Consider the following 62,500-nt stretch of genomic DNA (forward strand, 5'->3'; position numbering starts at 1 on the left):
GTTTTCTAAGTTGATACTGGCAGGACAGGATACTGGCAGGATTTGATACCTCTATGTCTGTACGCTACTTGGAACCTGAATTTCCCCCTGGGATAAATAAAGTTTCTATCTATCTATCTATCTATCTATCTATCTATCTATCTATCTATCATAACAGTTACAGTAGCAGCGCCCTCTCCAATAGGCTAGATTCCCAAGTAACATTAGCATCGTCTGAATTACATGCCACAATCTTGTCAGAGAAACTTCAAAGTTTAGTAGCAAGTTATGCTTGACGGGATTTATTGTCATGCATTTGCACATATAGTCTCTATAATCGATTTGCTCAGAACTGGAACTAATTTCCTCTTTATAAACTCACAACCAGGTAGCTTCACGCTTCGTTGTCGGCTGGGTTTTCAACAAAACAATATACAAACATTACAAAGAAGAAACAAAAAACCAAGCATGACAGCGGAGTGATTACTAACAATGCATTGTTCGGTATCATTGGATTCCAGTCTATTGGAGAGGGTGTCGCTAACTGTTAGTCTGTGCTAAAGGTAGCAAAGTAGAGAACAGAGAACTGGAGAAACTTTCACTACTGGTATATGAGGACAACTCAGGGTAAGATGGTATTTACCTAAACATGAAAATAGGCTGAACCATCCCTTAGTAGAACAATTACAACTTGTTGTTGTTGGTGGGTCAGCTGGCAGAGTGTGTGTAACTTGGGCAATATGTCACACACACACACACACACACACACACACACACACACACACACACACACACACACACACACACACAGCACGCTGACAATATGAAACACACCCGCAGCAGTCCGTCTAGAGCATCGTTGCATTTCACACAGGGTCATCTGTGAGACCACATGTAGGCTAATTATGAATAATGAAGGCCAGGGAAATGTCACACATGTGCATGTAAACAAATGATCTATATCCAGGGAACCCTGTGTTGAAACCTGCCTACTCAAAACAAGTACATTAGCCTGGTGATTTGTCATTAGTAATAAATGAGGATTTAACACATGGAAATGCCATGATAGCATGACATCCAATTTATGTTATGTAAAATCAATGTTATCAATCCATAGCCTATTTATATCACTACTTATTGAATGTGTTCAAATGCACTATTGCTGCTACATGAGTTATTATAATACTCTCTTGTTACTGAAGAGTATGAAATAAAACACTGAAGAATAGAGGACGGGTCAAAAATGAGATATACATTTATTCCCAATAATTACTTCTAACGGTTATGAACATGAATCAAACTCAACACAAGTGGTCACATGACCAACTAACACAAGTTAACATTACGTTACATCTGACTCCAAAAGATATCTCATGGTTAATAATGACTGACAATGATTTGCTTATCCCTGTGTGACAGACACTCGATCATATCGGATCCTAGATTCAACTGTGATAACCTGGTCATGATTATGTTGCGCTGTTTTAACAGAACCTTTATCTAGTGCACAACATCACATTAATGTACATAGGAAGAATGAGAATAGAGTATCAACAAAATAACCAATTTAACAGTTTCAAAGCAACATATGACTGTAAGTTTTAACCACATGTAGACGTGTGTCGAGGACAACATGGGAGACCGGTGGCCATTGGCCTAAGCCTAGTAGCTCAAAGAACATCTCGCTGTCCCTCTCCTTAAGTATCATTCCCAACAAAGGACAAGGTGTGAGACACATTACAATCACAAAGAATTGACAAATGGCGAGGGTGCGATTTCTTCAGGATGTCCGCCAGGCACGCTCATTCAACCGTAAATAGGTGCACACATTTAAATCAAGGCTGGCGCCACCAAAATCCGTCTACATTACCCTATCAAGCAATTCAATTGTATAACAGCAGTTACAACATGTCATGCTTGAGGCAGGATCATGACATGAGGGTTTCATATCACGCCACTTAAACATGATATGTAAAAGTAATATCAAAAAACTAGATTCAGCAAGATGTGTGCTCTGCATTAGAGTTTGATAACACAGCTTGTATACAGTATAGTGACACAGACCTCACAAATAGCATTGAGAGTGTCATCTGATGGCTTGGGTTGTTTGTGCTGATGTGAGCCTGTTTTCTACAGACAGGCAGTGACACACCATTAACTTTAGACCCTCAACATCGTGCTCTGCATTCAAATACAGCACTCCTTAGCTCAACAAAACCTCACTGTATCCAGACTTATATAGTATGGGCATACATAGAAAAAGGAAAGGGACGTGTGTTCACAGCTTAGAGATGATATTCACTGTTCTTAAAGACTCTAATGACAACAAAACCATACAAGATGGATTGATTCATCTCTACTTCAACCTAATAGTAATTGTTTGATTTCAAATCCAAACTTTTGGAGTGTAGAGCCGAAAGAAGAAAAAAATGCTTCACTGTCCCATTATTTACGCAGGACATAATGCATATGATATATTATTCCAAAAACGTCACAAATCTTGACTTAAAACAGTCTTTTTTTTACTCAGATCTATGTCTGCCAATTATAATATTAGTGCTATTTTCAAGGCCAGACTTTTTAGTGCACATCAATGCACTTGGCCTGCTTATAGTCATGAACACGCCTCTATTTACCACTACTCCACCCACGTGAGCGCAGATGAGACAGCTCAGTGGTATTTTTACTAGTTACCGTCGATACAACTTGCCAGTATGCCTGAGTTTGGACTTTTGAGCCTGATGAAAAGAGAGCCTTTAACTTTATAATTATATGGTCTAGTTGTGCCACTTTAAACAGAAATCAAATACTGTAGGCTTGAGAAGAGCCCTCTCACATGCTGTCGATGCTCCATAATAACTTTACAAAAGCAAAGCATCTTTGTGCAGTGCACAATTGCTTCTTGGAAGGCCTGTTCTCTTGTTCTCCTTTCTACTCTGTAGATGATGATGGCCGTGATTCCAACTCTCTGTCATCTTCTGTTATTTGGACATTATGGCTTGTGGCAAAAAACTGCACAGTGTTCGCCTGGGATAAAACAATGTGAAGTAAAAGTAATGCTTTTCAACGTTTCAACTTCTCATTGTGGAAACATTTACATGCATTTAGTACATTTAACCCAAACAGTGCTTATCACTACTCTGCTAGACTCTCACAAATGTCACAAAATGTTTCCCTGTTACAGAAAAGTTCCTGACTGATTGAGAAACAGCATAAGGAGGACTCCTTTTAATGCTTAACACAGATAACTCTCCACATGATTTTTTGTATTCATAGACAGCCTCTCTGTGTCACTTCACCCGCGCTGTACTCTACTGTAGCTTGTTGGGTTATGGAGACAATAAAACACCTGTAGTGGTGCTTGCCAACTCATTTTCCTCTCCAGCTGGGGAGTTTGCCAGTCCAATCTGTAATTCAACATTTGACTAGTTGTGACTCAACTCAGAGGAACCTTATCTAATGTTTGGATGGAGCAGAGGCCATTGCCTGCCCAGGTCTGAATAACGGTCCTTAGAGAGTTTTATTTTTCCATACACACAGTGTAAATCCCCCAAGATGCAAAGCGGCGAGACAGTGCTATAAACTTCTGGGGGCCAGTGAACGACATTTGGGGCTGTCTGTGAAATTTAGTTCTTGCCTGGCTAGACATTTTGGCACAGACTCCCAGGAGAGTAAACAATGCTTCTGGCCATATTAAGAGATGAAAAAGTGTTGGCAACAGCACATTTGACTCTTATTTTGCCTATAATTATCCGCCTTGCATTTCTCATTCTCTCAGAGTAAGAGGCTTGCTACCTGACTGATTTATTCTTCAGTGTGAAGATGCCCTTGGCTGTCAGGGGTCAAAAGTCAAGCCGATAAAATACATTGATGGATTTAACCTTTGAACTCAGTCCATAAAGAGTCGTACTGACTGCCAATAGGACTGGGGAGCATTGACGCAGAGGTAGAGTTGCACTGGTTTGTTTAGCATGAATTTAGTTTATCTCCTTAATTCCACCCTTGTGACAAGATGGCTGGGTAGGACACAGCAGCCTGTCTACGAAGGGAAGGTTTGTATTCTCTTTCTACCATCACTTTGTTGAATATTCGATTGTGATTGTCGAGATGGTGTTGATTAGTTTTCTAGAAATGCACAGGTAGTCCCAGTAATAGCGTCCTCATCATCGTTCCAAACTAATGCGCCCAATATTGAGGTGGGGCTCAGCTGAGTGTACTATATGTTATTCACATAACTGACAAAGTTACAGAGCCAACTCTGGCAACCACACAAACCTGAATTTAATACATTGTATTGTATACTTTAGTCCCAGACATTCTTTTATACAATAGCTCTGAAGCCTAAACTTACAGTAAAATGTCTGTATTATTGAAATGCGTATGTCATGTGTATATCAACTTTGCGGAGGTGAACGTCCCTCGGCTGCTCCTCGGGCCGTTCTACACCTCCACGCCACTGCTTATTTTCCTGCATCCGCACACCTTGTCATTGATTATCCCTTACTTTGCATACTGCTGACATCTTCCGTCCCCACTTTTTATTTCCTACAAGCCCAGAATCTCAATTCCGAGATTATTGTTGAGTGTACCATACATACAAATTGGAATAGAATTAAAAAAAATAATCAATGATGACGAGACACACATTTGACATTTACCTAGAGGAATTCCACGTCCAATTGAAATAAAGGTAAAACGAGTGCACAGCCAAATAATAACAAGCTAGTGATTAGCCAATTACTCATCAGACAATGTGAGCTGAATTGAAGCTTGAAGTCCTTTTAAGAGATAAGTGAACATATATTTGTAAGGCCTATGAAGTAAAGAGATAAATATACAAATGATTAAATAGTTGACGTATTGAAATGTGACTTATTGAACATTTAAAAGCAAGATTACGGGAGGCCCTAGTTTTGGTGTCAACACACAAATGGAGAGACATCCATTTACACCTGTCTGCGATCAGAACACCATGCCAGCCCGTCCATCCACCTCCGGAGGTGGTTAGTCAGATCTGATCACAATCTGACCACAGTAGATCCCATGCACGTTTACACCTTACATCAAAATGTGATCTCACTGGGATGTGGCCACAGGAAAAACAAGCAAAGTAAGTCCTTTAAGGCAAATCTCATAACTGTTTATGTTTTGATTGTAATTAGCGGTAATGACAACAATTACTCAATTTATTCACTTAGGAATAAAGACTGTCTGAAGGGAATTTGAATAACTTTGAAACAATTTACATATCATTCAAATATTATTGAAAAGTACCACCAGTTCTGCACCACAATTGTTTTGAATGTTTTTTCTCATGTTTTTGTTTTGTTTTTTTGTTTTCCCCTATTGCTTATAATTTTTGTATGTTGTTGCGGTTTTTGTATTCATCTATGTTGAAAATGCCAATAAAATATGAATCATAAAAAAAATATATTATTGATGAAAGGTAAAAGGCTTGTTGGTTCTGGGGGACTAATGAGAATCTTTGGAGAGAACTTTGGAGAGAACCAGTGTGTACCAGTCACCACGCTACTTCTTGCACAAACTAGGGAGGCTGGACACCAATCCATCAGTCCTGCAGGCCTTCTACCACTGATTCATGAGAGTTGAGTACACAATGACATTAGGCACAACATCCTGGTTTGGTTTTCTCACCATCCTGAACCAGAGCTGGCTGGAGGAAATAGTGGCAGTGAGTGGCAGGATAGTGGGCATTAAGCAGCACAGCTGTGTGCCGTTAAAGTGTTAATATTTTGTATATTCTCAACTTGTATTTTCATAAATGACGACAGCACTCTTCACTCTTCATGAAGTTGTCAAGTTAAAGGTCCAGTATGTAACATTCAAGCTTTCTAAAAACTACAACCTAATGGTTGTAATGACGATGTTTAATCAGTAGCAATCAGAAATGAGATCCATTCAAATAAACATTTCATGTACGAACGCTGTTTCGGTCCTGAAAAATTGCTTTATAAATTCTAAAATGAAGTGGACTCGGTTTGCATACAAACATGTTACCACCAGAGGTGTTCTAGGGAGGGGACTTTTCGCCCGTCCGTCTCTTGTGGCTGCCTCTTTGAATTGTGCATGCATGCAGAAACAACAGCTAATGTCAGACACTGCAAGTCCATTTCGGAGGTTTATATTATTATTAGGGGGGATGTTGTTGTTTGGAACTTCGAACTGAATTTCACCACGGTGGCCAGAGGTGGCAGATTTCCAAGAAACTTACGCCCTGCTCCTTGGAAAAGCTTGAAAAAACACTCAGACATTGCCTCCCTGACAAACTGCCACATTAGCCAGTTAATAAATGCTCGCCTTCCCTTTAGATTTCAAAGTAATAGTACCTGTGTAATTATAATAATTAGCTAATTATTCATTTTGGAGATTTTAATGGGTTCTTTGGTAATACATTTGTATTCCCTTCTAATGGCTAGAAGGCAAGGAGGAAGCAGCGTCGATTAATTCTGATGAGGGGGCCATTTTGAGAGTATGAAAATCGAAGGCGAAGATTGTGATCGAATGGCTTTTTCACCCTCTGGCCTTGTTTGCTCTGACAGGTTAGTGTGAGTGATTTTCTGCGGAGAGTTCAAAACTGCATTCATAAATGAATTCAATGAGCCACTGATCCATCTTAATGATGTCTTTAGGATAACATGGAACTAATTCCTCACTCATACTAGGATTTAGTTTATAATGCACTCTCAGTGAAACAGGGGCTGTGGTCTAAATAAACCTAGTCGATGCAACTGAATAGTATTACTGTTCATACTGATGAATATTGTGATGATAAAATGGTGTTTGGTGTTCGGTGTATGCTAATGTGTGTGAGTGACTTTGCAAACCCACCGACTAGTATGACATCATAAGCGAATATCCTTCCTTTCTTAAGATATTCATTTATGGCCCTTGCACTTCCCCTCAAACAATGGATGCAGTTATTCTGGCACTCTTTCTTAAAGGCAAACTCCAACAGTATTTTCAATTCCTCATTTGGCAAAAATGTGTTCCAGAACACAAAGTTGGGATTTGTTCTAGCCAGATAGACCTACGTCATTCTGCTCAGGCCACTAGTACAGGCAAGTCATCTTATTAATCAAACTGATGTCACGACTGAAGATTTTTGTTTTAGGAGACAGTTGAACCACAATTATACATATATGATTATTTTCAGACTAAAAAAATATAACACATTTGTTTTTCAGCTTTGATGGATTAGTGGATTATTTGAATCAGGTGTGATTTAGGGATGTCCACTCTGGGCTTTTTTGTCCTGGTATGCAACAAAAGCCAACACATCCTGTGGCACTACAGGATCAATGAGTGGCCACCCTGGGTCTTGTGTATGACCTGGAAAAGGAGAGGAGAGACCTGTTCTTCTTCTTAACAATTCCCCTGAAGCCTTTGTAGATACAGGATGGTCAGAATCCTTTTACCTATTCCTCCCAGGGGTCATTACATTGGATTGAGCTTGACAGTAAATAGATTGTAGTTTAATCAAGGTTTCACACACACACACACACACACACACACACACACACACACACACACACACACACACACACAAATAAGCACAGAAATAGGCCGGCCGTCTAAGATCTATATCTACATTTATTTATATATTTATGTATATATTTACAATGAGAAAACCTCATTCCAAAGACATCTGTGTTCTTTGAGCTTATCACTCCAGTGCAGGAGGTACCACTGCACCACACTGAGGAGCTCTGTGAAGAATGGCAGTTTACTTTTATTTCTTTTAAGATGAATGCACTTTCCATTTAAAGGTACAGTCCATAGTTACATTTCTGGTAAAAAGTGGAACAACAAAATTAAGGATTGCATTTTTAAGGTTGTGAATTAAGTAAATGTGTGTTACAAAGAAAGAAACCTTCTTGCTGATAAAGAAATCTCTTGCTGTTATTGTGTACTTAATACAATTATAATCATATACTTTCTACATGAACACACACCCTTATTTTAGTCATAACACTGTAATTATTTTAGCATTAAAATAAATGATAATTCAACAGCTCACTGAAACAGTTTCTTGCTAAGTGGGAAAAGTCAATGAAGCTAGGCAGAAATCATTTGATTCTCATTATAAGCTCTATGAGAAAACAAACATGATGGTCAAAAAAAGCAAGCATGATACAAAGACAGTACTTTATGAAGTTGTTTGCTCTGTTCTGTAGCCAGAGAGCTGAAAAACAGGATGACTTTGGTGCGAAAAGTATTATCATCTGTACATTAGTTTGGCTGTATATCTTTTTGCACACTATTTGTCATTAAATGCAATTTTCTGGTTGGAGAGTTCTCAAATGTATTTTGTGGAAGAAACACTTGAGTTCTCTTGTTGCTCCTTTCCCTCTCTCTCTAATTCTGATTTCCTTCAGGTACGGCACTTCTCTGGCTATTAAATCTTGCAATATTGTCATTCTGCTGCTCAAGATCCTATCACCAAATAAGCTTTTACATTTTCTAACAGACTGGCACTTACAAAAAAAAGTTCAAGCAAGCTTAGAAAATTAAATTACACTAGCTAATTGGTTTTCTTGCCATTCCTTCATCATGGAAAGATACTATACAGATTCTTGGAGTAGTGTGTGTTTTGTGTGTGGAACAGTGGAGCTGTCCATGGTGCTGAAGTGAGCCTTGCCACCCGTCTCCAAGTATCACTCACCGAAGCAGAGATCTCAGCTGTGTGTGTGTGTGTGTGTGTGTGTGTGTGTGTGTGTGCGTGCGCATGCGCGCATGTGTGCGTCTGTGATTGTGTCAGAGAGTGTATTTGAATGCTTGTCCCCAAATCCCTCTATCTGTCTCTCTCTACATCCTTTTATCTGTCTCTCTCTACATCCTTTTATCTGTCTCCTCTCTATCAGTTGCCATTGATGCTCTGGTCCACCTGGTGAGAGCGAGCGATGAGTGTGTGGAGGACCCGCTGCAGCATCTCAGCTCTCATCTTACTGACTTGTAGGACCTCCTCGTGGTTGACATTCTCCTCACGGCTGTAGTCCAAAGACACCTTTAGGATGATAATAACAATACATCTTATCATACACTCTTTGATCTAACAGTTACAGTGCTCTCCATAAGTCTTGGAAAGAGGAAGGATTTTGTCTTCTTTTAGCTCTATACTCGAATAGCTTGGATTTGAAATGAAAGAATTACTATGGGGTCAAAGTAGAGATTCTCAGCTTTAATTCATCGTTTTCTTTTTCAGATTGGGTTCACCATTTAGGAAGTACAAAATGTTTTAAACATACTCCCCCTATTTCAGGGCTCCAGAAGTATTGGAAAAAATCATATTATGTCCAAATAAAGTACTCATGTTTAGTATCTGGTTGACAATCCTTTGCACGCAAAAACAATTGCCTGAAGTCTGCGACCCATTAGCCCCACCAGCTGCTGGGTATATTCTCTGGTGATGCTCTGTCAGGCCTGTACTGTAGCCATCTTCATTTGTTGTTTGTTTTTAAGTCTCTTTGCCTTCAATCTTTTCATCAGGAAATGAAATACATGTTCAATTGGATTTAAATCTGAAGATTGACTTGGCCAGTCAAGAACTGGCATTATGGCATTATGTTTGGGGTCATTGTCTTACTGTATGATGAAGCACCATCCATTGAATTTGAAGGCATTGTTTGTACTCGAGCAGACAAGATGTTTCTATACACTTCAGAATACATTCTGCTGCTGCTCATCAAGTTATACATATGAACTGGCAGCTATACATGCCCCCCCCACCTTCTTTCTTTTTTAATGATGTTACAAACTGTTGATTTTAGCAAGAGTTTACAGTTTTGAGTATGTTTCTGATTGATATTTCAGCTTCATAATGGCTTCCTTGACTTTGATTTACATATTTTTGGTTACATATGTTGTATATGTTACATATGTTGACATACACCAATAGCAGACTCCAATGGCAAAAGCAAAGTGTAGAATCAATACTAGACATTGACAGCTCTCTTATGCCTGCACAAATGATGTGACGGAACACACCTAACTAACCAGAAACACCTGTCAAGCCAATACTTTTGGTGCCCTGAAATAGGGAGACTATGTATAAAAAGGATTGTAATTTCTAAATGGTGAAACCAATCTGAAAAAATAAAACACTGAATTAAAGCTGAGAATCTCTACTTTAACCTCATAGTAATTTGATTTGAAATCCAAACTGTTGGAGTATAGAGCTAAAAGAAGACAAAATGCTTCGTCTTTCCAATACTTATGGAGGTATGTGAAATTATTTGAAATAGCCTATACCTGCATGACATCAACAATGGAGTCAACACTGCTTTTTTTTTTTAATACAAGCCTGAAATGCGATACTGAACCATTCAACGTGTGAAGGGTAATTTTAGCAATTTTCCTTCTTAGTTTTAGGATGATTGAGATTATTTGAGAATTTATATTTGATATTATGTGCTTATTTCTCTGCATCTACGCCTCTGCAACGCTCTCTCTGCCGAGGAAAATGGACTCGAAACGTAAAAGTATGCTGCCTCAAGCGAGCCTCACTTGATGCTGCTTTTGCATGCTGTCTAGCATGTCTCCTAGAGCACCGTGAGTTGTTAAACGTGACGGCGTTGGTATAGTTTGGCCGTAAGGAACCTTAAATGGTTCTATTTTGTAGATTAATAATTTAATTATTATTTTATTGTTTATTTTATGCTATTTTAACGATATCTCAATGTTAAAAACGTCAAGAAACCTCATAAATGGCCTTGCTCAACAATTCAATATAAGAAGTGGAGGGCCGCACTGATAGACTTGCACACACTTCACACCAATGGGTGCCGGACCAACCAACCCAACAAAACACATACATGAACATGACCACAGATACACAATCACAGGTACATCGCTGAGAGCGACAACAAATGGAAATCCCAATTATCCACAATTCCCCTGTAACAGGAGGGAGCAATAGCAAGTTTGCTGAGGAATTGTGGGGAATTGTGAATTTTGGGTCATTATGTTGTAATATCTCACTTACCAATGTACCTGTGATGTTGGTTCTCGTTTGATTTCCCTGTGCTTATGTTCATGTGACATCCCAATTTCAAACAAGGTTCCAAATAGCACCTCTTAACAATGATTGAATTGTTATTGGATCATTCAAAACATGGCCAAACTGCACAGTTACAGTGTAGTTTCATATACATTTACTGTTACATGTACATTTACTATGTTGTTACATGCCATTATACACCAAGTAAGTACAACTCCCTGTGATAATTACATAACAGTGGTGCTAAGTTCTTTGTCTTTAAGGACTTTTGGAAGACTAGCCTGATTATAGGCTAAAGGAGATCCTAAAAAACAAACAAACAAGCAATGATATCTGGCAGTAGGAGAAGTAAACAAACCTTGTTGGTGATGAGAGACAGGCCGAAGACCCGCAGGCCACAGTGCTGAGCCACAGTCACCTCTGGAACCGTGCTCATACCTGGGGGTGGGGGAGGGGAGGGGGGGGGGGGCGGGGGGTGAGGCATAGAGAGCGTGTTGGATGGAAAGAGGGTTGGGGTCGAAAGTGGGTAGGAGATGGATGGACAGGGCAGAGGACAAGGGTGGAGTTGAGGGGTTGAGTGGAGCAGAGGATGGGGTGGGGGGAGGGATAAAGGAGAGGTAAGGGACAGTGGTGTTGGAGAGAAAGGGACGTCAGGAGAGGAGAGGGGAGGGGAGGGGAGGGGGAAGGTGTGGGAAGTTGGAGGGACGATATGAGAGGTATCGGGGAGAGGGGGTGCAGAGATGGGGGTAGGAGAAAGCATTGGTGGACAGAACAGGACAGGAATGGGTCGGAAGGGTTTGTGTGGATGGAGGGACAGAGGGGAGGGTGGGGGGGATGGGAGGAGAAGAGAGAGAGGATTAATTAAATGCCAATTGCCTTTGTGGTGAAAAACAACCAACAGGGGGGTTGGTTATGGGTGGCACTGGGTCGCGCGCGTGCGTGTGTGTGTGTGTGTGTGTGTGTGTGTGTGTGTGTAAGGGTGGTCATGCTATGGTGCATCATTAACAATCCCCTCAGTGTTTTGTCCCTGAGCCCTGAACCTTGGTCTCATCCTCACTGTTAATATTTAATGAGAAGACTCCCATAGGACGCAGGCCACATCTTACAGATCATTTGAGACACGCTCATCAGAGTCATGTTGAAATATAAAGGCTAAAGATACAGTCACATACGGATGCAACTATCTGAAATGGCCACTCACCTTGCTACGTCGCTATAACCGTTCAACGTAACATGCTAACACTTAAGTTGAAGCATTTTTGCAATTCCTTGTTTTGTTCTTAGGGGAGTTGGCACTGAAAGAGTATCTGACGCTGTACACACTAACAGGTATTTGCTTGTAGTGTAATTTGATCTTGGATCAGATCAACGGACCAATTAGCATCACAGCATGTAGCAGCCTATTGGTCTATTAGTTGACCTAATCGTAACGCCAATTAGCATGCATCGCCTCTGTTAGCAGAGCTAACGCATCATTTATTTAGAAGCTCACAGATTTTTTTTTACAAGGGAAGACCAATTAGAGCAATGCTAATGAACACAAAGGGGAATGGTAGGTAGAGTGAGCAAGACTTGTGTTTGTGTCATTTTAAAGCTGCGTTGCGGGCTGGTGACAAGGGATATTTGTCACTCGCTGACAAAACATCACCTTACTTTGAATTGAAGCATCTTGTCTGATGTCAAATGTCTATTGTCATGCAATGTCAATATTCCTGATATCAAAGCAGGATAACATCAAAACACATCAAAGCAGGAAGACATTTAAGAAACCTGGGATGAATCAATTCACTAGCATTTAAATTTCAGGGGGCACTCCTGGCAAAAAAATATCAGTGAAATGCTGAAATTAAACCAGATGCAAAAAGAAGACACTGCTAATCATTTGCGTTATAGCCTGGAAATTGGGTCTGTATAGCATCACCTACCCACAGAGTCACTCCCCAGAATCTGCAGCATGCGGGCCTCGGCGATGGTCTCAAAGTTGGGCCCGCTCACCATGCAGTAGACCCCCTCTCGCACAAAATTGGTATAACCCAGCTCAACGCTGATATCCAGGGCCAGCTTCCTCAGGTCCTTACTGTAGGCATCTGACATGCAGGGGAAACGGATCCCAAACCTGGTGGAGAGGCCACAGCTGGTCAATACAGGCTAATCCATGTCATACAATGTCTCCTTGTTCATGTTAAATGGATATCCAGGTGAGTAAAAGCGATATGGAATGGTGAACTACACTCATGTGATGAGTAACCTTGCCTGAGAACTGAAGACTTGCATTAACTCTCCAGGCTTTAGCTCAGCAGGCAAACACAGTCTGAACCCAAAAAGCTCAATTTCTATAGTTCAGGGGCTACAGTTGCTTCAGGTGTCAGCGGTGTCACTGCAGAAGGCTAAACTCGCTACAACCAACTAACTGTACCTCCAATACAACCAGTTCACTACCTCCACTACAACCAGTTAACTACCTCCACTACAACCAGTTAACTACCTCCACTACAACCAGCTAACTGTACCTCCACTACAACCAGTTAACTACCTCCACTACAACCAGCTAACTGTACCTCCACTACAACCAGTTAACTACCTCCACTACAACCAGTTAACTACCTCCACTACAACCAGCTAACTGTACCTCCACTACAACCAGTTAACTACCTCCACTACAACCAGCTAACTGTACCTCCACTACAACCAGCTAACTACCTCCACTACTTTTACATTGTATGGGGGTTGGTCATCACTGTCAATATGTCTTCACCAATAAGATTTGGGTCAGTTTAGTTCGGGAAGTGAATTGAAATTCATGTTATTTTCAATGTGGATTCGTGACAATGACAAATGACAACCATGTCCATTGATATTACAGTTTTGTGTAACCACCACTGTAACCACCACCACTTTCCCAACCAGCTTGTGCACTCTCCATCTGCATTGGTTTCTCTTTCTCTGGGAGTATTTCAGTTCTCTCCCAGCCCTTCTCTCTATCCCTCATCCCCCCCATTTCTTTCTTTCTCTCCATTAAATGACAAGACGACTTCATTTCAGGCTCTCCCTGACTCTCTTTCTCTCTCTCTCTCCACCGGCATGTCTCACCAACTCCATCCTCCTCCCTCTGTTCCCCACCTCTCTCTTTTCCTTCACCCTCTCTCACATCCCTCTCCTGTCTCCCACCTCTCCCTCTCTCTCCCTCCATCTCTCTCTGCCCTCACTGTTCATCATGAAGGCCCACCCAGAGAGTGCTGTCCTGCAAATCCTCCCTTTCACCCATCCATCTCTCTCTCCCCCCCCCCCCTTTTACTCTAACTCCCTCTCCCTTCATCTTTCTTTTATAATGTATATCATTAAGACCTCCCTTTACCCCACCCTTTTCTCATTCCACCCTTCCCTCCCAGACAGCAGGTTCAGTTCTCTACTCCCCATCTTTCTCCCATTTCCTCTCTCCCCTTCTCTTTCTCCTCCTCCTCTCTCCATCTCTTTCCCTCTCCCTACTCTCCCCCATATCTCTCATCCCCCCTTTCCCCTCTCTCCACCGCCTCCTCCCTTTTTCCATCTATCTCCTTTGCCTACTTCCTTCCAACCCCCCCCCCCCACCCCCACCCCAATCCATCTCTCTCTGTCTCTTTTTCGTGCCCCGTGCCGCACCGTTCATCGTTGGGTCCGCACAGCGGGTGCTGCCCGGCGAAGCCCGGTAGGTTAATGTGGTCCTTGATGATCATGATGTCACCCACTTTGAAGTCCTCGCACAGGCCGCCCGAGGCATTGGTCACCATGATGGTGTCCACGCCCATCAGCTTGAAGATACGCACCGGGAACGTGACCTGGGGAGGGGAAGGTGAAAGAGAGATATGTGGAGGGGTTGGAGGAGATGAGAGAAATATGAGGAGGGGAGGGAGACATGAAAAGAACGGCAGGGGGGGGCAGGGAGAGACAGAGAGAGAGAAATTGGTAGAGGGAGGACGATGGATGGTACAAGAGCGCGGTGGGGGAGAGAAGGGAGGGTAGTGGGAGAGAGAGGGAGTGAGAGAGAAACATAAAAAAGAGGGGAGGAGAGGAGGAGAAATATGGGTAGTGAGGAGAACAGTAACATTTTTATTGTGCCATTATGAAAGTGCAGACAAATGGAACATAATGGCAGTAGCTATATCTTTCTTGAACCACTCGTGGGAGTCGCCAGAACCTATAATCAGAATATACAGTACATCTCACGTGTATAAATTCTACTCCCTGTACCACACACCAGGGTGGGAATTTCACGACGGCCACGGCCGTCGTTGCCCCGCACTTTGGCCTTGATGCCCTGTGAAAAAATGTTCAATTTACGGCCAAGGTGGCCTTTGTGCCCCTGTCAAAGTTCCAGTGTAAACAACGCTAGTGACGCGTGATGGGCTTTTATGGAATTACAGCCATCCTAGTGCGCACAGTAGGCTAGTCCCGTGTCTGTGGATCAGAGCGATTGCTTTGCTGTGATTGTTCCAAAATAGAACTTGCGCAACTTCGCGAGCCGCTCAGGTGAAGTATCAACATCACATGCAAGAAGAACGTCAACAAAGCCTCCTCCTCAGCCTCTCAAAACGGGAGCAAGACAAGCACAGCCTATTTAAAGTCGACTCGTTAACGTTATTTTTTTTTGCGTCATGAAAACTAGCGATAGCTAGCTAGTTGGGATAGCGCTAACGTCTTCCCTTCCTCAGGGAAAAGGGGTCGACATCTAGTGTTGCTTCTACTAGCAGATAGCTGTCAGCTACGGTCAGCTTTGAATCTAGTATTTTTCTTGCTAAGCGGTTTTGATATAATACATGACTGACTTATGTGGTTTATGGCTGAACTTAACGTATACGTTTAAGAAACACTATTGCTATTCAGCCATTTGTAATCTTAAAACGACTGGTGTTGACGTTAGTGCTACACTTTTCTGTCATGTTGATTGACTAGCGATAGCTGGTGAGCTATCACTAGTTAGGATACGTCTCTCTTTGGAGGGAAAAAAAAAGGTCGGCATCTATAAGTTACTTGAACCTGTGAATTTAGCAATTTCTCGCCAGTCCAAATACCCACAGTTGACCAAATAAATTTAATTGTAGCTCACTATTGTCACTCCAATATCTGACACTCGCAAAATGCCAAGAGGGTTACCTAGGCTACTGCATCTGACAGCTGACTGACTCCTTCTGGAAAGTAAACAATAGTCGCGTTACCATCAAACATCTTAATGCACGCAGATGCGCATTTTCTGTAGCCGAATTTTCACGAATACAAGATAGAATATGTGAATGAGCTGGATGGAAACGCAACCAGTGTTGGGAAGTAACTGAATACATGTATTTGGGATTACGTATTCAGAATACAAAATTATGAGTAACTGTATTTTGTTACAGTTACATTTTCATTGAGTGGTATTTAGAATACAGTTACTTTGGTCAATTGTAGGGGTTACTTTTGGAATCCTTCTTATATGAATTTCTGGGCTTTTTGAACTCAAATTCTGACATTTCTTTTGTTTTTAAATGTTTTTAAATTAAAACAAATGTTTTAATACATAATTAATGTTTCTTGGTGAATGAGAATGTTAAGGTATTAATCTGAAAGGTAAAACCAGCGTAATTTAACCCAACGGCCTTTGTGCCCTGTCATGTGGCCTTTGTGCCCTTAAAAAAAAATGTGAACGGGAAGGCCAAATGGCCTTGCCCCTAAAATGACGAAATTCCATGCCTGCCACACACCACCACAAAAATCCAACTTAAAAAAGTCTGAGCAGCTTAAATATCCAAGTTGGCTGGACTTGACAATATGAGCTGACATGGAATAGTTCATTAACTCAACGCGCTTTGCTTTCTGTAGGCAGAATTTCTAGAGTTATGTCGGTTGCACTTGGATATTGATGCCTTTGCAACCCATATAGTTGAGTTGCTCAAACTATTTGAGACCCTCAATTTTAACGTTAAAATGTATATTAAAATATTGTGTTGGCAGGAGCACATAAACCCATTTCCCAGTGTCCTTTGTGTTTTTTTTTTTTTTTTTTTTTTTTTTTTTTTACATTTAATTGTCAGGGACCATGTACAGTTAAAATATAAGCTTCAGAGGCTCAAATCTTATACCTTGTATCAGATATAATTAAAAAGCAAGGTAATTTTTTTTCACCATTAATCAGATTGTTGCACCGGTTTATTTGATCTGTGGCAAATCATTGTACTTAATGGTAGCAGCTGTAGGAGACTCATAGATGTGAGTTCCCGTGTGCCAGACTCACCCATGCAGGGATATGACACACCCCACTGCCAATACTACAGTCATACACATATGGAATGTCTTTGTGTTTGTCCATATATGATTTTGTGTGATTTTGTGTGTGTATGTATGAGTGAGAGAGTGTGTATGTGTGTGTGTGTGTGTCTGTGTGTGTGAGGACAGTGACTCATGGAAATGCAAATTTTTGGCAGCTTGCATGCCAGGAGTGGCTGTCATCCTGCAGAGAGGTAATTGGTGAATATGTTTCAATGCCAGATCACCTTTCCAGCTGCTCTCCCTCCCTCCCTCCCTCCACCCCCTTTCTGTCAGTCCTTTTCCTTCCCTCTCTGTCGGTCTCCCCACACCCCTTCTCACCCTTTACATACCCTCTTCACTCTCACCTCCCACCCCCCCTGACTTTACAATGAAGTAACATGCCATATAATATGCTTATGTGTGGCCTATTATATGTGTTTTCTCATGTTCATGTGTTGTCTGTGTTCGAAAGTATGTTATATTCAAACATGCATGCCAATGGCACTCAACAGACTTCAATCCCAGCCAGTATCTAGATATTACAGGTCTAGCACTGGGGCTAACTCCTGCTGCATGTCATAAGTGGTAGCTGCACGCTATCGCTAGAAAAAATGGATGAAAGGTACCCCTCGCTAAGAGAGAGGGGGAGGTCAGAGAGGGCTAACGAAGCAAGCTCACTAATTAACCTCGCCATGCATCTCCCAGTGACACAGAGAGGGAGTGAGATAACAGCCCACAGACTGATAACAAATCAGAGGAGAAGAGAGTGTGTGTGTGTGTATGTGTGTGTGTGCGTGTGTGTGTGCGTGTGCGTGTGCGTGTGCGTGTGCGTGTGTGTGTGAGCAAGTGTCTTATTCCAGTTCCAGTCAAATTCAGGCATGCAAAGGCACAACCAGAGATTTTATAATACAGATATACCCAGAATATGCTTCTTTAATAGTAGTTAAATAGTCTCCATTACGCTTTTAAAACGTGACCATGGTTACAGTAGGACAGACCAACTTTTCAGCCTCAAACCAGTCATGACTATTCAACAAAACATCAAATCCAGAAATCATTTTCAAGTTCTTTCCAGCGAATTTCTTAGTTACACGATTGTATGACTAGCAAAGGACTTTGGAAGTTGAGGGTGCAGCATTTATTAAGTTTGGCAGTGAGGACGAAAACTAACATTCAGCTAGCCAGCTGGTTTAACCTACTGCGGATGTGTGGTGTGCACTTGAATATAAAGCAATTTTTTGACAAAGATAACAATTTGTCAGATCATCCATTACGTGGATGTATATTCCAGACAAGTTAGGCTACTTAAAATGGGCTCAAAACGTTGGTGACTAGGCAGTAGTCATTGTCCAATGTCAGGAATCATCATTATAGCGCAATGCTGCTTTGCTTGAACTACCTGTCTTATAAATCATGGAACAATTCTTGATTCCGCATCCGAAATATAGTGCCATCACACCAGATAATCAATCTGGTTGGTTTCAGTGGCATTACAACCTTACAAAGTATCAGAAGTCAGTTAAAACAGTTGGCTTTTATAGTAACTGGCTAGTAGAAGTACTGATATGTTTTGTATACACAAAAGTATGATAAGCATCTGTTTCATTTCATATTAAATGTGACTAGCTAAACCAGCTGGCTAGCTGACCAATCTTCTATGCTAGCTTTCCTCATTGACAAACTTAATCCATGCTGCACACTCAACTCCTTTGCTAGTCGATGAGTTACAATCATGTAACTAAGAAATTCTCTGGATAGAAACTTGAAAATCATGTATGAATTTCTTGTTTTGTTGAATAGTCATGACTGGTTTGAGGCTGAAAAGTTTGTCTGTCTCATTGTAACCATGGTAACTGTTTGACAGTGCATATTTTCGCTAGGCTACTTTTTATCCTTCCCAGAATTGATTGTGAGTTCTTACAGTGTGGACGGAGTCGCGTTATCTGTCGTAAGACAACGGCAGTTTCCCATGTTATCTCAATGAGGCAAAAATTGTATGTTTTGGTGGTTTCGTCGTGTTTCATGAAGACAGAGATAGCAGCTTTGGTATAAGAATGACAGAACCAACCATTTCCACATTGTCCTCTAGATAACCTTCCGATAATACCGATTGTTGCAACATGTTGTACTTGGTATATATTTACTGTCTTGTAAATAGTGTGATGTCGTGGTTGATTTGGTGTTGTTTGGGTGTGTGAGGTGTCACAGATGCAGTGAATCATGGAACTGTCCCTGGTTTGATGGAGTGTATCGGCACCTTTATGTCACACATGTGCAAACACAAATGCACACACACACACACACACACACACACACACACACACACACACACACAAACACTATACTGAGAGGAGGAGAAGGAGAAGAATGGAGAGGTCTCTGGGAATGAGAGCAAAAAGAGAATGAGAGAATAGTGTTTGTGGGTGAGTGAGTGAGTGAGTGAGTGAGTGTGTGTGTGTGTGTGTGTGTGTGTGTGTGTGTGTGTGTGCGCGTGTGTGTGCGCGTGTGTGTAAAAAAATACAGAAAAAGAGTGATTGATTGTGTGTACTGTAAGTATGTAGGTAAGAAGAAGTATGTAGGTAAGAAGGGAGAAATATGTTAGAAAAGAAGAGGATGTAGTAGAGAGGTAAAGAGGACAATGGAGGGAGAGAATGAAAGAGAGAGAGAAAAACAGTCAGAGGGGCAGATGGCAGCCTGAAACCACAGCTGTATCGGTTGCATGTGCGCCGAGGTAAATTTAGCCGACATTGATTTGTCGCTTTGTCTGCTGTATTTAGCCTGTATTAGAACAGGGGCCAAGCAGATACTATCACACACCAGAAACCTCCTCAGTTCCTCACAGGCTACATGGTCAGTCAGTCCTTATTAATCCAATAGTGTAAAGTGACTTCCTTTCTTTGTGTCCTCTCCTTCATCTGTAATGATGTGAAAAGACTTGAATGATGAAAACAAAATGGTGGCAGCCTATTATTGGGCTGGCCTTGACCTGTGTGGCTCCTTCAGATCAGTGTAGATGACGAAAAGGAGACACGTTTGGCAATTTAGGAAACCGCCTGTGAGTAAACACTGTCAAGGAGATGGTCTGTTGTTATTTTCTTATTCTCTCTCGCTCTCTCTCTCTCTCTCTCTCTCTCACTAACAATAGCCTCTTGTGGTTGCAATCCTCTGTATATCCAATGGCAAGGCTGCAACCGAACACCTACTTTAATGTCATGGTCAATGAGGATACGATGACATGTCTAGCACCCATATGTGGTCGAGAGATTGCATGCCATTACATCATCATAATTAGACACCTCTTCCGTCTCCTGCTGTTTTTATTGACTGTCATAAGATACAGTATGTCGATAGTGTCATCGCCAAATGCAATCTCGGTCAACAGGGTCAGGGACAAACTGCATAGGTATGCCGTGGAAAGGAGACTCTTGGCTCCTATTGTATGTCCAGGGAATAAAAAGCAACTATAGATGTTATGTTGTGTGTTTTGTAACCTTGCCTATGACATGAAGACTTAAACGAGCTCTCCAAGCTAATGCCTAGACTTTAGCTAGGTGGCTTACACACTGTTGTCAGACAACCCAGAGTTTGAACCAAATCGATCATAAGAATGAATAATTCACAAGAGTGAGTGATTTATATATAATAAACAGAAGCTGGTAATTTCAGACCCCAAAAGAATTTATGATTTTTAATGAAATGCATAGTTTTGGAAGAGGCAAAAAACCTTATGTTGATTAGCTGCATTGACCCGAAGTAAAAGCTAAAAAAGTCAGCGCATCGCTAATGCCTCCAGTGTCCAGCGGGCGGTCATGGCGGTTGATTCTAATACATCATGTCATGTTGTCAACGGTGCAATTACTTTGAGGGCCCCCCCCACTCCACTCCGGACAACGGACGATTCCTCAGCAATTTATCACCAAGTGGATCCTTGGCACACTGTGTGATGGATAAATGATTCCCCCTGGACAGACGCGCGTGTAAATTTGAGTCCACCTTCTCAGACCACAAGGGTGACAGGGGCTAAGAGAAGGGTTTCATTTATGCTGTCTTCACTAAAACACTGTGAAGGAAGAGGGATTGGATAGGGGTGCCGGATCAATGCCATTAAACTCTGTGGTGACATCATAAATATGCAGTACTACAACTGATGGACGGGGGCTGTAAGGTATGACAGTACATTTCGACACTTGCTGGACTGAATCACTGCAGTAAAACTTCTTGTCTTGTTTCCTATTCTGCACTGGCCCTCAACCTGTGTGTTGGCCATGGACCAGATTCCATTTTTTGTTAGAGACAATATAGAACTTTTGTCACTAATTCTTTACATACAATTTTGTCTTGAATATTGATTGCCTGGTTCATGATATAATGTTACTTGATTTCTTATGTCATTAAACCGCACAGTTCTTCATTTAAGGCTAACAGTTTTTTGCGAAATAAGCTTTTGCTGATGGGTGTTGGGAGGTGTCCACCTGTATGCACAATATTTCTGTCAATCTAGGGGACCCACCTAGTTCAAGAGCTCCCCCATAGGTCGGAAGTTCCTTTAATCACTTCAAGCAAATGAGTGACCGAACAAATCAATTTTGTGCTCTGTATATGCTATGAACTTTTATATGTTTGTGTTTTGTTGCCTTTGGGTAATGTTTGGGCACAGGGCTTTTCCTAACCAGGAAATAACGTTGACCCTAGGCTGGAACAATGGTTCTCCATTGCCCATGAATTCATGCCTCTTGTTGATCCTCAGTGCCACCCTCAAACATGTAGAAGCAACATGGCCCCAGACAGAGATGGGCAGTATTTATATTACATGTATTTGAAATAAGTATTTAAATTACTTTTGAGTATTTTGTAATTTGTATTTGACTGGCCTGAACAACTGGCCTGATTAATTTTGTATCAACATACTTCAGAGAATTGTATTTTCAAATGACTAAAAATACTTTTCAACAGGGAGCGGAGTTTGCCAGTTCTGATAATAATGAAAAAATATAAGGATTCATAGCTAGTTCCATTAAATGAAAGCAGGGTATCCATTGAAGTCTTAAATTCACTTCTGAACTTTTTTGGCCTTATAATGTCTTAAATAGTCTTAGTTTTTTAATGGTTTTAATACAGCAGAGGTGATTTGGAATCACACTCTCATTATAAGATAGCTTATCTAAACTCCTTGGTACATGTCCTACCCAGAAGAGTCTGACTTAGTGAGACAAATGTATTGGTGTACAGAGGTGAATGTACAATCACGCTCTTGTGATAAGGTAGCTCTGCCTGTGACTTCTAAGCCCAGATGTAGCCCTCATACCACAAGGGTGTCCTCTTGGTATAACAGTTTTCACCTGTGGCATCCATACAGGAAGTCCCTGGTTGAAACCCAGCTGGTTACGTGAACATTTATTTGTTTGGAGTATGAACTTATTTCTGTTAATTTGAAGAGAGTGCACCAAACATAGGCCTACTGTACCACATTTGTTGATAATGTTTAGCTGTGCTAATTTTATTTACAGTTATTAAAAAAGTATTGAAAAAAGAGTCTATGTGCATCTTCCTGAAGAAATGTGCTCCAGCCTGTCTTGCAAATGCATTTTCTGTGTTTTGAAAATACAAAATACATGTATTTTAATTAAATAGTCAATATTTTGACTTGATGCGCATCTCTGGCCCCAGATCAGTGACGCAAACCTTGCCCTCAACTTTTCAAGAATTAAAATATACAGCTCTCTGCAGCGTCAGCAGATCCCAGCCCAGTTTTAAGCCAGCGTCTTCCTGCCTGCCTTCTGTTCTTGATTGTGACAGATAACCTTAATGGGCCCGAAATGTCAGCCCCTCTCTGTTATACAAATAGGTGCAGTGTTCCTTAAGTTCACATGACCTTGTTGTGCCAAAATGGAGAATAGTTAGCATAGCGCTCCAATAGAATGGCACCATTTTGTTTCATTCTTTTCCTCGTTTTTTGATGGCCAATATAAGCAAAGGCCACATCGGTGATGAATATTTCAAAACATCTGCTCTGGCTACTGGAGGATTGTGTAAGGATTACAGATGAGGGGGGATTTGGCATAATCCATGGAGGGTAGGATATTGATAGTTAAAATAACCTGAGGAGACATTTCCCCAATCTCAAAGGAAAGAGTAGAGCAGCAAAGAAAAGAGAGATGTAACAATAAAGCAAATGTACCCATGTTTGATGTTTACAACGTGACTTGCTGAGAAAAAAAACAATAGCATACAGATGCATGGATATAGTATTTGAAGGCTCTCAGTAGAAAGCTGATATCTCATGCGGTGTTCTGTTTGTTAGCAATCTGATGTGATTGTACAGTGCTCTCGTCTTCTGTGAAACACGTCCATGGCTATTTGCCTCTTACATACAGACAGGTACTGTAGATGTTGTAGAGATGGGGTTACCGTGAGAAAGGATAGATACAGAGTAAAAACCAGCCCTGGGGCACAATGTGGTGGGAGGCAGCAGTACTATGACCTGCGCCACACTCCGGCACAAACCGATTGATTCTTGAGGTACATTGGTAATTATGACTTTTATCAGTGTAGTGTTGTAATATATTGATTTTAGAATCACTGAAAAGTATCAGCTAAGGTGGTCTTTAAGTCCAAAAGAAAATGAAATGATGGAAACATGGATTCAGTTTAACTGTAATGCACTTATATTTCTTATGAGTTGGAATCCTACATGAATGTATGACAGTCTTTGATGTATAAAATAATATTTGCGTAGTTCCTATGAAAAAAGGGGTCTGGGTGCTGTGGTCTACAAAAGTGCCATTTTGGTCTACAGTAGGTCTAGGTTGGTATCCAAAGTCTTGGTCTGGGTGTGGTTCTCCAATGTTGGGGCTAGATCTTGGCTAATGGTCTCAGACAACCCTGGTTTTGGAAGTCTCTCAACTCATGTGGTCAGTACCACGGATGTAGTGGGAAAAAAAGTTGGGTAAACCCTGGACACTGGATAAAATAACAAACGTAATCACTAATGATGAAATCCAAACATTTTCGTAAAAGGTGGGTAAATGCTATTCACAAAAAGAAAACGTGAAATGGGCATTTACCATTCACTACATCACTGGTCAGTACATGTTTGCCATTTTTGACTCACCTTACACAGTGAGTAGCCCTCATAGAGGTGGAATCTGCCTTGCATGAAGACACAGGATTTGTCTTTAATGTGACCAAAGACCAAGCATCCCTCATGACCAGGAACTGTAAGAGGAGACAAACACAGGTATATTTTGTTGTAGATGTTCTCATCATGCAAGATAAGGAAATACAAACTATGGTTGTTTTGATCTTTCATGTTGAATTTTATGGGAGGTGATTTATACAATGCAACACATAATAGTCCTATCGAAGTTGTATACGTAGGCCTACATTCTCTACATGCTGCTACTGTATTGAAATATGATTTAATGTACTGTACCAATGTATGCATACAATGGCATCTGTCCTCTACATGCTTTAGGTACAGTACTCAAAATGTATGGTGATGCACTCATATTCATTCACATTTATTACATCATAGCCAAAACCTTAGACTTACCAAAATCAACAGTTTGTAACATCAGGTCCATTTATGAAAATAGGCCAGTTTGTAACATCATTAAAAAAGAAAGAAAGCACTGGTAGGCCAAGGAAGACTTCTACAGTGGATGACCGAAGAATGCTCACCATAATTAAGAAAAAAGCCAAAACAACTGTCTCACTGATCACGAACACTCTCCAGGTAGTAGACCGTGAATATGTCAGAGACTACCATCCGCAGAAGACTGCGGACCATGCAAACCATGCTAACTATCTAAAGAAGTCCCTTAAAAGCCTGCAGAGGTCTGGAAAAGGTCTTTTGGACAGATAAGGTGAATATTATCATGTACCAGAGTGATTACAAGAGAAAAGTTTGGAGAAAAAAGGATCTGCCCAAGATTTACAGCATACCGCCTCATCTGTGAAACATGGTGGAGGGGGTGCTATGGTTTGGACATGTACTGTATAGCTGCCACAAGAACTGACAGCATCAGCAGAATGTATTCTGAAGTGTACAGAAACATCTTTTCTGCTCGAGTACAAGCAAATGCCTCCAAATTCATTGGATGGCGCTTCATCATACAGTAAGACAATGACCCCAAATATACTGCCATAGCAACTAGGGAGTTTTTCAGTGCCAAAAAGTTCTTGACTGGCAAAGTCAATCTTCAGATTTAAAACCGATTGAACATGCATTTAATATGCTGATGATAAGATTTTAGGCAAAAATACCTAAAAACAAACAACAACTGAAGATGGCTGTACTGCATTCCTGTCAGAGCATCACCAGAGGGGGTGTCTGGTGGGGTCAATGGGTCACAGACTTCAGGCAGTTATTGCATGCAAAGGGTTGTCGACCAAATACTAAACATGAGTATTTATTTGGATATTATATGATTTTTTCCAATATTTTTGGAGCCCTGGAATAGTAGGAGTATGTTTAAAAAATGTTATAAGGTGAGAATCTCTACTTTGACCCCAGAGTAATTGTTTGATTTCAAATCCAAACTGTTGGAGAATAGACCTAAAAGAAGACATCATGCTTCCTCTTTCCAATACTTATGGAGGGCACTATATACATATACAATACATAAATACAACCATAGTGAATGTTATCCACAGTGAATTATGAACTAAAGATACAACTATTCTGTTCCCTTCTTTGCAGTGAGGGATGATGACTGGCCCACAGTAGAGTTATGGTTTGTAGATTATGTTAATTTGACCCTGAGTTTTGCCAGAGGCTATTTGTTTGTCCCCTACCTCCCCCCACAATTCATAATAAGTGCTGTGTAGCGAGATAGGACCTAGGACATAATTATGCCATGGCTCTGTTTAGGGAAAACACAAGTTGACGCATGGCAAGAGGAGGTTTGGGATGGGGGTGGTGACTGTATTGAAATGTCCATAGGATTTACTTTAAAATCCATTCCATAATTAATAGGTGCATTAAAATGTCTTTATGAGTGTGACTAGATGTGTCTTTTTCTTACTAAGAGATTCTTACAGTGACTCAGCTAATGATGCCTTTAAGAGGATGCACTATCAAACAGAGAATCTACACTTCATCTGAAAAGTACATTACCTAGGCCATTAGCATTCAGTATTCAACTGAATTTGATCAATTGTGACTGTAGAGAGAGTATTAGTATGCTATGCAAGTGCTACATTCACTGTATGATGAAAGGTCCATGCATTGACATTAATTAAGGACCAGTATTTCTGTGTGAGTTTAATTGTTTTTGTCTGGTAGTAGACTATTTTGCACTCCATTTTATTTACACAACACTAAAAGTGCTAATGCCTAACAGAACATCGATAAGTGTTTATAATTACAAACCTTAAGTCAAGCTTTTCAATGGCGTCTCCTAATCAACTGACAAGCTTAAATTAACTAGAAAATAATGGGTAAAATCTGAATCGAGAGTAATTTGAAAAACTTCAGCTGTATAGCAAATACATGTATTCAAATATTGGTAAGAATGTTCTCATTTGTTTTTGCGCTTTTGAGCTATGCAATACCCCTATTCCCCATCAACACACGTATGCACATCCACACACATACAGTACACATGCACACACACACACGCACACGCACACGTACACACACACACACACACACACACACACACACACACACACACACAAAGACATAGACAAATACACACACTCTCAGACACAACTCTTTCTCAAGCGAAAATAGGCAAGCAAACATCATCAGGTACATCTTAACTTACTAAGGCATTATACATTCACCTCTGCGTCATGAATATTTAAATATGTCCAAGAGATCATAATAAGATGTGCCTGTGGCAGATATTAGGGCCTATTTTTACTCAAGTCAAAATATTTTATTCATGGGCAGTAGTTAGTCATTCTCGGGTTCATTTTCACAGTCCACTAGTTATGATTTGTTATTAGCCTTGCACCACTTTGACATATACACCCACAATACCAAATTCAATTAAACTGCCTCAGTACATAAATAACAAGCTACTTAGTTGCAATGTTCTTTTGTGTGTGTGTGTGTGTGTGTGTGTGTGTGTGTGTGTGTGTGTGTGCGTGCGTTTGTGTTGATGGGGTATTGCATAACGCAAAAGCTGTGTGTGTGTGTGTATGTGCGTGTGTGTGTGCGCGTGCGTGTGTGTGTATGTGTGAATCATCTAAGAAAATTCTGGTGCATCTGCTGTATAATTGCACAATGCAGGTTCAGCTGATATTTGGGACCATCACTGATTCATTGCACATAGTAATTGGGGTGATGTGATGTTTCCAAAAGAGGTGATGCCTATTAGATTTACCAAAGCCGAAAGATTTCAGACAGCCCAAAACTTTATTCGCGCTCACTGAACAAGACAGTGCAAACAGGAAGATTACACAAACATTCCACAAACGGTTGGGAGGGATAGAGATGGAGCAGACAGATACCGTCTGGAGATAAGTAATTGGACTTATTAATTCAAAACTGGTATCAATGAGATCAATGACATGCATTCATTAATTAAAACTGCAATCAATAATTAACAATAATTATACATATATATATATATAAGTTCTTTGGACAATGGTGTGGCTGTCTCTTTGGTTAGGTTTACTAACACCATGCTTTCTGTGTTGTTAATGTTGACTGTGAGTGGTGGCGGGATAGCCAATTGACCATTTAAACAATTGCAATTGCAGCTTTAATCGTAGATTTCAGCGATAAGGCAAAATAACTATATTCCTCATACTGTATGGTACTAGAGTGTGGTAGTCAACAGCAGATCAAAAAGCATGGAGCAGAATGAATTAATGACTCACTGGGGTATTAATTAGCTCAACAGCAGAGGACAAACATAGAAAAAAACAAATCACTCTCAATCTAGTAAAACATGGTGAATTCTCTCCACTTCGGCCAACTTCAACTACATTATCATGCATCATAATTAAACTCATTTAGAAATCAGTTGAGTCATTATTGTCTAGATTGACCACCCCCACCCAGCGAGTTCTGTCCTGCTGCTGTTCGGCACTATAATGAATGCTTTTATTATACAGCACTAAGACACTCTTTTTTATGTTGAGTAGTGAACCCACTCGCACAAAATGGCTGCCAAGCATCACACAGGTGAGAGGTGAATAAATAAGGTCAGTCATTGCATTAAAATAAAATAAATGCTACTGTCCCGAAGGAAAAATCATAGACACACATAGTGCAACACATTAAGCATATGCATACAGTATGTAATGGTGACGTGACCTCACCTGTGCTGACGGGGAAGTTGGGGATGTCGGTGTAGCGGAAGGTCTGCTTGTTGGTGACGCTGTCTGCCAGGAGGCCCAATCCAGAGCCACACACCACAGCGATCTTGGGCCGGTGCCTCGTCCTGCTCAGGAGCCACTCCGTCGTGTGCTTGTAGTCTTCAAAGGAGCAGCAGCTAGCAGAACTATAAAATTGTGTATTAGCTAGATCTAGAAGGTTGTGGATTAGCTAGAGCTAGAAGGTTGTGGATTAGCTAGATCTAGAAGGTTGTGGATTAGCTAGAGCTAGAAGGTTGTGGATTAGCTAGATCTAGAAGGTTGTGGATTAGCTAGAGCTAGAAGGTTGTGGATTAGCTAGATCTAGAAAGTTGTGGATTAGCTAGAGCTAGAAGGTTGTGGATTAGCTAGATCTAGAAGGTTGTGGATTAGCTAGAGCTAGAAGGTTGTGGATTAGCTAGATCTAGAAGGTTGTGGATTAGCTAGATCTAGAAGGTTGTGGATTAGCTAGATCTAGAAAGTTGTGGATTAGCTAGAGCTAGAAGGTTGTGGATTAGCTAGATCTAGAAGGTTGTGGATTAGCTAGATCTAGAAGGTTGTGGATTAGCTAGATCTAGAAGGTTGTGGATTAGCTAGATCTAGAAAGTTGTGGATTAGCTAGAGCTAGAAGGTTGTGGATTAGCTAGAGCTAGAAGGTTGTGGATTAGCTAGAGCTAGAAGGTTGTGGATTAGCTAGAGCTAGAAAGTTGTGGATTAGCTAGATCTAGAAGGTTGTGGATTAGCTAGATCTAGAAGGTTGTGGATTAGCTAGATCTAGAAGGTTGTGGATCAGCTAGATCTAGAAGGTTGTGGATTAGCTAGAGCTAGAAGGTTGTGGATTAGCTAGATCTAGAAGGTTGTGGATTAGCTAGATCTAGAAGGTTGTGGATTAGCTAGATCTAGAAAGTTGTGGATTAGCTAGAGCTAGAAGGTTGTGGATTAGCTAGATCTAGAAGGTTGTGGATTAGCTAGATCTAGAAGGTTGTGGATTAGCTAGATCTAGAAAGTTGTGGATTAGCTAGAGCTAGAAGGTTGTGGATTAGCTAGAGCTAGAAGGTTGTGGATTAGCTAGAGCTAGAAAGTTGTGGATTAGCTAGATCTAGAAGGTTGTGGATTAGCTAGAGCTAGAAGGTTGTGGATTAGCTAGAGCTAGAAGGTTGTGGATTAGCTAGATCTAGAAGGTTGTGTTACTATGGTGCTCCGCTATGGTGATCCGAGCCTAAACGCTGGGCAGTTGCCGGTAATACTTTAGATTAGGGAACACGTGTTAGGCACTATTTTGTATTTTACAAGGGTTTGCTTGTCACACGCACGCACGCACGCACGCACGCACACACACACACACACACACACACACACACACACACACACGTGCACACACACACACACACACACACACACACACACACGTCAACGTCATTGGGGGCCAGGTCGCTGGTTCAATCCATGGATGTGAGCTGGTCATAAGAGGGTTGCTGAAATCACATCAACCTGGCCAGCTACTACATGACTAATAACATGAGAATCAGAAAACACTTTAAAAAATACCTAATAAATGGGGAGTAATACCTAATGGCTAAATTAGCTACTTATGAATCACTCCAGGCGATTGCCACAAAAGGTTTTAGCGTCTTATGGTACACTACTGTATAAACACAAGAATTTTGAGGTTGGATTGAGAGCTCATTTTTGTTAGATAGGGAGATCCCTTTATTTTGATTCAGGCAGCATAATGAAAAAATGGGAATGTGTTTGCAATCTTTTTATGAGTAGAGACAAAAATATGTGCAAAACATTGTACACTGTTAAATAAATAATGTATTTGTCCTCCGAAGTGCGAGATAGAACTAAAATACTGTAAAACGGGCCAACAGGCAGGCCTAATAGGCAGGGTAAAAGTGGTGACCCATTAAAATCCCATGTTGTCATTGTGCCCATTGTTGCTGATTTCCTGATGCCTGGGTGCATATCCAGCACCCCAATGTTTTTTTTTATAAATGCCCAAAATACTCCATGTTAATCACTATGAAGAAGAAGCCTCCCTCTAGGAAACATTATTCTTTATCATTATAAATTATGCAAGGTAGATGGGATAACATATCTATTGATCTTTCTGCATAGCCAAGCAGTAATCTAGTGTGTCTAATTTGAAACAGGGCTAGCCAACTTGTAGGAAACGCAGGGTAAAGGTTACAGTATAGTGATAGAACACAGATTATCAACTGATCTTATGATGGTTACTATAAAATGAAATCAGAGCAAGAGTGCATCTCGTTTGGCACCAATTTATGGATGATGAGGTTTTTTTGGGCTAAGTATCAAAATTGAATTGAAAGCAGAATCACAGCACATGTGATAGATCTGAATAGCAAGTACAGTGTCATCACTTTCCTTCAGTTAAATCAAAATGATAATAACTAAAACACATAAATCATTCTAGGGGTAATAAAAACAATATTTCATCAGAAGGCATATCTGAAAGGATTTCACTGCTCTTTTGAAATGGGGTCCCTGACTTGGGGAAACATATTCAAAGGCAATTGTTCCACAGATTGTCAACTCCTTGAGTGGTATTTTCACATATCCTGTTTCCAATTCAAATCCAATTTGGCCGTAGCTGTATCAACTGATTGCACTGCATGTGACCTGACTTGTAAGTTGTTCTGATACGGGTGACTTCAGAATAAATATAGTGCCTTCGGAAAGTATTCAGACCCCTTCACTTTTTCCACATTTGTAATTGATTCCTATGCAAATCAGAGACCCTATACAAACAAAGATACATGAACTATTATCCTTACATTAAGATGGACTCAATTTAACTTATTGAGTGATTTGTTGATGACATTTTTGCATTTTAGCTCATTTTAAGGGTGTCATAGCAAAGGGTCTGAATACTTATGTACATGAGGTATTTCTGTATTTCAATTTTAATACATTTACTGAAATTTCTAAAAACCTGTTTTCGCTTTGTCATTCTCAGGTATTGTGTGTGGATTGATGGCAAATTCTTTTAATTGAATCCATTTTAAATTGAGTCTATAACAACAAAATGTGGAAAAAGTGAAAGGGGTCTGAATACTTTCTGTAGGCACTGTAAACAACATATGTATTCAGAGGGAACACTGAGTAACATTGCATCATCACAGTTTACAGTACAGTCTATGTGGACTGTTTTTCTACTCCCATTCATGTTGTCTGTGGACTTTAGAAACTTAATATACTGTCTAAGTCCCCCTTATGAAACACTATAACCCCTATGGATATCAGAATACATTCTATTAGTTGCGCTCAACCATTTCATTAGACTAGATTGTAAAGACATGAGGAGACATTGAATTGCCAGAGGAAGCTATTACGGTATGCATGTTTAGTCTCGTATGCAGGTTATAATGCTTTGATGTACAGTATACTGTAGAAAAGGTAGATGTAACCTTTTCATATTTTGGTTTCATTGGTATAACTTTCTCATCTGCATCCCCTATGGAAACTGTTGTTTCCTGTACAGTTGTATGTGTTATATTGTTGTATTCTCTCTGATGTACATTTTGTCTACTAAATTCCTTCATCTTACTGAAGGGTATTGAAATCGATATGTTTGTGTGCTTCACCAACTGAACCCAGAATTTCGAATGGATCAAAAGATGTGTCAAATGTGCTGAAGAAAAAAACAAACATTTACCATGTATTTCCTTTGGTATGCATGGTCCACAGACAGGTCTGGCAGCTGCAGTCTCTGTGGGAGATGAGAGTGAATTAAAGCAGCCGACTATAGACAGAGTTAAGAGATAGTGCCACTCAGCCCTGTGTGTGGCCCCTTTTCATTGGTTGAATTAGAGGTGGGAGATACTGTAGAGTGAGTATATTGTGTGGAATTCTTGGAAAAAAACACCTGCCTGTGCCGAGTCACATGGAGTTGTTGGCCTCGTGAGTCCTCCTGAGTAGCAAAGGTCCTATGTGATGAGTGTAAATAATATAATTGTTTCCCAATAGCCTTCTACTTTTCATAGAGCAAAGTGGTAAATGTGATTTTTTTTATCATACACACCTGGAATTATCTGACCAAACACCACCTAACAGATATTGGACTATCTTCAGTATTGGTGATATAATTAGTTTAATAACAACAATCTCCGGGGAAACCTCTGCTCTCTGTCTCCATATGCCAGTCTGACCCTATCAGCTTCTGTCTGTGACCCTGACCTTGAGAGTGTGTGTGTGTGTGTGTGTGTGTGTGTGTGTGTGTGTGTGTGTGAGAGAGAGAGAGAGAGAGAGAGAGAGAGAGAGAGAGAGAGAGAGAGAGAGAGAGACTTAAGAATTTCCCCCACATCAAGCATATAGCCTGCATATAGCCTAGGCGGGACTTTCTCTATACAGTACTCCTTACTTAAGTGGTCTCACTTGACACACGTGTCCTCTATCTGACTATGTTTTTATTTTCCTATGACTGAGCACTTTGCCTTAGTTGCCATGCGTTTATTCCATTTACATTTATGGCATTTAGCAGACGCCTTTATCCAAAGTGACTTACAACAATACATTTGTTTAAGTAAGTGAACCATCTATCCAACAGTCATCATAAGACAAAGTAATCAATGCTCACACCAGGGGCCATTGACAGTCGTAATGCTAGTAGGCACATTTAAAAAAATATATATTTTATTAGCAGGAGAGAACTTGTACAGGGGAGGGGGAGAAGAGGTCTTGGGGTTAGGGTTAGTATAGGGGGGGTAGTGAGGGTGAAGCGGTCTTTAGGAGGGACTGTTAAGATTGAAGCTTGAAGAGCTGGGTTTTCAATCTACGGCAGAAGATCGGAAGTGACTCTGCAGTCCTGACCGTAGTGGGAAGCTCATTCCACCAGCAGGGCGCCAGGACAGTGAAAAGCTGTGACCGAGTAGCGCGGCCACTGCATCCACGTAGAGGCGGCGATGCCAGGCGGGCAGCCGAGGTGGACGAGCGGAGTGATCTAGCAGGGGTTTGGTGGCTAACCATTGCTTGCAAGTAGAGAGGGGCTGTTCCCTTTGCCGCCCGGTAGGTAAGAACCAGGGTCTTGAATTTGATGCGAGCTGCTAACAGGAGCCAGTGGAGGGTGCGGAGGAGGGGCGTGACATGGGAGAATTTGGGGAGATTGAACACCAGACGAGCGGCAGGGTTCTGGATGAGCTGCAGAGGCCTGATGGAGGAGGCGGGGAGTCCGGCCAAGAGTGCATTGCAGTAGTCAAGGCGAGAGATTACAAGTGCTTGGACCAAAAGTTGTGCTGCTTCTCTGGTGAGGAATGGACGTATCCTTCTGATGTTGTAGAGGAAGAATCTACAGGAGCGTGCTGTCGCTGTGATGTTCGCCACACAGGATAAGCGGTTGTCAAGGATCACTCCAAGGTTCTTGGCTGTATGGGAGGAGGTCACAGTAGAGTTTTCTACTGTGATGGAGAAGTCTTGGAGAGGGCAGGCTTTCCCTGGGAGGAAGAGCAGCTCAGTCTTGTCAAGGTTGAGCTTTAGGTGGTGGGCTGACATCCAAGCAGAAATGCCGAGACACGTGTTGCCACCTGTGAGTCAGAAGGGGGGAAGGAAAGAAAAAGTTGAGTGTCATCTGCGTAGCTGTGGTAGGAGAAACCATGTGAAGAAATTACAGAGCCGAGATATTTGGTATAGAGAGAGAACAGTAAAGGCCCAAGGACAGAGCCCTGGGGGACACCAGTGGTGAGGGGTCGTAGAGAGGACAGCAATCCTCTCCACGTCACCTGGTAGGAGCGATTGGCCAGGTAGGATGCAAACCAGGAGAGTGCAGAGCCAGAGATGCCCAATTCTGAGAGGGTGGAGAGAAGGATTGGGTGGTTTACTGTGTCAAATGCAGCAGACAGGTCCAGAAGAATGACAACAGAGGAGAGGGAGGAAGCTTGAGCGGAGTGGAGAGCCTCCGTGACAGCGAGTAGAGCAGTTCCAGTAGAGTGCCCAGCTGTAGTTATGGACAAAAGACGGGTCAAGAGTTGGTTTCCTGAGAAGAGGCTTGACTCTGGTTGGGGTTGAGGAGTGAGGGTTGAGGAGTGAGGAAAATGTGGAAAAAAGTTTCCTTGGGTCAGAGACAGAGGATTGAATTTTGGAATGGTAGTATAAGGCTTTAGCAGCTGACGCAGATGAGGTGGAGTTGAGGAGGAGAGAGAGATTAGGGTCTAGATCATCAGAAAGGCCAGATCTTGTGTTGCGCCATTCCTGAGACATCGATGTTTGTGACTATTTATGTTGCTTTGTGTTCATTTCTAGAATTAAAATCTCTGGTGGTTTGCTGCAATTGCAACCCCTGCCTGAACGAAGTTAATCCTTTTTAGAGATTGTGTGTGTGTGTGTGTGTGTGTGTGTGTGTGTGTGTGTGTGTGTGTGCTCTTTCATGAGCCGTAGGATAATAGAGGGAGAAAGAGAGTGGCGCAACACAAGACCCTGTATTTGTTTTACAACAAAAAAGGGGTTGAGGTTTGCTGAGTTCAAGGTAAAACCAGTTAATGAGTAATGTTAAGAGACATAAAGTTATGTAATGGCCTCTTACATGAGAAACATGTACTACAAATCTACATGTGCAGACAGTTTTTTGTTTGATAGTTTCAACAAAAGACACAGCTAACATGGAAAATCCATGTGAAAGCTTCCTTATGGCTTTTTCTTGTTGAAAGTGATTGATTTACTTCTCCATATACTCCATGCTACACCTATTTGGTGTAGATTTTGCTAACAATTACATTGTTGTAGTGGAGAAAGTAGTATTTAAAAAAAAAAAAAAAACATTTTTCTTTATCATCTGAAGTTTTACATAATGTCATACCACTCAGTGCTACTGACTTTATGCATAGTATTTCACCACTTGTGTGGAACAAAGATAAGTCTTTCTTGGCTTTGAACTGTTTTTCTGGCTGATTTGGCTCAAGCTTTCTCTGACTCCATGTTCCTCCTCTCTGATTACATTTTTACTCCACAGCTGAAAGGCCATGAGAACGCCAAACCCTTCATTCCTGTTGTTGAGCTACCAGAGGTTAGCCATCATAAGTCTGTCTAAGAGTTGTCCTTCCTGGCAATGACCACGACCCCAATCGCCTTCAACAGAGCGGAACAGAGCAGTCCCCTCTAGCTCAGCCATATCTACCCTGCCCTGTCCATCTCTTGCTGCATCCATCACTTCTGTGTTTTGAACAGAGGTTATATTTTGATCTTATATTCCAGAAAACATACGCTGGAAGCAAGCATACAATGATTCTGCATAACTAGTGGCCAGTATTGCAAGGGATTGCATATCTGGACATAGTCTCTGCTAATGTCACAGTATAATATTTTTTTTGTAGAATTAGTAAATTTCATACACTGGTAAAGCGATCGCATCATAATCAAAGAATGCCATGACAACAAAGCTGTCTTTGGACAATCATAGTAAGTTTGGCTCTACACTGAAAGTTTGGATTTGAAATCTAACAATTACTATGAGGTTAGATGGTATTCGTGTAGATATTGGTTTCACCATTCAGAAATTTCAACAGTTTGTATGCGTTTTGTAGTTTGTAGTCTCCCTATTCCAGGGTACCTAAAAGTGGTGGGACAATTGGCTCGACAGGTGTTTCTGGTTTGTCAGCTATGTTCCATCACATAATTTGTGCAGTCATAAGAGAGCTTTCAATGTCTAATATTGATTCTAGGCTTTGCATTTGCCTTTGGAGTCTGCTATTAGTGTCTGTCAACATGAGGACCAAAGAGACGTCAATGAAAGTCAGGGAAGTCATTGTAAGTCTGAAATAGCAGAAACAATCTATCAAAAACATAGCGAAAACCTTAGACTTACCAAAATCAGTAGTTTGGAACATCATTAAAAAGAAAGACGGCACTGTCGAGCTCAGAAATCACAAACGGCCTGGTAGGCCAAGGAAGACTTCTACAGTGGATGACCGAAGAATGCTCACCATGATTAAGAACCCCCAAAACAACTGTCCTACTGATCAGGAACACTCTCCAGGAGGTAGGTGTGAATTTGTCAGAGACTTCCATCTGCAGAAGACTTCACCAGCAGAACTACTGAGGCTACACTGCAAGGTGCAAACCACTTTAGCCACATAAACAGGATGGCCGGTTTTCTAAAAAGTACCTAAAAGAGCCTTCAGAGTTCAAGGTCTTATGAACAGATGACACAAAGATTAATATGTACCAGAGTGATGTCAAGAGTAAAGTTAGAGAAAAAAAACTGCCCAATATCCACAGCATACCACCTCATCTGTGAAATATGGTGGAGGGATTGTTATGGCTTGGGCATGTATGGCTTCTACTGGAACTGGTTTACTTGTCTTCATTGATGGTGTAACTGCAGCAACAGGATGAATTCTGAAGTGCACAGAAACATCTTGTCAGCCCAAGTACAAGCAAATACCTCTAAATTCATTGGACGGCACTTCATCATACAGCAGAACAATGACCTAACCCTAACCCTAACCCTAAAATGTGTTGTAATTGCCTCATGGTGAAGCCAATATTTACACAAATACCATTAAATAAAAGCTGAGAATCTAAATTTCCGAATCTTAATTTGAAATCCACACTTTTGGAGTATAGAGTTAAAAGAAGTAAAAATGTTCTAACTTGTGCAGTTTTTCACACTGTCTCTGTTTCTGGGATGATGGGGAAAGTGAAATAACGAACACTAATCGATTGGTGGAATCAAGTTTGGCAGCCAAATATGACAATTTTCATGTCATTAGGGTTAGCACTCAACGTTTGTTTGCGTGTCTCCAGTGACGTTCCACTCTACCAACTTATTAGCCTCTAATTAACAACTATCTGTGTTCTAACTACTTGACCATTTTCCTGATCATACATTTCTTTGCTAAAGTGAACTCTTGTCTATGGTGCTTATTTTGTATTAATGCTACTCAGTGCTACTAGTTATTTACAATTATTACAAGACCTGTAACATACTTATTGGTGCCTGTGGGTCAAGGTTGACAGTCTTAAGTTTCGTGCCAGATGTGCCAGATCTCTATGGAGCAGGGTTCCAGACAGTTTATTATCCTGATGCAAACACAACAGATGCTGTGTGTGTGTGTGTGTGTGTGTGTGTGTGTGTGTGTGTGTGTGTGTGTGTGTGAGAGAGAGAGAGAGAGAGAGAGAGAGAGAGAGAGAGAGAAAGGGGGAAAGAGAAAGTGTGTGTGTGTGTGTGTTTGTGTGTGCCTAATCTTTCATGAGCCATCGATATCCCCACTCTACTGATTGTACTCTGAAGGACGATTGCATTTTCACAACGTGTTCTCTCCCAGTATCTCCCTCTCTAAATAGAAGAGTTTTACATTTACTTTGTATCTCTCAGTTGCGTCACTTTGGGGAAATCACTAGATTGCAGTGAAATAATGACAAGAATGTATTCAGTTCTTGTGCTTGACAACCTACGTATACCAGTAGAGGTAACTCGATTGTGAGGATTACAGATTAATTAGATAGTGTTCCGTTAAAAGGATATAAAAGGGCTATAAATTAGATAACAGGTGTGATACTAACAGACTATGCTGCCTTGGCAACGCAGGGACATAATGTGACACAAGCCTGGGTCAGAGAGACATCGGTCAATGGGCTTTAACCAAAGCCTCTGCAAACATTACATTTCACCTGGCAGGATGATGTCCAGAGTGAACGTGACCACATCCGTTTGTCTAGGCAGGGTCATTCTAGGCAGGGTATTTTGCACTGAATAGTTTGGGAGTCTGTGAACTTATGGAAGTTGGGAATGTATATACAGTATGCTTATTTTAGTACTGTACATTTGCACTTCCAGACACAGATAACAAACTGCATTTCTGTTTTATAGATCATGGTCATGTAGTCTGTAGCACAGGGATGGGCCACACTACAAGTACTGAATTAGCAAATATTTCTAAAAACCTGTTTTTGCTTTGACATTAAGAGGTATTGCGTGTGGATTGATGAGGAAAAAAATGAATTTAATCCGTTTTAGAATAAAGCTGTAACATAACAAAATGTGGAAAAGGTTAAGGGGTCTGAATACTTTCCGAACGCACTATATCTTCGTTGAACAGCACTAGTTGAGCTACAACATATGAGCTGTTCATTGTGTTAATATAATATTGTATAGATATGTATATAAGGTCTTGCCTTATATACAAATCTAAACTAACTCTGAGATTCCTAATTTGAATTCTCTCCCTTGCTCTGCTGTCAGCTTTCATGTTTCAGCTGCTGTGCTGTCACACTAACAGCTCGGAGCGATGCATTAATATATATATATATATATATATATATATATATAGAGAGAGAGAGAGAGAGAGAGGGAGATGGTTAATACACACACATATATATATCTTTTTTGAATTTATTTTATTTATTTATTTTGGTATTTATTTATTTATTTATTTCTGTTAAGCGGGGCATCTGGTAATCCGTCAAGTTTGTATGGCCTTGGTTTAAATGTCTCAACCTAGAAATGTGTGTGCGTATGCATTTGTTTTTGAACATTGACACTGGTAGACAACACGATCAGAGAGAGCATTTCTGGCCCCCAGGCCTCACCAACTCATCTGCATATATTTGCCTTCTCCTATGGGGGGAACCAGTGTGAGACAGGAGATCTTACGTAATTCCGAGCATTGGACCGACGCAAAGACGACAGCACTGATCTCCTAGACACCCCCGGGGAGGAAGAGTTAGGGGGAGGCAGGGGGTCCCAACGGACGTCACTCACCAAAACAACCACACCACGTCAACCTTCTGGGGGAGCAGTGTCATGAATTTCATATTTCCATCCGGCGTCTCACCTCTTGGGGTGGGTGACTGATGTTCAGAGCCAGAGGTCTCAAACCCTCCCCTACTGGGAGAGTTATTTTTCCCAGTTACATGGTCCCTCTGCAGCCTCTGTTTTGAAGTGAAAGGGCAACTTTTGCCCCTTTGTCTGATGAAAAGCATCCATCTATGACCTTGTGCGCTCATTGGAAAGGCCCCTTTTAGTGATCATACTAAATAATTTTGTCACATCCTAAGATCAGGATCTATCATTGGTGGATCTGACAACAACTAGCAAAACTGCTGTTTACAACGGGGGTTTCCAATTACATTACAGAAGCGTATTTGACAATTGTTTACCTCGAATTACAGCTCAAATTAGGTTAGATTTGCATAAAACACACATTAATCCATTTCTTATCTCATTCAACTATCTTTGTTCCCCTACTTGTTACCAGGTATGAAGCATAGCAGTGATTACTAAAAGTGCAGATGCATATATTTCCTAATATTTATTATTGCTGCATATCTTTGAAAGGTCTCTCTGTATCCCCAGTGATATGCTGCATCTTCGTTGCAATGGAAAAGTGTAGATGCACCACCTTGGTCACTGTGGGGCTTTTCAGTCTTTCACAATCATCTTCAATCTGATACAATCTGACCTTGTACTTCCACTGATCAGTATCTTATCTTCTTATCTGTTTTACTGCTCTCAAAAAAGATTAAAATGTCTGCATGCTCAAATACAGTTCATGAAGACGTGCAAATTGCTCTCACGACCATGTGAGTTTCTCACGACCATGTGATCTGGCCAGGAAAAACTGATGGTCCTAGTTATTGCCTATTAATGCAACAAAACAGACCCTTGAGCCAGTAGCGGTGCCAGGATTCGAATATTGGCCAGGCCCAACAAATTCGTGGGTGGAGATAATGTCAGTTTAAACATGACTTTAGCCTATTCCAGACCAACATTATAGCTCATACTGTACATGTTAGGCTATATCAAAGATTTCTCATCAGAAATGACTAAATGTAATAGAAAATGCAACATGGGCCTAGGCCCAACAGGCCAAATTGTGCAGCCGCCACTGCCTTGACTGCCAATTGAAATGGACTCATAAGTACAGTAGAGCTCTGAGTTTTCTTAGGACCCTGAGTTTTTCTTATTTAACTCTGAGCCCTGCTTATGCCCACCAACACTCTTTTCTACTCCCACACATTCCTTCAAGAGCCTGTTTATTTGCATCAATTGCTCTTCTATTTATATTGTCACTCTTTCCCTCGCCATGGAAACACCTCAGTAGTGACAGAGTGTTCTGTTAGTCTAATTAGAGGAGGCAGATTGATTCTCACCAGCACTGCAATCTCAAACGGCAGCCATAATTACTGACTTGACCTTTGCCATTACAGAAAGGTCAAAGGTTAATGACGTGCTAAAAAGCAGGCGACCTGATGAGGGATCCATACTCTAAGTGAAAGGCCATACTTGTCGCCACAAGGGCGGCTCAATAGAAACGCAGTCGTGCAAAATGCCACTGACTGACTACTTCTGTCAACTAATGACATAAGTAAACATAGTGGCAATTTAGTCACAGGTCCCAAAATCGATATGTAATCATGATTCTGAGGTACTGTGTTCACAGTAATGAATATATGTACTCAAGAGGGAAAGCTGGCTGGTTGAAATCCTGTGTATTACAGTACATTTTGCAGTTTTACCCCTGTGTAAGATTGCACGACATGAGAGTTGAACAGCATCTACAATGGAAGAAATAGAAACACTTGTAATAATGAAATACTTCAGTTTTCTGAAATCTTTGTAGCTTCAGTAGTACTTAATTTCTCCTGACAACCCAGCCACAAAGCTGTAAGAGAGTAATACATGTAAAATCAATGTTTGCATGTCAACCTTCTGTGCGTGAAAGAACAAAACCTGTTTATGAAATACTTTGCTGATCTAGGAGAGGTGTGGGCCTGGATTTTTCAAAAGAGATGGGGACCCAATTTGATTAAGCAAATAGTACTGAGAAGAGCAAAACATACCTTATAACTCTATAATAATAAACGATTTTGAGAAAACTGTAACTATTCAATCAGAGTTTTTGTAAACAGTCTGAAAATGCATCGTATATCATGTAGAAGCTAAATTCAAAACTCCCATTGGATTATTTCTCATTGCGTCTATTAGAAGTATTACGGTATGGCCGATTTTGTTTACACATTTCGAACAGACTTGCTCAATGGTTAAGGGGGCTTATTTCATGATGCTTTGAACTTTATTTGTGTCTAGAGAGAGCTGAGTCAGACTCCTCTTAAGCATACTTAGAATTAAATATCTATAACCATCGATTGTCTTGCTGAGGGAGACAGGAGATATATCATTTTTTCCTTTTTCAAAATTGAAAATGAGAGATTTTTGCAAACTGAAGACAGAATCCTATTTATAATACCTCAAGGTATTCTACTACTGTGTTAGGGTGCCTATCAATGTTATCATGTGACTAGCAAGGAGGAGGAAGAACACTCAAAAGGACATCAACATTCAAGGGAAGGAATTGTGTTACTGTTGATGTCTGTAAGCAGGATGTTGCCCCACTGGGTATGATGTCATACTGCTGAATCTACTTTTAATCATTATAAAAATCTATTCTAGAAGAAAAAAGTATTTTCCCATGAGGAATGTAATGATTTAGATACCCATGTCACTCGTCATCGACCTCTGTAACATCACCTCATTGTGGGCCCTTTGCAGGGGCATGAGATCAGACTATGCACCTCGCCCACGAGAGGGGGGACCGCGAAAGGGCACTTCACGATGTTGAGCAGGCCCCCTTACTTTGGCCAGCATAAATAGTATTAAATAACTGGTGTGTCTCCTTATTTTGTGTCTATGTTAATTGAATTCACAAGACAGGGCGTCGAATGCAATTTATACTGTACCAATTTACATTGGTACAACATACTTCTATCATGGGTACCAGTCATTTTGGTCACTGTACAAGAGTCACCATGATATATGAATTGATGATGATAGTAAATCTATTTCATTTACACAACGAATCTTCCTGAATAATAGTTGTACAGTATGCCCTTTTGGAGCTGGGACTGTTATGACACCTTGGTTAAAGACCTGTAATCTAACTGACTGTATACAATAGCGCTGCTCCAGATGGTCTTCATAATTACTTTGGGTTGTTTGACTCGGCTCAGGATTTCATTCTCCATACAGCTGTTGTGAATGTTGAATGTGTTAGTGGTCTCATATGCCATCAACTTCATTCACGTGTCAAACCATATCCAGTTGAAGACAGTCAGTCATTTTTGCAGAAATTTCAAACAATTTAATATACCTGTTTATTGTGATTAAATTACTTGAAAATACCATAATGAGACTAGTGTGTACTTACTCACGACTACGGCTTAAAATAGTGTTGAATAATGGATTGCTCTATTGTTTGTTGGTGGCCCACTCTTTGATGGTATGCCTGAGTGTGACTGAATGACTGAGTGTGCCTTTAAGTAAAAAAAATAAAGGGTGACACTCTCTATGCAGCACACTTACAGTGCCCTCCGTAAGTAATTGGACAGTGAAGCATATTTAATTTTTTTGGCTTTATACTCCAAAAGTTTGGATTTTAAACCAAACAATTACTATGAGGTTAAAGTAGAGCTTTAAAAGTGTTACAGCTCAGCTTGTATTTGATGGTATTTGTGTACATATTGTTTTTTTAGAAATGACACCACTGATTGACTTGGCCAGTCAATAAGAAATAATAAAAGCTTTCTGCTTTTTGGCTGTGAAAAACTCCCTAGTTGCTATGGCAGTATGTTTGGGGTCATTGTCTTACTGCATGACAATTACTTTGGAGGCATTTGCTTGTAGCAGACCATTTATTTCTGTACACTTCAGAATACAATCTGCTGCTGCTATCAGCAGTAATATCATCAATTAAGTTAGCCAGTTATTGTGGCAGCTATACATGCCCAAATCATAGCATCCCTGTGAGGTCTTGGGCAGATCCCTTTTTCTCCAAACTTTCCTCTTGCAATCACTCTGGTGTACATAATATTATTCTTATCTGTGCACAAGACTGTTTTCCAGACCTTTGCAGACTTTTAAGATATTTTTTTCAGGATAACTACTAACTCTGTTGTTCGGCTGGTGACGTATTCTGCGGATCTTTGACACATTCACACCTACTGTACATACTGGAGTGTTACTGATCTGCGGGACAGTTGTTTTGTGTTTTTAATGATGGTGAGCATTCTTCGGTCCACTGAAGTCTTCCTACCAGCCCATTTGCCCAGCTAAGCTCAGCAGTGCTTTCTTTCTTTTTTAATGATGTTACAAACTGTTGATTTTGGCAAGCCTAAGATTTTGGCTATGTTTCTGATAGATGTTTCTGATATTTCAGCCTCATAATTATTTCCTTGACTTTCATTGACACCTCTTTGGTCCTCATGTTGACGGACACCAATAGCAGACTCCAAAGGCAAACGCAAAGCCTAGAATCAATACAAGACATTGACAGCTCTCTTATGCCTGCACAAATGATGTGACAGAACATCTGACTAACCAGAAACACCTGTCAAGCCAATTTTCCAATACCTTTGGTGCCCTAAAATAGGGGGACTATGTATAAAAAGGGTTGTCATTTCTAAATGGTGAAACCAATCTGAAAAAAAGTAAATTTTTAATTAAAGCTGAGAATCTCTACTCTTCCCAACACTTATGGGGGACACTGTATAAGAAACATAGCCAAAACCTTAGGCTTGCCAAAATCAACAGTTTGGAACATCATTAAAAGATCAGGAACACTCTCCAGGAGGTAGGCATGAAAGTGTCAAAGACTACCATCCACAGAATTTGTCACTAGCCAAACTACAAAGGCTTCAATGCAAGGTGCAAATCACTAGTGATCCTCAAAAACCCAGAGCAGAGAATATTATGGATATTTTATCATCAGATATTTTAATATCAGTTTCCACACGAAAAGAAGGCTGAATAGAGAAGAGATTTTGTACCGACTGTAAATGGCCTCTTACCATTAGGGCCATCATTCTCTCCAAGTTTGAGGTACATTACTGACTCAAAAGAACAAATCATAGGAAATGAATGCCCTTTACCTTGTTTTTCCTATTTCCCTCCTTTTTCTTCTTTCCTTCACTCTTCTGTTCCCCTTTTGCAGCCTTGTCCTTCACCTTCTTCTGGCTGAGAGTCAAGTCAGAGAGAGACAGATATGACACAGTGCATCACAATCAAACACTGCCACTATGAGGCTGTAGATACATACAGACAATAACGTTTCTATTCTACAACTTATCTGTCTCCTGACCAATATTGATGAGATACTTTCACAGACGCACACACGCACACATAACATTCTATAATACTTATCTGTTTATTCTCTGCTTACCTGTGAGGAGGCACTGGGTACCGTCTTGCACGAGAGACACTGGTTGGTCTCCAGTGGCATGTCTATCTGGCTGGAGGTGAGACTCAGGCTGGAGAGGGATGGCTCTCTGGGGCTGGTGGAACAGTCCTCCATAGTGAAATCCATAGACTGATAGTCAGATCCACGGGGCTGGCTCACATTGGAGGATGGTGAACGACTGCTGGCCTGCTCCAAGTCAATAGAGTTATCACTGTCGCTCCTGGCAAGCCTAAGTAGATGAGGTCCGAGCCCAGCTCTTGGTAGAGGTTGCAGAGTGTGAGCGTCTGCTGGTCTTCTCCATGCCAGAAGAGTAGTCACAGGTGTTGTTGCTCCTCTTGGTTGACACGGAGGAGAGTGATCTGCTAGCCGTCTCCAAGCCTGCTGAGACGTCACCAGCCTTGCTGCGCCTCTTGTCACTCTCGGTCGTGGCAGAGGACGGTGAGCGTCTACCAGCCTTTACCAAGCCAGTGGAGTTGTCAGGCGTCAGGGTATGCTCACTAATCTCAGAGACATCAACATATTCCATGGAGACGTGCGGATGGATGGTCTGGAAGGCTGTGTCAGAGTCGTCCTCCTCATCTTGGTCCTCGCAGACACCAGTCTTGGTAGCAGTGCTCGTCACAGACAGGGCGTCCTCCTGCCGTGTGGGTTCTGCCTCAGATCCTGTGTCATCCAGAGGCTAGTCACTGTCTATTTCCACATCCAGGCAGGGTTTGAGCTCTAGGGTCTCAGCACGAGCTCCCCACGTTGCCTGGTTTGAGAAGGAAGGTACTGGGGATGAGGAGCTGGAGATCCCCCCCTGCTGGGTTGGGAGTTGGTCAAGCACAGAGATGAAACTCCCTGCAAGGTCCGCCTCACTAGTGACCACAGATGAGAGGGTAACAGCTTCCTTGGCCCCAGAATAAGGACCACATTTTGGGGCATTGAGACCTGATGCCCATTGAAACATTCAGCGGTGGATATTCAGTGGTTTGAGCTGTTCCTTATTGCACTTACGTAATAACCTGCTCAACTCTATTCCTATGCAAATACAAATGTACAACAGCATGCTTACACAATTAAAGTAATTACAGTGTTACACAGGGAGGGGCCACCTTCAATTTCAATTTACGCAATGGATAAAGGCACCGCTGTTTTCTAGAATTTGGTCTTTTTTCGGGCTTGGCCTTGGCTCATAAAAATGTCTTAGATGTTGGGCTGGGCTTGGACCTCATCTCAACCGGTTAGAGTCAGGCCCATTTAAAACTCTTTCAATGACATCAGCTGGATGCTCAGGTTAAAGATAAATAGCAAGAGGACCAAAAGTATGACCTAAACAACCCGAACAGGAGACACTTGAAGTCAAGGATGCATTCAACAAGTACATTTGTCTAAAGTAAGTGAATCATCTACACATCAGTCATCATAAGAGAAAAGAAATCAGGGGCCACTGGCAGTCACAATGTTAGAAGAAAAAAGGAGGATTACTTTATTTTATTTTATTATTATTATTAAAAGTAGAGGAACTGTACAGAGGGGTAGTGGAGGGTGAAGAGGTCTTTAGGAGGGACAGTCAAGATGTAGCCTGAAGAGATGGGTCTTCAGTCTAAGGTAAAAGATCAGTCCTGACAGCAGTGGGAAGCTCGTTCGAACGGAGTGATCGGGCAGTGGTTTGGGGGCTGACCATTGCTTGCAAGTAGAGAGGAATTTGTTCCCTTTACCTCCCGGTAGGCAAGCACCAGGGTCTTGAATTTGATGCGAGCTACTACCGGGAGCCAGTGAAGGGTGTGGAGGAGGGAGGTGACATGGGAAAATTTGTGGATATTGAACACCAGACGGGCAGCAGCATTTTGGATGAGCTGCAGAGGTCTGGTGGCAGAGGCGGGGAGTCGGCCAAGAGTCTGTTGCAGTAGTCAAGGCAGGAGATCACAAAAGCCTGGACCAAGAGTTGTGCTGCTTCTCTCCCATTGAAGCTCCCGCTAACTAGCACGGTAGATGTGGGGGAGGGAAGATCTTCTTAAAAATGCTGGATGTGTTCATTAGTTATAGAGTAATTGTTGAGTTTGTGCTGATCTCATGCAAGAAAGGTTAAGGAATTAATCAAATTAGGCTTTAATAATACTGTATACTTATACAACTATTACAAGGCGAATACTTTGTAGAGAAATGTAACATTCTAATGAGAGAGAGTAGAAAGAGAGAGAGAGAGAGATGACCACAGGTCATTCAAAACAATGCTACTCACAACATGATGATAATCTCACAACAGGACACTGGAGAGAGAGAGAGCTTTTCCCTGACCTCTGCTTTTTATATCACTCTGAAAACCACAGTAGATTAGGAGCCGTTGATAAGGAGACCCAACCACAATCCATCTTATTACATCTAAACTGATGACATCACAGCTTTGACACCTCAAGACATTCCACAGAGCTCACAGCCATTTTTCTTCCAGGGGATGGTAAACTGAAGAAGACAGGGGCAGAACTGAAATTCTGCCACTTCAATAGCAACAGCAGTCGACCACAAAGTTATTCTGGCTCTGTCATGCGGTAGAGTTGTCCCCATTGTGATCAGTTATGACAGTTATAATGATTATTTGCATGACAACCGACTGTTACCCAAAATTCCATGACCGTCACCGCCTTACATATCACAAAATGTATTGTTCATCTTCTCATTGGTTGGACTAAATATTGCTACAGTATATTGTTCCCAGCAGTTGATCAACATTCCTCCTGTAAGGTTCACGGTTACTCAAGTAAGGGGAGAGGAGAGGGGAACATAGTGTGCAAGGGGAGATGTGGAATAGCTTTGACAGTTTTCACAGAATTAATTTCTTAGGAAATTAGGGGAAGAAATGAATTTAATTCATTTTAGAATAAGGCTGTAACATAACAAAATGTGGAAAAAGTGAAGGGGTCTGAATACTTTCCGAATGCACTGTATGTGAAACCACCCAATCAACACCAGCTGATTGGATGGCAAAAGGCAATTAATCTGAGCCACTTCCTCACATGAGAAAGACGTGCTCTGATCTCACAGATGAGAATGGTGACAAAGACAAGAGCTCCAAAGGCTCCACTTGAAGAGTTAAATACACAAAGAGGGAGCTTGAAGTATAGCCAGCATTGAAGATACACCCTGTGGTTGGAATGGAAATGTTTAAACAAACAGGGTCTTATTTGGTAGGGTGCAACGTTAAGAATGTGGCAGATAGAAATGTGATTTCCAGTATATAGCTGATGTGGTTGTTTATAGAACAAAACAGATAGTCATGTTCCACACAACACATTTCACATCTGGAAGATACCTTGTGTCGAATAAACCTGGTCATGTCCTAAATGTATCTGCAGTGCCAGTGACTAGTGGAGAAAAGGACATTCCAATTGTAATCAATCACTTTGACTACAGTCATGCAAAATTGCTGTGCAACAGGCGCTCATTGTGGCCAACATACATGTTCAATCATTCATTATCCATGTGAACTGTAGAAATTGATGGACATGATTCAATGTCAAAATGTGGCTAGTTTTTGGGGCAACCCATGGGGTGTGTTTAAACTGAATGACAGGTACAGTGCAGTATGTTACGGTATGTTGACAATGGCTTTTTTTGCACTTCTGGTTAGACGCTAACTGCATTTCGTTGTCTCTGTACTTGTACTCTGGACAATGACAAGTTGAATCTAATCTAATCTAAAAATAACCAACTGTGGATAGCGGTCCTCAGGGGGTACAATTAGTACAGCGAGCAAGCTGAGTTATTGATCCCTACAGTTTGTCATGAGGGGCACTCTCATGGCGAATACTGTAGGTCAAGACAAGGTGAGCAGCTAATATTCATAACTAATTTGTTATGCTGGAGGTACAGTTGTGTGTGTGTGTGTGTGTGTGTGTGGGAAGGGGGCAGGGTAATAGTAATTCCAAGACTCTACAATAGATCAACTGTGGTAACGATCTCCTGCTAACAGTTGGGGTGTTTACATTAACTGGTAGTGGTATATAACGGATGTGCCCTCGATACACCCAGCCAACAGCCATGACCTGACCCCTGATTAAGAGTCATGTGTGGAGATCAGAGACATGCAATCTGAGGCCTATTGAGTGTTCATTACTCACAGGTTCAAGGACTGTGCAATGTGATTTATTGTGTGGGTGTTTACAGTGTGTGTGTGTGTGTGTGTGTGTGTGTGTGTGTGTGTTTATACTGCATGTGTTTTGGGGAGATTAGGAGTACAGTAAATGATTTAAATTCAATTAATTCTCCTGAAGTGTCTAACATTATTAGAAACTTTATAGTTTTCAGCTTGTCCTCAGAAAAAGATGAAAGTCTAGATAAAACCAGAGATATGGATTCTGCGTAGAGGCTTTGATGAATCAATACTGTGAATATCTCTCCTATTCTATAACAGGGTTCAATCATTCTATTCTTGATCGAATGTAAAAAGAAAATCATTTCTAATTTGAGCACTATTCAAAGAATTGATGCATAGTCTGAGCTATCATACTCAATGTCTGCGCAGATGTTTAAATCTCCCTATAATATGAATGCCCTGTGACAAATGTATACTGTAAAATGGTTTAATGTGTGCATTATCACTGAGTTTGAACAGACTTCAGAGAGGTAATTCAGGTACTAAAGACAGGTAATTCAGGTACTTCAGACAGGTAATTCTCTGACCAGTGAAGTAGAAAATGAAGGACTGCTGCGAGTCGTTGGAGAGGTAGAGACGGAATTTAAACTAAAACAATGATCGAGTTTGTATCCCCAAAAATTCTAATGTAAACATTCAGTTCCTATTTTGGTAGTCCGTTTTCTATAATATTCTAGCTTATCATGATTTGTGCTCATGCCGTTCTGTCTGTCTGGGCTATCATTTGTCGGGGAAGATACTTTTGCAATGTATAGGCGATTATTGTTTTTATTATAGGCTACAAAAAGAAGTGAACAGTACAATTCAATTCTCATATGAACATGTGTTGTTTGCCTTATCAAGGGTGGAAGCATGATTTGTGAAATAATTCCTTGAGACATACTGCAATAACACTGTTCTAACATTGTTTCTGGCAACACAGGGCTACATTTGATCGGTATGGCTATGTGACAGAAAATTACTGATATGCGCTCAGGTGCATGGACTTAATGGCTGCATGCACAGTTTTCTGTAACTAAATGCATCTCCTACTCTCTTTAAGAGAGGGACAGCAGAATGTGTGAAAGAGCAATGTGTTTTATATAACCTTTGAACAGAATGTATAAATCACCTACAACAGGCATTTTACAAAAACCTTACAGTTTTCAGAGAAAATATATAACGCTTCTGAGAAATGTATCTTTCTGTATCCGCGTGTGTGTCGCTTTTGTATCTTCTAGAAGTACAATAACTGGGAAGTATGTTTAAATCTAAACATCATATGATTCCAATATGATGGGGTCTGTGTTGTCGTTGGTATCGGAGAATGGGAGGGATATCTCATACAATATTTGGATGTCAGTAACACCAGAGAGGGATATTTATTAACAGTCTTTGGTGGCAGCAAATACACAGAGGTTGGAGGGAGGGAGCATGAGGGCAATCCCTTTTGTTGCTTTTATGATTATTCTGTGGCTAGGTATGCTAAACACTAAAAACCCCTGCACGGCATAGCAAACCCCAAATTTTGGCCAATGAATGAAGACAAACGACATACTGGTTAGGCTAAGTAACAATGATAAAGCAGCATACAGCAGCCTACATTGGCTAGTAAGTTAGTTAGCAAACTTGACCAGTAGAAACCTAGCCTAGACCGAAGCAAGATCGGTGAAAGGCTGCCAATGTGCTTTTCTGAAATTAATTTGTCTTCTATACACAACTATTAATGTGTTTAGGTTAATGTTTTAGCCAGAATCAACAGGTGTGCGCGCTAGTGAATTTCTGAAGACATAGATCAGGGATGGATGCAGTAGTTTGGGGGCTGATGGCTGATATCCTATCTTGGCTATCTGACAATACATCCAATCCATAATTCGCAATCAGATGTATGTGCCTCCTGTGTTTTACTTACAATGGCATCCAATTGTGAGATGTAGCTATGTGGTTATCAGTATCAAGGTAGGCTATCCCCCCTCCATCTGAAACTGATAATCAAGCATCTCTGTGTGGCACAGCTGTGGAGCTGGGGAAGCTCACTTGCGAAATGTTTTGAAATGGCAGGTTGCCAGCTCCACAGAATCTAATCTCAGAGTGGTCATTTTTTATGTCTCCACGTTTGGGAAAGACCATGTATTGTAAACTAATCTGGCAACCGGTACAAGGCTACTGAGAATACATGGTGGTGGGCCTATGGCAAAGAGGTAGGTTAAACATTTCTGGGTATATGCAGCTATACCTGGTCCAGTTTAATCATTTTGTAAAAGTGTTGAGATAAGTGATCATTGTGGGATAATTAATACATGGTGCAGCACAGGAGAATGAGATGATTACTGTCCACTAGCAAGAGAGGCCGAAACAGTCAGGAGTTCACATGACGTGATATATTTCTCAGAAGCCTATGTCATCACGTTACAAGTGTTCTGTTTTTTATTGGCAATAAAATATTGTATTTCTGGCAAAATAGTCTTTCAAAGCGTTCATATATTTTATCTGTCCCATCCTCAAGGGATACAGTATAACTTAAAATTGAAAGTTAGCAGCTAGCAAAGTCTACCTTTAATAATAAGTATTTATCAAGTATCATTGTTAAGCGTAGTTCACAACCTGGTGTCATTTTCTACTAAGGCAATTCTTCCAGATGCTTGATTTCTAACAATAGACCCATCCAAGATGAACACTCACCTCAATGGTTCCTCTGAACTGAAAAATCAAAATGCAAATAAATAAGGCAATACAGGGCAACCCTCTTAATAGGGTTTGTGTTTTTTTAATCATTGCTCGCTTCATGGCTGACTACATTCTTAGACACAAACATCAACTGTGAGTTGATAAATGCTTCTAATTTTGGTATCTCACCCATAATAAAAATCTGGCAGAAGTGCTTTGAACTCAGGAAGCTAATTTATTAAGTATGTACATGCATGAGAGGATATTTCTAATGGGAAAATAGTTTGTTGACAAATACAATGCTTGGACAGCATTAAATACATACATTTGTAATGTCAATCTTTTCTTTGCTGATTGGAAAATGCAACGGATATGACATAAGATAACAATGCTGGCAGTAATAAATGACTCTCAGTGCAAAATGTAAAGGCTGCAGTATATGCCATAATATAAGGCAATTAAAGTATATCAATACGAAAACAAGGGACATAAGACTGAGGTTGAAGGAAACTGGTGATTGTTTCACTCCACTGTAGTTACTGAGCAATTACAGGTATACACGTCAGTGGAGGCTGGTGACCTGAAACATTTAGGAGGATGAGAGACTCGATAGATAGGCACGGACTGCATATAGACGGCAACATTTGTTTGAAGCATTGTCTAAAACAAATTAAAGACATTTACAGTCAAATATTAGGAGAATGGGACACTTAAGGAGACAATCTAGGGAATGGAAAAGTACAGGATAGTGGATGGTGGATGGATGGTGTTGGAGAAGAGCTCAACTCTTCCACTCAGGGTGGGACAGTGTTTACTGTAAAGACAAACACCACAAATGTGATTGTGTTTGTGTATGTGATTGACTCTACATACACACATACGTAGGGAGATAATTTGACAGGGCTACTCACATTGTATGGAGATGGAGAGGCAACATGAATGCCCCAGGGGATGAGAGGGCACATGGGACATGGCTTCGGTTTAGGTCAGGAGAGAGTTGACACTGGTAATGGAGTGGAGTGGTCATCACTGTGGGATATTCGATGAAGCTAGCAAGCTAGATAGTCAGCTGCCTGGTTAGGTTTGTATGAAAATCAAACTAAAAAACTAGAAATTAAAGAAACAAAAACAAAACGTATAGGGGAGAGTGGGGTAAAGTGAGACATTTTTTACATTTGCTCCCCTCTAAGCGAGCTAAAATGATATATCAGTAAAATTTACACATTTCCCATTAATTCAGGATGTTTCCTAGCAATGGAAATTATCAGAATGTATTCAGGAAGAAGGGCAGTGAGAATATGATTGTTTTTAAAAAAGTGGTCTTGTGTCTCACTTTACCCTAGCTTAGAGAAATCAAGGGGGTTTTACTTTTTTTTAACGAAAATTTACTTTTACATGCAAAAACAATATTTTTGTGAAAAAAACATGCTTACCACAGCACCATGAGGTCCTCTCCTTCATGGCCAAGTGGAAATGGGAGGGGCTTGAAAACATAATGGTCACATGACCACAAATGTGTTCCGTTGCCTAGATACAGGGGGTGTCTCACATTACCCGATGTCTCACATTACCTCACTTTCCCCTATCCTTCTTTCCTATCTCTCTCTCCTCTTACTAAATACATATGTAAAAACGTATATTTGTCTCTCAATGAATCCCTCTCTCTCTCTCCAGAATGTTGCACCAGAAAGAACTACACGCAGTCAGTCACTGAACTAGTTAGCCTATGATTTTGATTGGATGGTCAGGATGTGAGGTAGCCATATTTGGTCTGAGGACCATCCTTGGAAATGTCTCATTTTACAGTGAAAAAGATGCAGAGGTGCTCAGTAAAAAAAGAGACTACTTATTTTTTAGCCAATTTTTGGTGTGTGTGTTTGAGTGCATTTTGTGCAACAGAATCAAGCTGTTTTTGTAATGTTTATTTTATTTTATAAAACTTCAAGGGAGAACCATCCTCCTCTTCCTCAATGGACCAGCCTCCAATGATACAGATATTACATTTGAAGGATACGGTATTTGTGCAACTTAATGTTAAGTATTACCAAAAGCCTTCTGATTGGAAATTATGTGTGTTTTACTTGACACTGCTTGTATTACACCATCACATGTTGGGGGATGACTTGTGTTCTAGGTTAGCATGTCTCCAACTCTGTAACGTAGCTCTGGGTGTCTGGTCGGTGACCGACGGCTCAATGATGGGCTTAGTAGATGAAGCTCTGTCGCCCTTCGCTCTCAGCCCTGCCACCCTGCTCATGTGACGGCTCAGACAGGCATGCGGTATGCAGGGGAAACGCAGAGAGTGTTTGAAGCGATGGACGGATGGATGGATGATGAGGTGACAGGGAGGATCCTGAGGGTGTGCTTCGTAATCGCCCATCTGGGATTTCACAAACCCTCAGCACTGTCACATAAATCACAGCCATAATATCTACATGTGAATAAAAAAGGATTAGGTATGCCTAGAGCAACACATTAAGATATCCGACAACTTTGACTGATAGAGCTTGATATGACCGATACAGGCTCCTATCAGCTATTTGTAATGGCGGTGCTCATTAATAACACCAATCAGTTTGAGAATGAGACTGCCGAGCTGGATTAATTAATTTCATTAATGTCGGTGGTTTTTGGTTGGTCAGATTTTTTAGGTAGTTCTACTTATATCACATTTCAGTAGATGTTTTATGTTGATGTTTGATGTTTACTATGTTCATTATACCACAAGTGCTGCAATTGATGAGTATGGAAGTCTGAACCTTACAACCTTGTGTATATGACCTGCAAGAGAAGGCATTTGTCAACAGTATTAACTGGTTAATTAAAACAACATAAATATGACATTAAAATGTACAATTATGTGCATTTGTTTTATTATAGTGCTCCCTATAGTGCTTCCACAATGTCACTTGTGCCGAGGTCACACATTTGTTCATACAGTAGTTGCAAATACTTACATTTAAGTGTTAATGTCAAATGCCTCTGGAAGCATTATACTGTTTCTGCCTTTACTATCCTCTTTCTGTATACCTTTTCAGAGTTAGCTGATACAGTATTTGACTGTCCTTGAAAATTGTTATTGTCTTGTTTTGAAGCTGTATTATTAGGTTCAATTCAAGTTCTTTGTCAACATAAGGGGACAAGTCCTCAAAAGCATAAACTTTATTCTAAACACTCCTCTCTATTCTAATTTTGAAAGTGAAATCACCTTATTTTATTTCATAGGGGTATTTCATTTCTGCTCTTTAAAAGTCATTTGATGGCACATCCCATTTCCTCGTTATAAACGTTGGAAATCCCTGAGGCACATTACTTGAAGTAGTTAATCTATCCTGGATTTAAATTAATTTTCCTCCTATAGAGTATCTTTTGGCATTTTTTGATATTGGATCCTGTCTTTATGAATGAATCCTCTCTGAAAGTTCCAGAGGCATATTTTACCCTTTTAATCAATGCCCAAAATTGTGAATACCAAACTGCTGTGAGCAACTTCTGACCACAATAAACAAACCAACAGATAAACAGATAAAGGGACGTGTCTGTTCCATGGCACTTGATAAGTAGTAAAAGTTTAATGGTAGTGTACTGTTGCTAAAATGGTCCAATAATTCATGCAAGGTTCTTTGTATGCCTTTGCATATTTTTGGAATTCATTAGGAGCCCATTAGTGGGGTGAACCTGTCGTGAGAAGAGAAGAGACAGGGCCATTCAGTGTGGGAGCCTTTTGTTCTCCAAAATGCCAGCCACTTAAATCGACATGCTGTCGCCATCGCGGACTCTTCTCCACAGAGGAATGGGCGGAGGTCAGTCTATGAATTTAAAAGCAATGGAGACAGGAGGCAGACAAGATCATGGGGGGAGGTGAAAACGCTCAGGAGGTCTCCGGCCATCTTTGCCAATGTGACAAGAAAATTGTAGATGGGAAATAAATGAATTCATTTGCTTCCCCCCTTCCTCCTCCTCAACTCTGCTCGGCCTTCACTCTCCATACCTTTCCTATGATATAGGTCAACAAAAAGTCCTTTCATTATGGAATTACACTGTCATAAGGTTGTGAAAGTACGTTCAGTCATTCTTTAAGGTTATATACAGTGCTGCTTGAAAGTATGTGAATCCCTTGTGCAATTATAGATTTCTTTTGTTTTACCAATAAATCTTTATTTAATCAGAACCAGTCTTTTTTTATCTGACATAACAGTTTATATTTACCAATTCCATATGTTGGTTTAGAGGAAATCATGTGTGTAGTAGAACTAAATTATAAAGAAATTAGTGCAGGTTCAAAAATAAGTTGCATTGGTTAAATCAAGTAGGTAAGTAGAATCAGGTGGATAAATAATTGGGTACCAAATTAACCATTCAAATGAGAGATCGTTATGAAAGAGTTTGGGTATGATAAATAGAGATAAGAAACCTGGTCAGTTTTGTGTTACCCATACAGGTGAATGTAAAACATAGCATGCCGAGAGGAAAGGAGATCTCAGAGGACATCAGGAAGAGGGTAGTGAGAGCACATCAGTCTGGGGAAGGCTATAAAATCATCTCAACAAGATTTGAGCTCCATCAGTCCACTGTGAGGCAAATAATTTACAAATGGAGAGCATTTAACATGACAGCAACTCGGCCTTGAAGTGGATGCCTTTCCAAAATATCCCCAAGAGCCACAAGAAAAATAATAAATCAGGTAAAAGCCAACCCAAACACAACATCTAGAGATTTGCAAACCTCCCTTGCTGCATCTCAGGTAACTGTGCATGCTTCAACAATAAGAACAACACTGAATCGAAATGGCATTCATGGGAGGGTTGCTAGGAAGAAGCTTCTGCTGTCAAAAAAGAACCAACCTGAACAAGCCTAAAGGTTTCTGGAAGTCCATTCTCTCGACAGATGAGTCCAAAATGTACCTTTTTGGTCACAATCAAAACCACTATATTTGGCGAAAACCCAACGCTGCCTACCACCAAAAGAACTTTATCGCAACAATCAAGCATAGTGGTGGGAATGTCAAGATCTGGGGCTGCTTTTCCTCCTCTGGACCAGGACGACTCCACATCATTAAGGGAACCATGAATTCTGAGGTATACCAGGAGATTCTTGAACAGAATGTCAAGCTGATGAGCTTGACTGATGAGTCAAGGAGGTAAAGCTGGGCTGAAAATGGTTTTCCAACAAGACAACGACCCAAAGCATTCAAGCAAATCTACCAAAGAATGGCTCAGGAGAAAGAAGAATTGTGTTTTGGATTGGCCAAGTCAAAGTTCTGACCTAAATCCAATCGAGATGCTGTGGCAGAACCTGAAGCGGGCAGTTCATGCCAGACCCCTCAAACCTCACTCAATTGGCTGAGTTCTGTAAGGAGGAGTGGACAAAAATCCCTCAAAACAGATGTCAGAGACTGATTAGTGGCTATAAGAGACATTTACTCCAAGTTATCGCTGCTAATGGAGGTGCCACAAGCTATTGACTTATTGAGGTTCACATATTTTTGAAATATTCATGAAATCTGAGTTTTTGTTACAATGAGTAAACAATGAAAATATATAATTTTGTTGTTTCTGTCCTTTATTTGGAATGTCTTTATTACGAATTGCGGTTTAGATAAAGATTTTATAAGTTTTAATATTTTATACAAAAATAATGACCATCCCTGTAGGGTTTACAAGCTTTCAAGCAGCACTGTAGCTTCTGAAATAGATTTCAACAAGGGACAGTTCACTCCAACATTTTGTAGGTTTTGTAGATTTATTTTTACAAACTTTGATTTTGGAGTGAATTGTCCCTTTCAGGTATTTACCTAAATTACTTTTTTCACTTCCTGTTTATACAAGGAGGTTTCATTTGTGCCAGATACAAGTACATTCATTTGCACCATAGGCCTACAGGCTTGACTCTCACATGCATGAACTTGACCACAGATGTAATACATTTCATCCTGCTATCGCAACGGTGGGCTAACTCTCTGCCGCTGTTGTAGCAGACATGACTTGTGAAACGTGAAGTGCTGCTAAAGCCACCACAAGATGGTGGCAAGAGATGTGAAGGATGTTTGAAAAGATCCATCCTCCTGTTGATATAAATAACTGACAGTGCTGACATTATTGATGTTCCCTCCAAATAATCACTAAAATAAAAATGAGAGAATGGTTTGTGATTGCAGAGCTTTCCCTTATCAGCTTGCCTTATTAGATAGATTGGCAAAATCAAGTTTATTATAACAGATCAGCACATGAATTACAGAGATGAAGAGTGGAAATAGTTTAAATATCAGGTTCTCTTAACAAGGAGTAAACCATGGGACCAACTTGTGATTTACAAATATCCTTATCTACTCTCATACCGTCATCACGCATTCTCTCATAGGCCCTATGCGCTGGCAGCAACCAACACACGACAGCACAGAGAAACAGTGAAAATCTTTTAGCGTAATTTGACATGAATAAACTTGAGTCTGCTTTGATAATGCCTAACCTTTGGATTACAGAATAAAGAATTTTCATGTGAGACAGGAGTAAGGATTTCAGTTGGATTTCAGTGGGATTGAGACTGAATAGAAAAGTAGTCTACAGTAGACTATATACAGTAGGACAGAAAGATGGCTGTGATGACAGATTCGCTCACCTTCCCCGCCCTATATTGTTATTCGCTACCTATTACTGACCTATGAAACTCTCCCTTTGTAAAGAGAGATCATTCTGTCTGTATACATTGCTTACTCATCATCCTGAACACCTCACTTATCGCAGCAGAGATCTTCGTCATTTTATGCAAACAGTTGTCATAGAGAACATAAGTCCCTCTATCTTAGCTCACTCCTTAGTATACCAAAGAAACTTGCACTCTGGTAGATATCACACTGGTTAGGCGTAGCCTAAACATTAATTTAAAATGCATAAATGAACACAACCATTTTATTATTTTCATGATGTAAAATATAATTGATTACAGTTCTGTTTGCAAGTCTATGCAGGAACTAACAAAAAGTTCTTCATTAAATGAGGAGTGGGCCTGGATTGTACTCAACATTCAAATTTCATCTCTTGCCATAGGGGGAGGGGAAGTGGCTAGACAGATTGTTACGCTATTGTTTGTTAATGGAGAACAATTTGAGCTTGTTGTAAGTGAAAAAAATCTTGTTGGAGATGTGTAGCCTACAGATCATGAATGTCACACATATCAAGAACTGTCCAAGACTACAGCAATGATATGACACCTATATGAAAGTTATTCATTTGTAGCCAACTATGATACATGATATGCCAGACAGGAGCAAAAAAGAACGATAAAAATACGGACAGTTAGGCAACTACAAATGACTCTTAGGATATGGGCAGTAGCCTAAAACAGTGAAAATATTATTTATTTCCAGATTAAAATGTGTTGGTTTTAGCCTCCAGAATAATATGAATAACAACATTTCAACATGACAGCTTACTTTCACTCATCACAGTAGACCTATACAAACCACACAACTACCAGCGATTGTCACCTAGCATCATCATAATTGCAGGCCACATGCCATGGGCCATTGATAGCCTACCCCCTCCCACGTCTCTGATGATCAATGGAGCGGACAGATCTCACACCTAAAAACAAGGAGAAGGAGGCTGGAACTGTTACAACCTTGGTCACTTGGTTACATTTGTATAATGCTTTTTACATGGACTCAAATTTAACATATATACATAGAATATGAAAAAAAATAATAATAATAACAATGCTCTGGTAATGATTACATTACCCGGTCTCCACTTATTAACTAATCCATCCGAATAGGGCTTAAATTGCTTTCATATAACACTGTCCTTGGTGACACTTCCACTATGCTGCTTTCATATAATGGGTAATAATATTGTAAAATAAGCACTACTGATTTTGCAAGCCTACACGCAACACGGGTTGGAAGGGACAGGAGGATTTTCTTTTTAGCTATCTAGCGGTGCCAGGCGGACAGCTGAGGTGGAAGCACGGCGTGACCGGGCAGGGGTTTGGGGGCTGACCATTGCTTGCAAGTAGGGAAGGGCTGTTCCCTTTACTGCCCGGTAGGCGAGCACCAGGGTCTTGAATCTGATACGAGCTGCTACCAGGAGCCAGTGAAGGATGTGGAGGAGGGGGGTGACATGGGAGAATTTGGGAGAGGTCTGATGGTGGACATGGGGAACCCGGCCAAGAGTGCGTTGCTGTCACGCCCTCCACTTCCACCTACTCTGTGTCAGTCCCTCTCCCTCTCCCCAGTCTGTGTTATTCCGTGTGTGAGCATGGCTCTAGGCTCCTGCCGGCTCATTCACGTCATCATCTCCACCTGCTGATATACACACCTGCGGCTCATCTACTCATCACCCTGTGGGGGGACATGCAGCGTTCGGCCTGTAGAGGGTGCTACAGGACCGTGGCCAAGGTGCGGAAGCGAGGCTTTGTCGCACACTTGTTGCGAATGAAGCCTCGTTAACGAATGGTTTAAGATGTGTGTGCCTCTGCTTTCAGTAGAGGGGCTGGACGATAGCGACGAAGAGGGAGAAGAGAAGGCTGAAAAGCTAAAAGTCTGAAAAGTCGACGAGGACCGGAGAAAATAAGCAAAATTCTAAATAAACGGGATACCGTCCCTTATCACCACCACCGAGTCCGCCTCTGTGTTTAGGACATTGTTACACACCCATATGTGTTTTATACTCTGGTTTTCCGTCCACTCTTTGCCTGTTTGTCATAGTACTTCCTACCTATACGTTCCAGCATTTCTAATCTGTTGATTCCTGGTTTCGGATCTACGAGTGTTTTCTGGACTGTGCTTCTGCCTAACCCCTGTTGGATTATCTGCCTTCCCTAGAACTGCCAGCCTGTGACTCGACCCCTGCCTGGATTTCCCTGTCAATTTATCTGCCTTTCTTAGAAATGACTACCAGTGTGTCGACCCCTGCCTGGACTACCTGCTATCCTGTCCTGCCTACCTACGTGTCCAGTTTACCCTGCCTTCCCGTTCCCCCCAATTCATTAAATAATAATAATATTCTTTTATACCCGTGTCCAGACTCTGCATTTGGGTTCACTAGCTCTGATTCGTAACAGTATGAACTGGCCATGACAACGAACCCAGCAGACACAGGTGTTCCGCCAAGTGCTCACCAACCAAGGCGCTATTCTGAGCCAACATTCCCAAGCCCTTGAGACTATCTCCGGTACATGGGAGTTTCTCCGCCAGACCTGTGCCGCCCAAGACCTGTGCCGCCCAAGATGCTCATTTGGGGCAGCAAGAACAGGCCCTCACAGATATCTCAGTGAGTCTGTGGGAGTTTTCGGCCTAAGCAGCCTAAGCAGCCTCCGCAACCCACCACTACCTCTGACACCTTCCCTTCCCCGTCTAACACTTCCTGTTAGACGGGAGCCTTTTGTCCTCACGCCCGAGCGATACACTGCCAAATTGGGTTCCTGTCAGGCCTTTTATTTCAGTGCTCACTGGTGTTTGAGCCACCCAGCGTCTTTTTTCTCTCCGTCAAGAGTCACGTAGCGTGGCTGCTCTTGCCATAGAATTCCGGACTCGCTGCTGAGAGAGGCTGGAATGATGAAGTGCTCCAGGGCACGTTCCAGAATGTGATGCTATAAAGGATGAGCTGGTGTCTCGGGAGGAGCCTCAAGATCTCCAGCTGATCGCCCTCACCATCCTGTTTCCATCAGGGACACCACGTTACTCGCCTCCAAGATGGTCCGAGTCCAGCCGAGTCACACCAATCCGGGGCTGATGCAACTGGATAGGGCTCGCCTGTCTCTGGAGGAGAGGTCTCGCCGCCTCAGTGATGGGTTGTGCCTGTATTGTCATTTGGTGGCCACCTGTCCCATCCGCCCAGGTCGTTCAGGAAAAGGGGTGGCTCGTCCGTAGTGGGAGAGATATGGACAAGCCGAGCCACCTGTTCCCCTCTCTCACGTCCCCAACTCAAGGCCACCCTCGTGTGACGTACCCAGTCCCTTCCCCTCTTGGCCCTCATTGACAGTGGGGCTGATGGGAGTTTTTTGGACCGAGAGGTTGCTGAACAACTGGGAATTGAAATTGTGCCCTTGGACTGTCCTCTTGAAGCCAAGGGTCTCAACGGTATGCTGCTCACCCTAGTCAACCACAGAACCGTCCCAGTTTCATCTACGATTATCCGGGAATCACCAGGAGAGATGATCTGTCTTCACCTCTTCAACTGCCTCCACTCCCCGTTGGTGCATGGGTACCCCTGATTATATGAGCACAGCCCGCAGTTGGACTGGGCCTCAGGCAAGGTGAGTTCATGGAGTTATTTCCGTCACTCTCACTGCTTACTCTCGGCCCCTGCTGTGTCTGACCCATTGCTCCTGCCGGAGGCCAGCGATTTATCCTCTGTTCCACAGGACTACCACGACCTAGCTCCAGTGTTTAGTAAACACCTCATGGTGTCCCTGCTGCCTCACCATCCCTATGACTGCACCATCGACCTCCTTGATTGTACAACATCTCCCGACCAGAACGCTGGTGTCATTCGCCCCTCCTCATCGCCGGTAGGTGTGGGATTTTTTTTTGTGGGGAAGAAGCATGGGTTACTGCGTCCCTGTATAGACTTCCATGGGCTGAACAATATTACTGTGAAAAATACCCTCTACCACTGTTCAGCTCTGCTTTCACTCCTCTCCATGGTGCCACTGTTTTCACTAAGTTGGATCTGCGCAATGCCTACCATCTGGTGCGCATCTGGGAGGGGGACGAGTGGAAAACTGCATTCAACACCCCCCTTGGTCACTTTGCATATCAAGTCATGCCGTTTGGATTAACCAACACCCCTGTGGTGTTTCAAGCCCTTGTTAACAATGTACTCAGTGACATGCTCAACCGATTCGTTTTTGATTATTTAGACAATATTACGATTTTTTCCTAGTCCCTCTCTAAGCACAAGGATCAAGTCCTCCAATGCCTGCTGGAGAATAAGTTGTTCGTAAAGGCAGAGAAATGTGAGT

At 41.3% G+C, this 62,500-nt stretch overlaps 1 protein-coding gene across 1 annotated transcript; it reads right to left on the reverse strand.

Annotated features, from left to right (window-relative positions):
* Positions 1–8,857: 8,857 nt before the first annotated feature.
* Positions 8,858–32,272, reverse strand: pnp4b (purine nucleoside phosphorylase 4b; the record flags this gene model as incomplete). Its single annotated transcript, XM_083678476.1, has 7 exons — positions 8,858–9,004; positions 11,355–11,434; positions 12,922–13,112; positions 14,636–14,811; positions 24,369–24,472; positions 28,535–28,707; positions 32,250–32,272. The coding sequence occupies 7 exons, from the start codon at positions 32,270–32,272 to the stop codon at positions 8,858–8,860; spliced, it is 894 nt and encodes a 297-aa protein (XP_083534602.1).
* Between the last annotated feature and the right edge of the window lie 30,228 nt (positions 32,273–62,500).

This window comes from Argentina silus, assembly GCF_951799395.1.
Source record: "Argentina silus genome assembly, chromosome: 10".
Classification (NCBI taxonomy): Eukaryota; Metazoa; Chordata; class Actinopteri; order Argentiniformes; family Argentinidae; genus Argentina; species Argentina silus.